This window comes from Henckelia pumila, chromosome 4, assembly GCF_033568475.1.
Source record: "Henckelia pumila isolate YLH828 chromosome 4, ASM3356847v2, whole genome shotgun sequence".
NCBI classification, from domain to species: domain Eukaryota; kingdom Viridiplantae; phylum Streptophyta; class Magnoliopsida; order Lamiales; family Gesneriaceae; genus Henckelia; species Henckelia pumila.
The window spans coordinates 42,180,358-42,252,446 of NC_133123.1; the positions used below are offsets into that span (position 1 = coordinate 42,180,358).

Genomic DNA, 72,089 nt, shown 5'->3' on the forward strand with positions numbered 1-72,089 from the left:
TTTGGAATTGTTGTTATTTGGGTTATTTAACTGCATGTTAGAATAGAAAGCATGTTTTACTTGTGATTAGAATTAAGAATTAGTAGTGACTCGTTGGGGAAAATTTGGTAGTGGTATGAAATTGTTGGGAATTTTCTGCGTGCAGGGAAAATTCTAGTTGGAGGCAACTCTACGTTTGCGTTGCTAGATTCAGGAGCTACGCATTTGTTTATCTCCCTGGAGTTTATCAGGCGGGTAGGCATCACACCTGAGATTATTGACAGTGGGTATGATGTTACTATGCCGTCAGGGCAGATTATTTCTACCTCGAAGGTTATTCGAGGACTGGAGTTGGAGCTGCAGGGACACTCCGTTCGAGCAGATGTGGGGGTTTTGCCATTGAGTGGTTTCGATTTGATTTTGGGTATGGACTGGTTGACAGTCAATGGAGCTTCGATTGATTTTTGTCGGAGATCAGTGTCAGTGAGACCTACAGTAGGCGACCCGTTCACTTTTCATGCATCTCAGAGCAGTGATATTCCTTAGGTGATATCTCTTATTCAGGCGAGGAAGTTGTTGAGACGGGGTTGCCAGGGGTTTCTAGCGAGCATCGTCACGACTTCAGAGCCATCTAGCAGATCATTATCAGAGATAGAGGTGGTTCGTGACTTTCCGGATGTCTTTCCGGAGGATGTTGCAGGAATTCCACCAGTGAGAGATGTGGAGTTCGGCATCGACTTGGTGCCAGACACCGTGCCTATCTCTAAGGCACCGTACAGACTTGCTCCTACCGAGATGAAAGAGTTGAAGGATCAGATTCAGGAGTTGTTAGAGAAAGGCTTTGTTCGTCCTAGCTTTTCTCCGTGGGGAGCTCCGGTGTTATTTGTGAAGAAGAAGGATGGCAGTATGAGACTGTGCATCGATTACCGAGAGCTCAACAGGGTCACAGTGAAGAACAAGTATCCACTGCCGAGGATAGAGGATTTATTTGACCAGTTGCAGGGAGCTTCGGTGTTCTCCAAGATCGACCTGCGATCTGGTTATCATCAGTTGCGTGTTAGAGATGCAGATGTGTCTAAGACTGCTTTCAGGACACGATATGGGCATTACGAGTTCTTAGTGATGCCATTTGGGATGACCAATGCTCCAGCGGTTTTCATGGATCTCATGAACCGAGTCTTTCAGCCGTATCTAGATCAGTTCATCATAGTCTTCATTGATGATATCTTGATCTATTCTAGGGGCATCGAGGAGCATAGACAGCATCTTCAGACAGCCTTGCAGACTTTGAGGGAGCATCGTTTGTATGCCAAGTTCAGCAAGTGCGAGTTTTGGCTTGATCAGGTGGCATTTCTTGGCCACATTATTTCGAGAGATGGGATTGCAGTTGATCAATCGAAGGTTGAGGCAGTGCAGAATTGGGGTATTCCGAAGAATGCTTCGGAGATTCGCAGCTTCTTGGGTTTGGCAGGATATTATAGGAAGTTCATCAAGGGTTTTTCCTCTATTGCAGTACCCTTGACTTCCTTAACCAAGAAGAATGCGAAGTTTATCTGGAGTTCAGACTGTCAGAGGAGCTTCGATCAGCTGAAGGAAGCACTCACTACTGCACCGGTGTTAGCAGTGACAGTACCACACGAGGAGTTAGTGGTGTACACCGATGCGTCTAAGCTGGGTTTAGGCGCAGTACTTATGCAGTGTGGCAAGGTTATTGCGTATGCGTCGAGGCAGCTGAAGGTTCATGAGCAGAATTACCCGACGCATGACTTGGAGTTAGCAGCAGTGGTTTTTGCTTTGAAAATCTGGAGGCACTATCTGTATGGAGAGAAGTGCAAGATTTTCACAGACCACAAGAGTCTCAAGTACTTTTTCACACAGAAGGAGTTGAACATGAGACAGAGCCGATGGTTGGAGTGGTGAAAGATTATGACTGTGACATTAGCTACCATCCGGGTAAAGCTAATGTAGTAGCAGATGCTTTGAGTCGGAAGTCGTCAGTGATCTCATGTTTGACCGTACAGTTACCACTATGGAGCGAGATTCAGAGATTTGACTTGGAGTGTTATCCGAGTGGTCATGCACCGAGCTTGTCAGTGTTGACGGTGCAGCCAGTTCTGCGAGATCGGATTAGGATGGACAGTCTACTGATGAGGAGTTGCAGCGATGGAGACAGAGAGATGAGGCTAGGGGTAACCTCTTGTATACAGTGGTGGATGGTATCGTTCAGTACCGTGGTAGGATGTGGGTACCGAACGTCGATCAGTTGAGAGCTGAGATTTTAGCAGAGGCTCACACATCTCCGTACTCCATTCACCCCGGAAGTACGAAGATGTACAAATATTTGCAGCTATTGTATTGGTGGCCCGGGATGAAGAGTGACATCGGGAGAGTGGTGTCAAAGTGCTTGACTTGTCAGCAAGTCAAGGCAGAGCATCAGCGTCCAGCAGGACTTCTTAGACCTCTTCCTATTCCGGAATGGAAATGGGAGAATATTACGATGGACTTTGTGGTTGGCTTACCGAGGAGTGCCAGAGGTTGCACAGCGATTTGGGTGATTGAGGATAGACTCACCAAGTCAGCTCATTTCTTGCCGGTGAGGACTACTTATTCTTTGACACAGTATGCAGAGCTTTACATTAGAGAGATTGTTAGACTGCATGGCATACCAGTGTCTATTGTGTCAGACAGAGATCCGAGATTCACATCTGCGTTTTGGAAGAGTCTGCACACAGCATTGGGGACTAGGCTTTTGTTCAGCACAGCATTCCATCCCCAGACAGATGGTCAGTCTGAGAGAGTGATCCAGGTTCTCGAGGATCTTCTGAGAGCTTGTGTCATTGATTTTCGGGGCTCTTGGGAGACTAGACTGCCATTAGTGGAGTTTACCTATAACAACAGTTTTCAGTCGTCTATAGGTATGGCTCCTTATGCAGCATTGTACGTGAGGAGATGCAGATCTCCTGTGCATTGGGATGAGGTTGGTGAGCGGATTTTACTGGGTCCTGAGATTGTGCAGCAGACAGCTGACATTGTGACTCAGATTCGAGATCGGATGAGGACTGCTCAGAGTCGTCAGAAGAGTTATGCAGATGCCAGACGACGAGATTTGGAGTTCGCTGTAGGTGATCACGTATTCCTGAAGGTGTCACCTATGAAGGGAGTAGTGCGTTTTGGCCGGAGAGGCAAGCTTAATCCGAGGTATATAGGGTCATTCGAGATCTTGGAGAGAGTTGGCACGTTGGCCTACCGTTTAGCTCTACCACCAGGGCTAGCGACAGTGCACAACGTTTTCCATGTATCCATGCTTCGGAGATATGTCTCTAACCCGTCGCATGTGTTGGATTTCGAGCCCTTGCAGTTGCCACCAGATCTAGTGTATGAGGAGAGGCCAGTGCGGATCTTGGCTAGGGAGGAGCGGAGGCTTAGGACGCGGGTCATACCGATGGTCAGAGTCCAGTGGCTGAATCACTCAGAGGAGGAAGCTACTTGGGAGACCGAGGTAGACATGAGGACTCGCTACCCAGAGTTGTTCGGGTAAGTACTTTAAATTTCGAGGACGAAATTCAATTTAAGGGGGGGAGAATTGTAACATCCGGTATTTTAAATACGTAAATCCGCATGCATAATTAGGGAATTTAATTATTTAAATTTGTGATTTATGGGTTAAATAATTATGTGAATGATTTGTGCATGATTTAATTTATTTTTAAACATTTAACCCATAATTAGTGATTTTTATGATTTTTAGTATTTTATGTATTTTATCGCGTAGACGGGACCGTGGACGGACGAGATGACAATTTTCTATCCAATTTATTTCATGAGCCTTTTAAAAGCCCAAAAATATTATTTTGAGTTTTATTTCCTCAAAAATTTTAGTATTTAATTTTATATAATTTTAGGAGTCCGTTTTTATTCAAAATAAGCCAAAATAATGACTTTTTATTATCTTTAAAATTTCCCTAAATTAATATTTCGGGATTTTTATTTTTATTTTTTAAATTTTGTTATCAGATTTCTTTTCTTAATTAGATTTTTAAGTTATATATTTTATATATTAAAATCCTTATTAATATATTTAATTTCCTAAAAACCTATTTTATTAAAAACTTAACCTAATCTACCCCAAACCCATCGACCCTAAGCCCCAGCCGACACCCCACTCTCCTCCATCACTCTCCATCGTTTCCAGCAGCCTCCAACTACTCCATAGCTCGGTTTTTGAAGGTCCAAGTCGATTGTCGTCGTCCCGTCGTCCCGGAATCGTCCCACACTCAATTTTTCTCTTCGTTTTCGGTGAAAGGCATGATTTTCTTCCATTTTTTTCGTACCTATCAGATATTATGTTGTGTGGATTGTGTATGCATCGAAAACTTTCAAGTTTTTCAGAAAAATGGTTCGGTTGTTTCGGTTTTATGCGCAAGGTTCCTTGTTTTCCTTTTTCATGTTCACGTTTTCGGTCCACCATGGCTGGTATGGCTGCTGGTCAGAGTCCTAGGTAGTGTGAGGAGGTTCTGGACCGAATGGCTCGAGTGGCTCGAGCCAAACGGCCCCAGGAAGTCTGCTGGTGCGGTTCGGCCTCCCTTGGTGCACAGTCTAGGGTTTCGGGAAATGGGCTTCGGGTTCGGTGGTCCAGGCTGCATGGGGCTGGGGGCTGGTGCGGGTTAGGTCCGCCCAGACGTGGGCCACGTCTGGGCGGCGGCGCTCCGGCCAAGGGTGGCCGGAGCAGGCCGGCAGCAGCCACGGAGGGGCTGCTGCTCTCGGCCGCAGCCGAGATGGGGTTAGGGCTACGGGTTCTAGGTTTTCCTATGGGCTTCCGGGTCGGGTCGGGTCAAGTTCATGGGTTAAGTTAGTGGGTCTGGGTCCGGGTTAAGTTAATTGGACTCGGGTAATTTTTTTTAATTTTAAGTTAATTATTAAATTTAAGTGTTTTATTGGGTTAATTAGCTTAATTATATTTTTGGGCTTCACTTAAGTTTACTAATGGGCTTAATTAATTTAATTATGTTGATCCACTAATTTCTATGGGCTTTAGGGCCCATGGAAATTATTGGGCCAGTCTTTGGGCTTTTGGGCCCATTGGGTCAGAATTGTGTTATTGGGCTTTAATTAATTTTAATTGGGCTTAGAATAATTTTATTGGGCTTAAGTATGTTAATGGGCCAGATTTAAGTAATTGGGCTTGAGTGTTAGAGCCAGCAGTCCGGTACAATCCATGAGAAATTGCATGTGTCCTGAATATATATTTAATTATTTTTATGCATTGAAGTTATTTTAATATTTATATGTTAGTATGAAATTAAATTAAATATATATGAAGAACACACATTTTATTTAAGTACATGCATTCATGAAATAATTTTATGTACGATTAAATGTTTAAGGTTGAGCAATAATAAAATATTTTTATGTTGGAAGTTGAAGTAGTGTGACAATTTGAGATTTGAGGGGGATTCGTCCCCATATGTGAACTATTGAAGGGCAGTTTACTGCCAATTTAAGAGGTGATTCGTCACCGCCACGTACGTTGGTTTCCACGCTGATCAGTATTTAATGTATGATTTAAGGTTACACTACGGATACAACCATGCGATGTTAGAAAATAATTTGCTCAACAATATTTATGTGGTATGTTATTTAAGATAATTTAAGTTATGATATGTTATGATGTTTTTAAGCATGCACCTTCATGTATATGTTATGTATTAGTATTAAATTGATTTAAATTATTTTGAACCCTTGTTATGTTAGCATGTTGGGCCTCTAGGCTCACTACATTGGTATGGTGCAGGTGAGTTCGTAGAGGAGGATGTAGTACCCACCGGAGGCGAGGACGTATGAGCAGACTGGCAGTGATCCCCGTGACCGTGATAGATGTCTGAGTCACATTGCATGTTTTGAATATTTTTTATCATGTTACATTTTTAAGTATTTTTTTTCAGTGATTGTGTTTTGGAATATTTTATTTAAATATTTTCAGTGCATGCAAACTTTAATCATTTTATTTATGCAGTATTTTAATTCAATATTTGACTCAAATATTTATTTTATTAAAGAATACATTTTTATTTAAGTTATTTATTTATTTATTTATTTTAAATCTTTTTATTCTGTGCATATATGTATGGGCATATATGTACATATTTTATTTAGTAAGTAAATAAAAAAAAAATTCCGCATATTTATTTATTAATTATAGAGTTAGGGTCGTTTCAACATCAGATCATAAACTCGCACGCTTTTAACGATCACTCTGGAAATCACTGCCTTCTTATCAGCAATCCTGCGAGAATCGAGTAACACTACTGACTATCGTCAGTTATCCATTGATAACCGCAACAACACGGCACCTTCGGTCCAAATTGCCGACTGTATCAGCCACACTGCCTACAAATCTTAGCGATGACACTCCTGCTAAGATCGTAACTAGTCATCAGCTATTCTCTAGACATGCACTAACTCCATCGTTGCCCACGATAAAACCAGATACAACACCTTTTATTTCACTGGTCTAACGGTAACATCGCATCCCTTGACGTTATCGCAAAGTTCTAAACAAATTGATCTAGATTTGACTTTCGGTCAAATCCTAGATATCCTTCTTCCAAGAACTCATGTGAGTTACTCTTTATCACTAAGGATAAAATATTTCTTCCCAAAACAGTACCTTATGCGAATAGAAATGGCAACTACCGACCACCAGTTCGCAAAGCAATCGCATCACTGCCACCACTCTAACCATCTGAAATCCTCAGACTGATTGCGATAAACCTTGATCCAAATCCCGCTATCGTAGATAGCATCTACTCAATCGTATTAGTCATCCTTCCATGGATAACAACAAAATCCTGGCAATTCCTGGCGACTGGCGTCATAGTACGTACTTTCAGTACTCACCCTGCCATTGGCCAACGAATGTTCCCAAAGAACAACAACTAGCAAACAGAGATTTCTAACCCCAATTGTGACAAAATCCTTATACACAATTTCTTGTCTAAATGCATCCTTCGAGGTAGTCGCCTCAAAATTCACTACCATCTTGTTGAAACCCTCAGATGGACCAACACCACCCTCAGCATTAGTAGCCTATGTCGAATGCTTACTTCTATCTCGGAACTAGAGATAGTATCGATGAAAACGATTCCGGTTAATCCTATTCCAGATAACCAAATCCTTGGCTCACTAGCGGGGATAACCAAACTGATTCACCTTGATCCCGCACAGAATCTATCAATACTAGTGGCAATTACGTTATCTAATCCTTTCAATGACACGGCATATCAAAACGCACCGGGATATCAGTGACAACAATCCTGCAAGACTCAGAAACACAAGTCTCAGTTGCTGTCTCATCCCATGAAACAACTAATGCTAACCAGCTAATGTTCATTGAAATCCATGAGCATTTGTCGAATCGCCTCTCAACAACAAATCTTGAGAAATCTTCTGGAAGCCCTCAAGCTAAACATTCTGACTAACGGTCCCCAAAATTTGTCCACTGACAATCCTGGGACAATTACTGAATCCTATTTCCGCAAACTGGATAAATCATTGCTAAAACCAAGCAATGTTCAGATCAAAATCCATCAATGGTAATCTTAGTAATGTTATTAACTAGAAAATGATCACAAGAGCCAACCTATGACTATTCTCATGATCTGCAGAATCCAAAAAGCCCCGATTCTCGCATCCCTGGAGATTCCTTAGCAACTAAAGAATTCCCTAAATGCACTTGAATCGCTATATCAAAGCATACCATACTTACAGTACTATTACCAGTACTTCTTGATTCACTACATCCCAATCAGTACCGATTGGAATAATCTGATCGATCAAGTTGATCTACTGTAGCTCTCGCTCTGCCTGACGATATCAACCCTAATCAGACAATCACAGATCAATGAAACTCTCATGGCCGATCAATATCGATGATCTCACTGCCACACTTCCGCAGATCTCAAATACTTGGAATCAAAAGAATCACAACTGATTCAATCACTCATCTTTGACAGAGTCAGACAACAGTTACAAGTAATCACTAGTGCTAAACCTGCACCAGTCTAGACATACTATCCACTGTCTATATTCATTCAAGATGATCATAAGGACTTGTTCAACCCAAGCCGCAATACAAGTCCAAAAGATTCCAACTATCGTTGAACATGCTCCTGATAACTATATTTCTTGCTAAGAATGCAACAAATCGAGACTGAGGTAACTTGTCACGGTGTCCCACCTGAAATCACCACCAAGTGTACACTGGCATAAGTCACGCTATCCTCACGCCTCAAATAGTCATGTACAATCCTTAGCATCGGATATAATCTATCACTGAAGGAAACCATCATTGCTGAAAAATACTCATCCCCGAGTCAATGTTCCAGGAAGTTCACAAACCCATCTCCTGGATAACCCTTATCACAAGAGTATCCAAACACCGACTAGATCCACTAGTCTAGCAGTATCCAATAAGCTATAACTATCTGCTCAGAGTACGCTCTTGTCAAGGAAATCCCTCCAAGACTGGTCCTTATGACAAAACTATAAACCAATATCTCTGACGACAGTCAGTCGATATCTAAACCACTGATACCTAACCGGACATCTAATCCAATGTCATACCCCATCGTGACTGTTACCGAAACTCTAGACTAGGTAGCCTTCCCACCTCCAATCCTGAAGCACGAAGGCTTCCAGGTATTCTTCGAAGTACAAAAGACTCCCAGAGTAACACTGGCATAGGGTCGCGCTCCATCATGTCTAGTCATGATCATAGTCCACAACTCTCGATATGTACTCAACTGGTTCCTGATGAAATCCCATCATTACTAATTCCCAACCTATGAAGGTCAATTAGGCTACTGTTCTACGGAAACAACCTAGAACGAAACTCAAAATTTCAAACAAGATCAAAATTCTCATGCCCCCAGATGAATCACCTCATCACTGGCACTAACCCAATCGAACGACTAATTAGGTCAATCCTAGGAAAACAACTAGACTAACCCCATGTCAATCCGTTACCGCTGGCTTACTCAAAATCCATGAGCTATCCTAGTTGATTAGTCAACTAATTCCAAGCCAAACTTTATAAAATTACTTGCAATCAATCACGAATTGCTGAGTAAGTAACACATGTATCATTACTTCAAGTTTGTACAATTTCTGTAACGCCCCGATTTTATCTTAATCAACTTTATTTGAGATAATCGGAGATTCCCGAGTTCAAGAGCCGACTTGATTTTGATCAGGGTCCTTTTTGCAAATTTTGGATTTTTCAGGGACTAAAATGCAAATATGGACTTTTATATATTATCTTAGCCCTTTGACTAGTCTTCATTTCACCTCCTTCTTCCTTGCACGATTACCCTCCATTGAAGACGCCTCCAAAGCTTTCGAAGCTTTGGAATTTCAGTTCGAGCTCGATCCGTCCGTTAAAAATTATTTTTGAAGGCAGATTATCGATCACTGCAGCAAGAGCTCCGTTTTATCGTAAGTTTTTCTACGATCAGGTTCTTTCTAGTTTTTGGATGTTGTTAGAATTGTTCGAGATTTGAGTATGTTGATCTTGACAGAGTTCTGATAATTTATTATCTGTCGGTTTTGAAATAGAGCGACGTTCGGAATTGTTATGAATTTTTGAAGGGATTTTCGAAAGTTGAGTTTTATGATTTGTTAGAATTGGTTTGTTTTGAGGGATTGTTGGTTGATTTGAGTCTATTGGATTGATATTAGGCTGTCTTTGTGTATTTTCGGATTGATCAGATTATAGCCGTTATGCCGTCAGTTTGAAGTTTGGATATCGTTTCGTAGTTTTGATTGAGTTATGTTTGATTGAGAGATTTAATGCCAATATTGATCTTGATGGCTTCTTTTGATAGATTGATTGAAGCTAGTGGAGTTGCAAGATTTCAAATTTGTGTAGCTTTGAAGATTGTAGCCGGTATAGTATCAGTTTCTTATTATCGATTGAGAAAGTTTGATTGAATCTTGTTTGAGGAATCGTTGTTGTTTCCAGGTTTGGAGCATCGACGTTGTTGAAAAGAGGTATAAGATGACTTAGATTGGAATGGAACGTGTGACTCGAATCCGACTTGATTCGAGTGTTCCGAAGAATCACATACTTGCATGTTATTTGCTTTTACTTGAATCTAGTTGATTGAGTTATGTTTGCATTGCATTCATCTTGAGCCAAGAATCATTGATTTGAGCAGCGGGCAGGACGGCCCTTTTATGATAGACGTTTTGGGGATTATATTGTGAGTGGCCTGGGTGTAGCCGTTTCACCTAGTGCTAGCATACTCCTTATAGTCGCACCAAAGTCTAGAGAATGGAGATACGTAGCACCACCTCGATCGGGAGAGTCGGTGAGTTGTTTACGTGATCTCGTCCTCGGGATCCCAAAAGCAAAAGCAGCAACTCTTTTGATTATCCGACTTGATAATCCCAGATTTTAAAGACATGCATTGCATTTATGCATATGAATTGAGTTTTAAACATGCTTGTGGAATTGCATGGTTGTTATTTGAATATTTGTAAGATGATACATTTCGTTTGAGATGTTTTTATGATATTGCATGATAGTCTCTTTTACTGGGAATATTATTCTCACCGGATTATCCGGCTGTTGTCTTTTTTTGTATGTGTACTTGGCGACAGATGGGGCAGGACCGAGTCAGAGATTGCGTGACTAGGTGGAAGAGTTGATAGAGTGAGGCCTTGTTGTTTTAGAAGTCGAGTTTGTAACCAAACTTAGATCGTATTCGAACTTGTTTTGTATTGAATAAGCTAGACGGAAGCATGTTCTATTAGTTCGAGATTGTATAAATTTAGAACTACTTTGTATTGGAGTATGCATGTGTATTAACGTTTTGAGTTGCGTTGCAATGCATGATTTCGTTTTGGAAGTTTCGGAGTCGAGCCTCCTTGTTTTTCTGTTGTTCCCTAGTTCTGCAGCAGGGGGTGCTTGGGCTGTAGTTTTTAGCCGCCCGGGCGCACCCCCCCCCCCCCCCTCGAGCAAAACAACATGTTGCTGTTTTGGGAGGCGCCCGGGCTGCAGTTTTTAGCCGCCAGGGCGCACCCCCCGGTAAAAAATAAATAAATAAATAAATTCTTGTTTTTAGTCTTGGATCTTGTTTGCTTGATTGTTGTCTAATCCAAGATTAGTTGTTTAGAATTGAGGTCTCACATTAAGTGGTATTAGAGCGATAAGATTTTTGGACTGAATTTAGAAGTGAGCGGGGTAGATCGAGTCCGCATGAATTGAATTCTCGCATGTGATTGAGTTATTTAAATTGATTTGTTTAAATACCATGCGAACATGCTTTATTGTTGAGAATTATTTGAGTTACATGATTATGTGATTTAATTTGTAAAGCATGAAATATTTGAAATATGAAATGTAATTCACCTGTATCCGGAATTCTGAGAGGTTGCAAGGGCACCGATTGCAGCGATTGAGATATCTTATGTCCTAACCTTTGATTATCAGATGGGTCCTCGACGAGTTATTAACAGGAACCCACCGCCAGTTACTCCTCCGAATGAGCAAGCTAGTACTGAGACTGATCAGATGGATGCCACAGCGACACCTATGGAAACCCTGCTGAAGAGGTTTCAGTCGTTTAACCCTCCTTTGTTACTGGGTACAGAGAATCCTATTGACTATGAGAGCTGGCTGGACGACATTGATCAGTTGTTTGATTCCCTAGACTATTCTGATGACCGCAGAACCAGGTTGGTCATTCATCAACTTCGTGGTGTTGCTAAGAACTGGTGGATCACGACGAAGAGGTCCATGGAGAACCGAGGTACAACTATTAACTGGAATCTGTTTAAGTTTGAGTTTTATAAACGGTTTTTCCCAGTTTCGTACCGAAAGGACAAGGGAGCCGAATTTGCAAATCTGAGACAAGGGAACTTGAACATTGAGGAATACGTAGCCAAGTTTGATAGCTTGTTGCGTTTTGCACCGCACATTGCCGACAATGAGGAAGCTAAAGCCGACCAGTTCATTAATGGTCTGAACCCTGATATCTTCACGCTGGTAAACACTGCTAGGCCTGATAATTTTGCGGATGTCATGAATCACGCAAAAGGTGCTGAAGCAGGTTTGTGGAGACAGAGAGGAGGTCAGTATGTGCCGCAACAACAGCAAGGACAGTATCAGGCACAACCTTCTCAATACCAGAACCAATCATCGTATTACCAAAATCAGTCCTTTCAATTTCAAAATCAACCACCAAGTTTTGAAGGTGGTAGCAGTGGAAGTAATAGAAAGGATTACTATCATCCAAAGGGGAAGCAGTTTAAGAAGCACGGAACCAGTTCTTCGAGCTCTAGTGGCTCGAGACAGTTTGGATCGGGACAGAGTTCGGGACAGTCAGGCATGTCTTGTGCCAATTGCGGAGGTCGTCACTCCAGTTATCAGTGTAGAGGTATTTTTGGAAGCTGTCATATTTGTAACCAGGCGGGGCACTTTGCAAGAACGTGTCCTCAGCGTGTCCCTGAGCAAGCACAGAGTGGAATTTCTTCGAGACAGTCAGCTCAGCCTCAGCAGCAAGCACCTACCGTCCACTCTTTTCAACCTCAGCAGCAGAATATTCAGGAAGGTAATCAGTATGGAAGCCAGCCTCCCAGACAACAGGCACGAGTTTTTGCTCTGTCTGAGGATCAGCAGACTCAGGCTGCACCCAATAATGATAGATCAGGTAACGTTTGAATTTGGTTTCCTATTCTTATTGGACTGTTAGATACTGGCGAGTTTCTTGCCTTCTTATTGAAGAATCTGTTTAATTTTTATCGTGCCTCTAATCAATTGTTGAAATCGTTCGAATTGATGAATACTCCAGTAGTGTTGTTAATTTCTATTAACCGGATTTTTTCAGAAGAATTAGTTGAGACTAGGAATTATTATCATTGATTTCTTAGCTTTTTGGAATGAGAATGTACCGATCTTTCAGAGTTTTTGAGAATCGTATAGCGGATATTGGTACCAAGCAGTTGTATGTTATTCTTCACCATCTGAATTCTTTTGGATCGATTGGTCTTCTTCGATTGTGTGATTGATGTTGGAATTTAGGCCGATCAGCGATCTCTTCTTATCGAGATTTTGGGATGTAATCTTATTCAGAGGAATCACGCTCTAGTCTAGTCATCGATACAGCTGAAGACGTTGGAGAACGCGGCGATCAGATCAATCAGGATTGATATCCGGTGCAGCGGAAGTTTAAAAATTTTATATGGAACGATTCCATAGTGGGTATCAAACCTTACGATTAAATTGTGTGTGTGTAAAAATTAAATAACGATTATAAATTTTTACCTTCAATCTCGAATCGAGATTTTGGACACCAACAGATTGCTCTGCTCTTGTTGTATATCCCTGGAACTGATGGACGAACTGTTCTTCAATCAGGTCCACGAACGGATATTTAATCCCTCTGATAGATTGCACTAGAAAATCTATCAGAAGTTTCTACGAAGAGAATTAACGAATTTGATCCGTTAAACCAGACTGTAATTCAAAATTCACAGGCTGGATTTTCCCGAGTAGAGAGGGAAGGGGGGGGGCGGCCACTTTAGAGAGAAAATAACTAGGTTTTCGAAAATTGTGACCTGTTGTTTCTAATTTCTGTACTGCAATAAATTATTTATAATGTAGGCCGCTAACAGCTTAGGGCCCATTAGTCATAAGTTCAAGCCCGACAAGCAAAGCCCGCATGTTCAGAAATTAATATAAAATTCATCATGACTCCGATTGATAAACCGATTTCACCAATGTGCACAGAAACCATTTCTGCACCTTTTAAAGTCAAGATAAATTTTTCTGAATCCGAATTCAGTGGTTTCCAAAAATGCCTATCCCTATGTCATTTTAGGAAATCTTACTCCTCTACTCTTAAATAAGAAGTCCAACTTCTTCGTTTATTAAATTTAACTCTTTAAATTTAACTATCTCAACGGGGATTAAAAATCCATTACTCTGTGTGACCCTCAATGGTTCAGGGATACAGCTAGCCGTGGGCTCACAACTCCTTGTGACTCGGAACAACAATTTCCGACTTGCCCATCGAATCATGGTAAGAGCGCCTAGCAACATCGCCTCATGATTCCCTAGGTATCACTGATAGTGCCTGCAAGAACCAATAGATTTTGGTTAGCGTACAGTACGGTCCCTTCATCCATATATCCCGATCGAATCAACAACCATTGGTAAATCGAGAGTCGTTCGAGATTCGATAACTATGCAATACATCTTGAAGATCAAATAGTGACATCGCATGTGTTACTAAGAAATCATTTCTTAAAACACATCATGTACTCTGGTCAGAGATTCGTCACACTAATATCTCCTCAGATCGCATAGGATATCCACACTCACAAGTATGTGGTGAATCCTTGACAACAAAGCATCGACTCCTATATGTGTTGTAACTGTACCCAATCCCGACACCTGATGACCCCAATAGAGTCGGTAAACGAGTCAAAGCACAGTACTAGCATATAGAGTCTCAATGATGTTTCAAGTAGTAAGGACTAATGGTGTACAACCAAAACCGCGGACTTTATCCACTCGATAAGTGATAACCACTTGGAAAGTCCGGATAGGGTAGTTCGATCATTCATCGTATGAATATCCATTTTCATGCTTCGAACATCTCTATGTTCCTTACCAATGAAACGTGGTACTCTGCATCGCAAATGCTAGTCTCAAACTCGAGCGATCCTTATCCTTATTATCGGACGGCTCAATCGACTAGGAACAGTTTATAATATACAGTGACTATAAGATGTGTTTCATGATAGACATCCCCATGTTCTACCACATCTTACATACACTATAGTATATTCAAGGTCTTTATCAAAACAACAATAGTATATCACAATATATAACAATATGAAGAAAGATAAAGTCATTGCCATTAATAAAAGTGTAAATTATATTAAACAAAAGATTGTTTATACAAAGAGTCATCAAAGCCCTTAGCCACAAGTTGGCTCACCGGGCACCTACTCTTTCAATCTCCCACTTGCCCTAAAGCCAACTAGTCATACTACGTAGACCCATTGCTTCGCGATGTTTGTCAAATAATGGTCCTGGCAAGGGCTTAGTAAGTGGATCAGCGATATTGTCTGCAGAGGCCACTCTTTCGACAGTGATGTCTCCTCTTTCCACAATCTCCCGGATGATGTGGTATTTACTCAGTACGTGTTTGGATCTTTGATGAGACCTTGGTTCCTTTGCCTGAGCAACGGCACCCGTGTTGTCACAGTACACCGGGACTGGACCAACAACTTCAGGAATGACGCCCAACTCTTGGACGAAATTCCTCATCCAAACGGCCTCTTTAGCAGCAGCTGATGTTGCAATGTATTCTGCTTCAGTGGTGGAATCCGTTGTGGTGTCCTGCTTAGAACTCTTCCAAGAGACAGCACCGCCATTGAGCATGAACACAAATTCAGAGGTTGACTTCGAGTCATCCACGTCACTTTGGAAGCTAGAGTCGGTATAGCCTTCCAATTTTAGTTCTCTTCCTCCATATACCATGAACATATTCTTAGTCCTTCGTAAGTACTTAAGAATGTCCTTCACGGCTTTCCAATGCATTTGAACGGGATTAGCTTGATATCTGCTCGTGACACTCAGAGCAAATGCTACATCCGGTCTGGTAGATATCATCTCATACATGATACTACCTATGGCTGATGCATATGGTACATGTGTCATTTTCTCTATCTCTTCATCAGTCTTGGGACACATAGACTTGGATAGAGAAACTCCATGACACATGGGTAGATGTCCTCTCTTGGACCCATCCATTGAAAACCGTTTCAATATGGTGTCGATGTAGGTTGATTGAGTGAGTCCTATCATTCTCTTAGATCTATCTCTATAGATCTGTATCCCTAGAATATAGGATGTCTCACCCAAATCCTTTATCGAGAATCTACCTGATAACCATATCTTTGTTGACTGCAACATCCCTACATCATTCCCAATGAGCAGGATGTCATCCTTAACTACTTTCTTGTACATGCATGGTTCCTCCGAATTCTTGATGAAACCAAAATCCTTTATTGTTTCATCAAATTTCTGGTTCCAACTTCTTGATGCTTGTTTTAGACCATAAATTGATCTCTGAAGCTTGCATACCTTATGCTCGCTTCCCATGGATGTGTACCCCTCAGGCTGCTTCATATAGATTTCTTCCTTAATGTCTCCATTAAGAAAAGCAGTCTTCACATCCATTTGCCATATCTCATAGTCATACCAAGCAGCTATGGCAATAAGGATTCTTATGGACTTGAACATTGCAACTGGTGAAAAGGTTTCATCATAGTCAACTCCTTGTCTTTGAGTATAACCTTTTGCCACCAATCGCGCCTTGTAGGTCAATACCTTACCATCAGGCCCAAGCTTTCTCTTGTAGATCCATTTACACCCTATTGGAACAATTCCATCGGGAGGATCTACTAAAGACCAAACTTGGTTTGTATGCATCGAATCTATTTTCGACTGCATAGCTTCAAGCGATAAATTTGAATCCGCATCAGAAATTGCTTCCTTGAAGTTTCTTGGATCACATCCAACATCGGGTTCATCTTGATCCCCTTCAAGAAGAAGACCATATCGAATAGGAGGTCTAGAAGTCCTCTCGGATCTTCTAGGTATAGGCGTGTCTATCAATGATTCCTGAGGTGTAGGATCATTATTTTGTATTTCGGGTTCTTCTCGAATTTCTTCGAGTTCCATCATCTCGCCTTTCTTATCCAATAAGAACTCCTTCTCCAAGAAGGTGGCATTCTTTGAAACAAACACCTTTGTTTCAGCAGGATGATAGAAATAATATCCGATTGAATTCTTCGGATACCCTACAAAATAACATAAGGTGGATCGACTATCCAACTTATCTCCCACTGTCTGCTTCACGTAAGCAGGACATCCCCAAATCCTCAAGTACGAATACTTAGGAGCTTTGACATTCCATAACTCGTATGGTGTTTTGTCCACTGCTTTGGTGTGGACGTTGTTCAACAACAACACCGCCGTTTCAAGCGCGTAGCCCCAAAACGAAGGTGGAAGCTCAGTGAAGCTCATCATGGATCGAACCATGTCCAACAAAGTTCGATTACGACGCTCCGATACACCATTCAGCTGAGGTGTCATAGGAGGAGTCCACTGAGAGAGAATCTCATTCTCTTTCAGATAGTCCAAAAACTCGGTACTTAAGTATTCTCCACCTCGATCCGATCGAAGTGCTTTAATACTTTTACCTAGCTTGTTTTCTACTTCAGCCTTGAATTTTTTGAACTTTTCAAATGCTTCAGACTTATATTTCATTAAATATAAATACCCATACCTTGAATAATCATCAGTAAAGGTAATGAAGTAGGTGTGTCCATATTGAGTACCAATTCTAAATGGACCACAAACGTCTGTATGGATCAAATCCAATAGATTTTGACTACGCTCAGGTTTTCCCTTAAAAGGAGATTTAGTCATTTTTCCTTTCAGGCAGGATTCACAAGTAGGTAGAGAGTTAATATCAGACATATCAAACATGCCCTCTCCCACTAGCTTGTTCATCCTCCTTGAGGAAATATGACCTAGCCTAGCATGCCAAAGGTTTGCCGGGTTTTGACTATCGATTTTCCTTTTGTTTGTTGTTGCCGGTTTATCAACATAATTTATTGAAACGTCTTTTAATTTTAAGTTATATAGATCGTTTTCAAGTTGTCCATTTCCAATCAAACATTCATTCTTGTATATATTGCAAATCCCATTTACAAAATTGCAAGAAAAACCATCTCTATCAAGCATAGAAATAGATATAATGTTTTTGACCAAATCCGGAACATATAAAACATCTCTCAAAAATAACTTAAAATTGTTCTGCAAAATTAAATAAATGTCTCCTATAGCTTTGGATTTATCTCTGGAACCATTCCCGAGCCTTGACTGGGTCTCACCCATCCTTAGCCTATTACTTCTTGTCATCATTTGCAACTCATTGCAAATATGAGATCTACATCTGGTATCCAATACCCAAGAAGTAGTATTAAGAAAAACATTTATTTCAATGTAAAACATACCCTTTGCAGTTCGCAACTGCTCGAGGTATTCCTTGCAGTTACGTTTCCAATGACCGGGTTTCTTGCAGTAATGGCAAACTTGTTTAGACTTGTCCAATTTTGCATGTAACATTTTGCCTTGAGATCATGGTCCAACCATTTCTCTAGTTCGGCCAACCTTTCGGCAGTTACATCAGCCGGGGCTATTTTCGGAGAAGCCTTTTCTAACATTTAGAAAATCTTTTCCGAACTCAGGACATTCTTAACTTTATGGAACCATTCCGTATAGTTGCGCCAGGAAGTTTGTTTTGTTCGAGAACATGTGGATTACGAATTCATTGTAATGAAATACTGAGTTGAAACAGACAATAATCGATGATTGTTTAACAATTTACTAAGACATAAAATAGGCAAAATTTATTTTATGAATCTCACTCCCACTATTTTAACGATTTTACTACCCTCTAGTGAAAACGGGAAACTGTTTTCCTTAGTGAGAACATGGAGTCCAATTGACAAACTATGGTCCCGAATAATATCAGCCAACCATAATTTTCAAAAGGTAGAGCCCAATTGCTTCCAAAGCAACCTCCACGTTTTTACCTCATGTCCAATAAGGGCCCAATAATATGACGTCGTTTATTGTGACATGTCAAGATGACCCATCAATATTAAGTTGTGATGGACGGTCGCCATGTGGATCCCCCAATAATATGAGCCGATCCCATGGGAGTTCCACCCAACTTACAACATGTGTCGATCCAATGTACAGCTTTCCGACGAACGGGCCCCCCCAATAATATGAGCCGGACCGTATCCGCGGGTAGCATCTCATACATTGATCGTTGATGGAAGGTAGGAACATTTAAACAAATTTAAATTTCCTTTATTTATCTTGATATCAATTTTAAATCATATTTAAAATGAGGGATTTTAATTTTGAAAATTTGTCTCATCATTTTTAAAGTTTTGTATGCTTGCCGGATTCACACAATTTTGTCTAAAACATGCATACAACAATAATATCACATATTATATAGGATGATCGATTCCATTTCTAATCGACCCGTGGTTGCCAATCACGAGTCTTAGTCCAATCCTAGGTAATATGCAGTATGCAATGCAATCCTATTACATTGAGCTTCCAATTTACATTTCTTCTGTCTTTATTGTCTGCTGGGCCCACCTCCATCTTCAAATCTTGATCTCCCACTAAATCTAATGTATTTATAATAAATAACAATGACAAGTAGGGGATACATTTTTAAGGGGTGGGAACGGGCCATAAACCAAGCCCACTTTTATTACATATGACAATTCATATTGGGCCATAAATCAGGCCTATTAATAAATCCAACAACAATAAAAACAAATGTAAATTCCTAACATACACCTACAAAATTGGTCATGGCAATCGATCATCCTTATCCAATAACATTTAATTCAAAATTAATTTATTGGATAACATGCAATGGCAATTTAAATTTAAAAGGATAAAATCATATTTCATATATAAAATCTTATTTTACATACAAAATCATATTTTATCTTTTTATCAAATAAAATCATATTTTATCTATAAAATCCAATTTTATACATAAAATCATATTTTACTCAATATATCCATAAGATCATATCTTATCATCAATTGTACCAAAAATAATTAATTTCAAAATTCAATTTAACGGATAAAATATTTAAATTTTCCAAAAATTCAAATTTATCCAAAAATCAATTTTAAAATTTTCGGACTCGAACAATTCGATCCGACGCCTCGTGGACCAATCAAAAACAATTTTCGATCGGACAAAAAATAGAATTTTAACGTATTAAAATTTAATTTAAAAATTAAAAAATTAATTTTTCCGCGGGCCGCCCGGGACATTCCCGGGCTGCCCGCGCCCCATAGGGCTCGGGCCGGGCAGCCCGACTGCCCCTAGGGCAGCGACGATCGCTGCCCCCCCCCCCCCGGGCAGCGATACAATCGCTGCCCGGGTTTTTGCCCGAAAAAATTTTTTTATTTTTAAATATTTATTTTGTTTCAAAAACCGAGGCTTAAAAATTTTTGTACAATCGATTAATTTAATCGCTTGATCTGAGCAACCTGTCTCTGATACCACTGTTGGAGAACGCGGCGATCAAATCAATCAGGATTGATACCCGGTGCAGCGGAAGTTTAAAAATTTTATATGGAACGATTCCATAGTGGGTATCAAACCTTACGATTAAATTGTGTGTGTGTAAAAATTAAATAACGATTATAAATTTTTACCTTCAATCTCGCATCGAGATTTTGGACACCAACAGATTGCTCTGCTCTTGTTGTATATCCCTGGAACTGATGGACGAACTGTTCTTCAATCAGGTCCACGAACGGATATTTAATCCCTCTGATAGATTGCACTAGAAAATCTATCAGAAGTTTCTACGAAGAGAATTAACGAATTTGATCCGTTAAACCAGACTGTAATTCAAAATTCACAGGCTGGATTTTCCCGAGTAGAGAGGGAAGGGGGGGCGGCCACTTTAGAGAGAAAATAAATAGGTTTTCGAAAATTGTGACCTGTTGTTTCTAATTTCTGTACTGCAATAACTTATTTATAATGTAGGCCGCTAACAGCTTAGGGCCCATTAGTCATAAGTTCAAGCCCGACAAGCAAAGCCCGCATGTTCAGAAATTAATATAAAATTCATCATGACTCCGATTGATAAACCGATTTCACCAATGTGCACAGAAACCATTTCTGCACCTTTTAAAGTCAAGATAAATTTTTCTGAATCCGAATTCAGTGGTTTCCAAAAATGCCCATCCCTATGTCATTTTAGGAAATCTTACTCCTCTACTCTTAAATAAGAAGTCCAACTTCTTCGTTCATTAAATTTAACTCTTTAAATTTAACTATCTCAACGGGGATTAAAAATCCATTACTCTGTGTGACCCTCAATGGTTCAGGGATACAGCTAGCCGTGGGCTCACAACTCCTTGTGACTCGGAACAACAATTTCCGACTTGCCCATCGAATCATGGTAAGAGCGCCTAGCAACATCGCCCCATGATTCCCTAGGTATCACTGATAGTGCCTGCAAGAACCAATAGATTTTGGTTAGCGTACAGTACGGTCCCTTCATCCATATATCCCGATCGAATCAACAACCATTGGTAAATCGAGAGTCGTTCGAGATTCGATAACTATGCAATACATCTTGAAGATCAATTAGTGACATCGCATGTGTTACTAAGAAACCATTTCTTAAAACACATCATGTACTCTGGCCAGAGATTCGTCACACTAATATCTCCTCAGATCGCATAGGATATCCACACTCGCAAGTATGTGGTGAATCCTTGACAACAAAGCATCGACTCCTATATGTGTTGTAACTGTACCCAATCCCGACACCTGATGACCCCAATAGAGTCGGTAAACGAGTCAAAGCACAGTACTAGCATATAGAGTCTCAGTGATGTTTCAAGTAGTAAGGACTAATGGTGTACAACCAAAACCGCGGACTTTATCCACTCGATAAGTGATAACCACTTGGAAAGTCCGGATAGGGTAGTTCGATCATTCATCGTATGAATATCCATTTGCATGCTTCGAACATCTCTTACCAATGAAACGTGGTACTCTGCATCGCAAATGCTAGTCTCAAACTCGAGCGATCCTTATCCTTATTATCGGACGGCTCAATCGACTAGGAGCAGTTTAGAATATACAGTGACTATAAGATGTGTTTCATGATAGACATCCCTATGTTCTACCACATCTTACATACACTATAGTATATTCAAGGTCTTTATCAAAACAACAATAGTATATCACAATATATAACAATATGAAGAAAGATAAAGTCATTGCCATTAATAAAAGTGTAAATTATATTAAACAAAAGATTGTTTATACAAAGAGTCATCAAAGCCCTTAGCCACAAGTTGGCTCACCGGGCACCTACTCTTTCAGAAGACGCTCGAGACTCAATGTCTAAATCTGGACTTTGAGCTCGCAACGATCTTATTGATCAGAAGATCTGTTATCTTTTGTCTTATGAGGAATTTTTGTGATCTGTTCTAATCTTAGGAATTGGAGTATTTGTTTTTGCAGACGGAACTGATTTGGAAATAGAGAAGAGGATTAGATAATATGAGATTTTTGACTGCGAATCTTTATCTGAGGAATTGTATGCAGCAACTGATGTTTTGAGCTATTCTTATTTTATCTACTATCTAACTTCGATTGACCGATTATTGGAATCGGCTACCGTTTTCTGTATAGAATGACTTTCAGTCAAGACTAGAGGATTGATATCTCGTCAGAGGTCGTCAGATGTCATGTTTTTCCAAAGTCTGTCAGTTTAGACAGATATCCTTGATGCACTCGTTCTTCGGCATAGATTATGATGATATTTTGTTGTCTGATTTCAACTTTTTTCAGTTCGATATCCTCAGAACGACGGACAACCAGAGCAGATGAGTTGAACTTTTGAAGTTATGTCATGAGTTGTAGTGCTCGACTTAGCACTAGTTGGCAGAACTCCGAATTCTTGTGGAGACTTCGTACAACTACAGTTTTTTTTTTTGGTGAATTCTTGAATGCACTTTTCAAGAGTTGTACGAGAAGAGAAGAAGATTCCCGTTGATTGGAGGTGATTTTCTGTGTCACCTGTTTTGGAAACAAAGATGAATCGAATTGTGACTAAGCAGAGGAAGATTATTCTGACGTGAATGAGTCAACTTTGGATTGACGGACTTCAAGGAGTAAATTGGAGAGACACAGTTTGTGTTAGAACCGTGTTTGATTTCAAGGACGAAATCTTTTCTTAGAGGGGGAGAATTGTAACGCCCCGATTTTATCTTAATCAATTTTATTTGAGATAATCGGAGATTCCCGATTTCAAGAGCCGACTTGATTTTGATCAGGGTCCTTTTTGCAAATTTCGGATTTTTCAGGGACTAAAATGCAAATATGGACTTTTATATATTATCTTAGCCCTTTGACTAGTCTTCATTTCACCTCCTTATTCCTTGCAAGATTCCTCTCCATTGAAGACGCCTCCAAAGCTTTCGAAGCTTTGGGATTTCAGTTCGAGCTCGATCCGTCCGTTAGAAATTATTTCTGAAGGCAGATTAGCGATCACTGCAGCAAGAGCTCCGTTTTATCGTAAGTTTTTCTACGATCAGGTTCTTTCTAGTTTTTGGATGTTGTTAGAATCGTTCGAGATTCGAGTATGTTGATCTTGACAGAGTTCTGATCGTTTATTATCTGTCAGTTTTGAAATAGAGCGACGTTCGGAATTGTTATGAATTTTTGAAGGGATTTTCAAAAGTTGAGTTTTATGATTTGTTAGAATTGGTTTGTTTTGAGGGATTGTTGGTTGATTTGAGTTTATTGGATTGATATTAGGCTGTCTGCATTTCCGGATTGATCAGATTATAGCCGTTATGCCGTCAGTTTGAAGTTTGGATATCGTTTCGTAGTTTTGATTGAGTTATGTTTGATTGAGAGATTGAATGTCAATATTGATCTTGATGGCTTCTTTTGATAGATTGATTGAAGCTAGTGGAGTTGCAAGATTTCAAATTTGTGTAGCTTTGAAGATTGAAGCCGGTATAGTATAAGTTTCTTATTATCGATTGAGAAAGTTTGATTGAATCTTGTTTGAGGAATAGTTGTTGTTTCTAGGTTTGGAGCATCGACGTTGTTGAAAAGAGGTATAAGATGACTTAGATTGGAATGGAACGTGTGACTCGAATTCGACTTGATTCGAGTGTTCCGAAGAATCACATACTTGCATGTTATTTGCTTTTACTTGAATCTAGTTGATTGAGTTATGTTTGCATTGCATTCATCTTGAGCCAAGAATCATTGATTTGAGCAGCGGGCAAGACGGCCCTTTTATGATAGACGTTTTGGGGATTATATTGTGAGTGGCCTGGGTGTAGCCGTTTCATCTAGTGCTAGCATACTCCTTATAGTCGCACCAAAGTCTAGAGGATGGAGATACGTAGCACCACCTCGATCGGGAGAGTCGGTGAGTTGTTTACGTGATCTCGTCCTCGGGATCCCAAAAGCAAAAGCAGCAACTCTTTTGATTATCCGACTTGATAATCCCAGATTTTAAAGGCATGCATTGCATTTATGCATATGAATTGAGTTTTAAACATGCTTGTGGAATTGCATGGTTGTTATTTGAATATCCGTAAGATGATACATTTTGTTTGAGATGTTTTTATGATATTGCATGATAGTCTCTTTTACTGGGAATATTATTCTCACCGGATTATCCGGCTGTTAACTTTTTTTTTATGTGTACTTGGCGACAGGTGGGGCAGGACCAAGTCAGAGATTGCGTGACTAGGTGGAAGAGTTGATAGAGTGAGGCCTTGTTGTTTTAGAAGTCGAGTTTGTAACCGAACTTAGATCGTATTCGAACTTGTTTTGTATTGAATAAGCTAGACGGAAGCATGTTCTATTAGTTCTAGATTGTATAACTTTAGAACTACTTTGTATTGTAGTATGCATGTGTATTAACGTTTTGAGTTGCGTTGTAATGCATGATTTTGTTTTGGAAGTTTTGTAGTCGAGCCTCCTTGTTTTTCTGCTGTTCTCTAGTTCTGCAGCAGGGGGCTCTTGGGCTGCAGTTTTTAGCCGCCCGGGCGCACCCCCCCCCCCACCCCCACCCCCACCCCCCCTCGAGCAAAACAGCAGGTTGCTGTTTTGGGAGGCGCCCGGGCTGCAGTTTTTAGCCGCCCGGGCGCACCCCCTGGTAAAAAAAAAAAAAATTCTTGCTTTTAGTCTTGGATCTTGTTTGCTTGATTGTTGTCTAATCCAAGATTAGTTGTTTAGAATTGAGGTCTCACAATTTCTTTATTACAATCCCATGTAATATCATTACAGTATCCCAAAAATACAACAACATGTATATCCAATAACTTGAAATGATACAAACAAATTTTGATTATTCATTACAACTGAAATCCTGTTTACAAATACATCAATACAGTATTTAAAATCATCGCACTTGTCTTCGCTCCTTGAGCATGAAGCTTACAATCGACACACGCATCGATACAAGCATACTCCCATCCAAGTCTCTCTACATGTCCTCCAGCAAAGAACTCCGGAGAAATGGCACGTGATAGCTAACCAGCTATGCTCTGCGTCAGTGCATGTTAGTCGACTTCTTTTGCTCACGATCTACCATCAGCGTTCTTCTTGTATCCAAATCATACTTTTGAACATGAAGTTTCCCGTATGCCTACCAAAAGCATCGATACAAGCATACCGGCAAAACCATGTTCTGCACGAGTTTACAGACCTTACGCTCGAAACCTGTCATGCCTTAGGCACTCAAGGTATCTCCTGTGAAGGTCTATCTGACAATCTCTCCAGCTACGAGTGAAGAATCTTCAAGGACTGGAACCACATGGATTACTAAACACCATTCGTTCCAAAAAGCCTTCAGAGATATCTGACGCGATATACCCGATCTTCTCTTCCAGTCTTCCCTGGCTGGAATCCATATGTTCTTCGATCAACATCCCAATGCATCGAATGATGAACAGTCAATCTATCTATCGATATGCTACTACTGGTGTTCTCATCACTGTTGTATTCCTTATAGTAAAAACTTCTGCCGCAAACCTTGGCAATGAAGAACCAAATCTTCTTTCGCTAGGCCTCAATAAATCCTACAAGGATAATCAAGAAGTCTTATTATCAATTTCCTAAGTCCCTTGCATGCAGCTTTGATACCATAAATGTAGCGACCCGACCCGGATCCACTACCTAATCAGAGTTAAGAGCATAATTAAGCATGCATTAAATAAAATCGCTGCGGAAGACTTAAATACAAGAAGACCGGCAGAATACAACCGACTAGCAAACTCGATTTATACAACCCAATCGAATTTACTTAGATAAAAACCTACAGCTAAATACTGCTGTCTTCAAGGTCACTGGCTCCTCCAGGCTCCTGGTACTCAATCCTGCACCTACACCTGCCCCATCGAATAGGGTATCCATATACACAGAAAATACTGGACGTAAGCTCTCAGCTCAATACGAAAGCACGGATAAACATACAAATATGATGCATGCAAATGACAGGGTATCCATATCTGGGATAACTGTATACGAACTGCTCAGACTGGTGCCTGGGATATAAGCTCGTCACATCGGGGTAGCTAACCACTGTGTGCGACCACTCATTCCCGAATCACGGACGCGGACCACGGAGTCCTCGAGGTATCAGTACCTAAGGGTACTCGATATCAAACGTCCTAACAGGGCTGAGAAACCCTAACTGGCTCATCTCGAAAGATATACAGATGTTCAGGCACAATATGATATGCACATGCCGCATAACAATAATAACATGCAAACACATAAATGCAACATATAAGCATGCATATCCGCTGGCAATCTCAGTCAGTACTTACGTACCTTTCTAAGGCAGTCCTAGTAGTCCCACTCTAGGTTTCAAGCCTATCATCAAGTCTACAATGCAAATACCCATGCATCATTCAATAAGCTCTAAAAGCCTTAACTAAGCTATTGCATACTCCTAAATAATTTAAGGAGACCATAGCTATACCTGCGTCCGTCGTCAGCCCACTGATGGCGACTATCCCGCAACTAGGGGTACACCCCTGCTGCAGCTCCACAGCTTCAAGCACTGCTTCGCTACACGAGCACTGCTCCGCTACTATGTCAGACATTATCTGACTATACTAAAATATGTTCCCTAATCCAACTCTAAAATAAGAGTACCCAAAGCCCTAAATAGAGCCTTGCAGGAGAAGGAGAGGAACTCGGAATTGGCAAGAAATGAGGAGCTCGGACCTCATATTTATAGGCATCGATCGGAAGCTCCGTTCCTCGATCGGAAGCTCCGTTCCTCGATCGAAAGCTCCGAACGTCGCATATCGGAAGCTCCGTTCCCCGATCGGAAGCTCCAATCGCAACGCGTCAATTCCTTTACATGCAACCACACACCTGTCACCGCCGGCCGATCGGAAGCTCCGATCTCCTTGCTTCCGATGTGGTTCCAAACTCACCAAGATCGGAAGCTCCGATCCTGGATCGGTGGCTCCGATCCTGCTCGAGTCTTGGGACCCTCTGGACCATTTTCGAGTGTTCTGGATCCATTTCCGAAGTTCGTTAATTCATCTGGAATTTTTTTAATCATGTTTTACTTAGTCTCAACATGATTATATGATTAATTACTCATTAATCATTAGTTTTGGATACGGGCCACAACATGAAATCCTAGACCATCTCTATCATCTTTTCCCATCATCATAATTGAATCCAGCTTGGTCTTGCTTGAATTAAACTTTGCGAGAGTTGCATTTGCTCTTCCAAGCTCTTCTTTGACCTTGCCTAGTTCTAAATCCTTCTTGCTCAGAACAACTTTTAGTCTAGCCACTGAAGCTTTCAGTTCACTGTTTCCTTTGTTAAAGCAGAATTTGTCTTGTTCCTTAATATCTAGTCACTATACAATTCTTCATACATCTTCTGAGCATTATCCCAAGAAAGTTCTACTTCACCAGCTTCCTGATTTGAATCTCAAGAAACAGATGCATTCAGACAAAGTACCTTTTGGTCAGTGTTGCGACCAAGTGTTGTGACACCTGTGACAACACTGTGTTTCTTCTGCAGCACCAAAACTGAAAGGGCATTGTGAGTCTCTTCTTCTCCTTGTTCTGTACCCTCCTCATCTTCATCATCACTTAGGGAAGCACACATTCCTTTGCGAAGTCTGGTTGGACACTCATTAGTATAGTGACCGAATCCTGTGCACTCATGACACTTCACAGACTCAAACTTCTTTGAGATAGTCATTGTTTGTCCTTCTTTCTGAAAGTGATTTTGACTCTTTGAAGGGATGGTATTCTGTTCTGGTCCGCAAATCCTTAATGGTTTTCCAACAGCAGGAGCATTCAAAACTTTGGGTTTCTAACCAGGTTTCTTATAATCTCATTCTCTTCAAATAGTTACCAAATTGTTTGGTAAGTAGGGCAATAGAATCATCTCCTAAGTCAGACTCGTTGACTCTCTGTGTCAGATCAACAAAATCATTGTATGAGTCATTAGAAACTTGGAGTGCAATAGACTTACCTTTGTCTTTTTTTCCAAAATTCATCTCCAACTCATAAGTTCGAAGATAACTCATTAATTCATCCAAGCCCAGAATTGATGTGTCTTTAGATTCATCAATTGCACAAATCTTCATTTGAAATCTTTCAGGCAGTGATCTCAAAACTTTGCTTACTAAACGTTCGTTTGAAATAGCATCACCAAGATCAATTGCCTCATTCTCGATCTTCCTCAAGCGGCGCTCATAATCATCGATTGTCTCACTCTCTTCCATTCTCAGATTTTCAAATTGAGCAGTGAGAATCCTTCTTTTGGTTCGACGCACACTATCAGATCCTTCACAGTGCATTTGAAGTTTTTCCCAAGCCTGTTTAGCACAAACACAGTTAGTTACAAGTGCAAACATATTAGAATCAAGAGAAGTAAATATAGCATTTAGGGCTTTGTTGTTCATATTCGAAGCAGCAGTCTCATCGGCATTCCATTCCGTTTCTGGTTTGAGGAGAAAATCTCCTTCTCCGTCAGTTTTTCTTGGTGGATTCCATCCTTGTAGTACACGCTGCCATGCCTTTTCATCAATCGATTTGATGTAGATATGCATCCTTACTTTTCAGATAGCATAGTTGGATCCATCCAAGATTGGAGGACGTTGAGCAGTTCCTGAATAAGGTATCTCCATTGTGATGTCCTGTCAAACACAAAAACAGAATCACACTTAGTATCGTCAATTCAAGTGAATGTATCTGACGCCAATTGTAAGGTTTGGACAGTATTAAATCACAGAAATACCAGAAAACTTTCCGAGTGTGTTATCTTTCAGTGTTGTCAACACTTCACGATAACACTATGCAGCAGAATAATTAACTAACAGCAAAAGTAAATAGCACACATATATTTATGCACAAGTACTAAGTACTTGTACGATGCCTCATGGCGAAATAATCACTAGAAAATCAAATCATTTTACAAAAATCAACTAGTGATTGTTTTACGAAAAACTACTTTTCTCAACAATTTGAGAAAATAAATGACTTCCTAAAAACTAGTAAGAACTAGAATAATAAACCAATAGGAAGTTCTAAACCGAAAAACAAAAATCAAAGAAACACTTTCTGAACAACACTTCACTCGTGTGTTTTTCAGTGTTTCCAACACTACTCGGCAACACAACGTAGCAGTAGTATCTCTTTAGAAATTCTTCAATGATCGATCTTCAATACTCTAGAATTTCTGCAGTACTTTCTCTATGTATTTTGCTCTCTACGTTTCACTCTCTTGATCTCTCTCTCTCGTTCTTGTCGTACAATCTGATCGGTCCAAGCACTTCTATAAATAGATCTTCAATATATTTTTCATAAATAAGAACCTACAAAGCATGGAAACAATATATCATCAGAATCAAATATTTCGATTCAAGATATAATTGATATTACCAATTTTAAAACTTGTTCTAAGAAAGACAAAACTATAAATATAGAAATTAAATGCAATAAGAAAATAATTTAAAAGACATGTGCACAACATGTTCTTTCAATAATAATAAAAATTTTATGCAAATAATGATATTTAACATCGTCGTATCATCTCACATCAGGATTAATTTTAAAAATAACGAGAACAAAAAAATAGTTATGTTTTTTCTTATTTTTTAGTTTATCATCTAATCATCGAACAAGACACTCAAATGAATTATCACATTACTTTAAATATACTCTTTTGTCATTTTGATGAAAATAAAAATTATTTTATCTTCTAGCACTCAAATTTACATATTCGCCAATGAGCCCTTGGCCCAATGGTTAAGGGTGAGGCCCTGAGACCAATTGGTCTCAGGTTCGATTTTCGCTGATGGTGGGTAGGTTTTCTAATTTATTTAGGTAGATTTAAGTAGTTTCATCGCTCGAGATAAGCAAGTCTCGAGTCCATGCTCAAGTCTCGTCGGTTGTGCGGGCATTTTCATTACATAATTGTATCGTGTAGTTGTAATATTGATGAAATATTGTACTTGTATTTTAAAAAAAATTTACATATTCGTTAGGCAAAATACTCCGGAAAAGCACACAGTATGTATAATTAGTTAATTACGAGCTAGCTTATATTTTAACACGGTTGATTTCGATTTATTCATCTCAAATTATGTATGGCTTATTTGAATGAATAATATCAAACCGGATTTCAAATCAACCACCAAATATTAAATAATTTAAATAATAATTATGATAAATTTCAAATTCCCAAATATCCTCTAAGGCACTGTTTGGTTTATGGATTAGATGATGATGAATTAATAATACTAGCCACCAAGCATGGGCGGACCCAAAAAATTTGGTCAGGTAGGCATAATTACGGACGGAGCTATGTGTTGTTCCACCCGGGTGGTTGCTTGGGCGACCTAATTTTTTTTTCTATTTTTTATACATTAAATTTAGTTAACTTTGTCAATATCCCTGTGAACAATTTTAAAAATAAAAAGATAAAAGCTCAACACATAAAAAAAATAGAGAGCTTAAAAAATTTTAGTTTGGATAGAGATAAAAGTTTGGCTCCGTTATTTGATACAATTCATAAAACAATCATGAATGTGCATTTTATATCAACTAAAAGACGACCAGAAAAGTTAAAACATTATCATCAATTCATAATAATTCATTATACAATTATTTGATGAGTTATTAAACATATTTTATTTGGAATATAATATATCAATATTATTTAAAATTAACATGTACCATATTTTATTTTATTAAAAAATTAATATAATCATATACTAATAATTTTAAAAAAAATTTGAGAGGGGGGGGCCATGCCCCCCTGACCCTACATGGGTCCGCCCCTGCCACCAAGCAGACGCATTACGTGTGTAACGTAATATATGAATGTCATGTACTCATGTGTTGCAAAAATGTATCATATTTGGATTTAAAATGTTTGATTTTGTTGTGTTATTCTGTAAAATCAATGACATACACTTACAAATTATCTTCGATTGTACTCTTGTATCCAAATGATGATAGTAAATTTGTACATGAATTGAATGCATTATCAATCTCACAGTATTAAAAAACTTGAATTAGAGAAAGTCTCAAAATTATTTTCATGATTCACAAATTACTCATTAAATTCCATAGCTTACAAATTGTGAAGTATTAAAAAAAATCCGAAAATAGAATTTTTTGTGTACTGCGATACATAATTTTTTTTTTAGCAATTTGCATATGTAAAATTGCTTTTTCAAAATATTTGGTTTAGTTATGGAAAATACATGTCAATAGCAAATATATAGACAACCTTGGTACAAATTAATAATCTAAATAATAGATAATCAAATCAAATTATACTTACACAAAGATAATATTAATATTTAATTTGACATAGTTGCACTTGAATTGTTAAATTTTTATTGTTTGGATATATCTACAATAAAAATATTTATTTTTATTATTTTATTATATTTATTGTTTACTGAATTACGGATTCTATTTTTATATATTTATTTATGAAATAATCGGCTAGTTTAACATGTCTTGTTATAATCAATTTTTTTCGGTCAACCAATCATTTATTGACCAAAAAACAAAAATTACAAAAATTTGATATTTTTTGAAGTATTATAGTTTCAAACAACTGTATTAGTTTTATAATTTTTATATTATTTTAAAAAATATTGTCATCTAGTTCTATTTTATTCCATTAAAAACAAAATATTGTATATAAATCGAATTACATGTAACACTATCGGCTTGTTTCTTCTCTCTATAATAACAATGAATTTTTTTTAAAAAATAATAATATAAAAATTCAAAAATTATAAAAATAAAGCCGACCGTGTTGTATATATTTCGATCTATATACAATATTTTATTTTTAGTGAAATAAAATAGGACTAGATAGCTGGATTTTTTAAAATTAAATAAAAATTATAAAACCAATGAGTTGTTTGAAACTATAATAATTCAAAAAAGATTAAATTTTTTTAATTTTTATTTTGGGTCAATAAATGATCGGTTGACCGAAAAAAAATAAAATGAAAAAATATATGTTAAACTAGCCGATTTTTCATAATTAAATATGTACTGAATTCAGTAAACAATAGATATAAAAAAAATTAATTTTTATTATTGTAGATATATCCAAACAATAAAAATTTTAACAATTAATTCCAATTATGTTAAATTAAATATCAACTATTATCTAAGTGTGAGTATAATTTGATTTGATTATCTATTATCTCGATTATTAGTTTGAAACACATATATTATTTTATTTAAATTGATTAAATATTTAAAAATTTAAACCAAAAATATTTTTAAGTTTTGTATTTTTTTAAAACAATCGGCTTGTTTCGGATCATATATATATATATATATATATATATATATATATATGACAAGCTTCTGCCAACATGGGCCACGTGGTTGAAAATCTGACAAATCCAGGACAGTAAGTCCCCGATTGTACTACATTGATCAACATTTTACAAATGTTGTATTTTCATATGTTTTTTTTATTTTTATAATATTTTAATAAAAAAGCCAAAGATGTGGTGTACTAAACCAAAAAAATTTGTTGGCTACCGAAAGCAAAAAAAAAAAAAAAAGAAAAAAGAAACCGACACTATCCCAAAACTAATAATTCGGAACCGAATTGTTTAAAAAGTATTATACTATTATCCCCAATGGGTCGGGTACCCGATACCCATATGTGTGGTTTGTTGGAACTGTGGATCAAGCCCAATAACATGATATTCATGTGTTGACTTTCTAATTTTGTTTTGGCTTGGATACACAATGAACTTAGCATGGGAGAAATATAAAGAGCAAAACAAGAATTCGATAATCTGTGGGGCACGAATCCATATGGAATTCATATGATTTGTAGTGGGCACTAACTAATTTTCACATGTTCTTGATTTTTTGCCATATTCTAGATTAAACTCAAAAAACTATTAATTATTTATGTTATGGAAACAATATGATATTTCCTCAAAAAAAAATATATATGATACTGAAAACAATGGGATCGAAATAAGCTTGAATGCATTTGAATTGAACGAATGTTAAGAAAAATTTTGGATGTAAAGGAGAAACTTTTAGTACTCTATCGAGTTTTGAGTTTTATACATCAACAAATTCAAAATAAAATTAGAATTTTATCTATACTCCTTTCAAGAAAAGAATTTTATCTATACCGCGATACAACTAACTCCTAACTCTTTTAAGCTAGTTTTCCACAGTTATCAATGTTGCAATGTGTTTTCCTTCGTTTCAACAAAATCTAAATCCACTCTAACATCTTATAGAATATATAAATTTATATATAACCGGATGGTATAATATAGAATAAGAAACACATTTTTGGCGACTATAGTCTATAGATGTCACATATTTTTTAAATATAGCGTGCGCGCACACACACATGGAAATAAAATAATTAATAGTATTCTGGTTTTAATCTAGAATCTGGAAAATTTTAATGCATTATCATGTGTAACATTACATTAGTTTATAGTGGATGGAGCTGTAAAAGTCAATGTTGAGAGCTGAGGGGGCCGGCGGCCTTAAAAATCTGCCCAGTTAAGGGTTCAAAGGGCGGCATATGCATTTGGAGGCCCAATTCTAGAACTCATGACTGGGACACACGACTAGAAAACCCAGCAATTTTTTTGTTTTTTTGCAATTTTTTTTGTACAAAACTTCTCGATAATCAATTATTATTTTTCTATTAAACCCCCCTTATAAAAAGTTATAATTAATTTTTATGTCAAAAATATTATTTTTCATCATAAATAAATCGGATTGGTCGACTCATCTCATAAAAGACCTACTTGTTTTTCACCACACCAATTATTAACATTTATCTGTTATTATATTTTTAGCTTGGTTAAGATTAATCCAAGAAAATGACATGGATACCACTCTTCAAATAAGTTCAACCCAATTATTATCATTTATTTATAGCCAATTGACTGAAAATGGTAGGGTCAACAAGTAGAACCATCCTTTTAACATAACTAAACAAAAAATAAAAATAATAATAATAATAATAATAATAATAATAATAATAATAATAATAAAACCAACAATGCAAAAATTCTTATGAAACGATATCAAGGATTTACCGACTAATGTGTGTTATTTGCATGCTGCTAGATATCCAAAGAACAATAGCTATGATGATTTGTTCATCATCTAAGTAGTGATTGTCTTTTGTTTTTTTTTTTTTTTTGGGGGGAAACTTGTAAGTAGTGATTGTCTTAATTTGAATTTGTGAAGTGGTAATTTTAAACACTTAATTACGTTTAGTAAATCATTTTGAGTAGAACATATAATACTGATGATTTTTCATCATCCCATTTGTCAACCATAACACAAATAACATCTCCAACATAATCAATTCAATATACAAAATACCATTTATTATGTACTAATGTTTATATGGATGTGTCCAGAGCAACTAACATGAGACTTCCTAGAAAAAATAAACAAAGTCTTCTAGATTGAACATTAATTACAAATGGGATTTTATTATTACATTCTAAATATAATTAGCATTATCTTTTGCCATAGTTTGCGCTACAAACTAATAACAATAGTACATGAAAAAATGTTTTGCTATATTCTAGAAATTTAAACACCAACCAACCTCTTTTATTCTCTCATACCTTTTGCTTCTTCCAATACGTCTAGAAAAATACCCATAGCCATCAAACCCACCAACCAATCCTTTATTTAAATGCGAAATCTTGTCATACTTTTCAAACTTCAACTTCTAATTAACATTTTTAGCTTTAAAAAAGTTTAAAAATGATTCATTGACCCTTATTTTCTATATCGACCTTGTACTCATATCTATCGCTTGGTGACTTTTTATATAAGCATATATATATATTAGCCAAATGTCCGAATTAAATTTCACCAAATAATCGAGTTGCATTAAGTTTATATATCTACAAACTCAAATTGCATGCTTCGCATCATGGTAGTTGAAGAATCAAATTTAGAAGAAGAATTAATGCAAGAAACCACATACGAAGAAGAGGAAACCCTTTCTTTAAGCGATCTTCCATTATACAGCCGTGTCGAATGGGAAGATGATGAAGAAGCAGCAGCAGCTTTGTCCTCCTCGGACCAAGACTACTTCGAGTTCAGCCAAGAACTGATCCCCTCCGCGCTTTCTCCGCCGGCGGAGAACGTCGTCTTTTGTGGCAAACTCATTCCCTACAAGCAACCAAGTCATGTCCCCGATGATCCCTCTAGATCCTACGAGAGCGGGAAGAAACAAGTTGCTGATCATGGCAAGAAAAACCGTCGCGGGGGCGGTTCGACTAGGCGCATGGATGATGAATATCAGTCCAAGAACGGCGATAGGAAAGATCCAAGTTCGTTGCATGGGTCCGATTTTCGGTTGTGTAAAATGTCGATAGTGACATCCTCGCCATCGGGGAGGGCTAGATGGCACCTGTTCCTTTTCGGGATACGGAGTTTTTCGACGAAAATGGAGTTAAGGGATATAAGGAGCAGGCAAAACCGCCGCCAGTATTCTTCATCTCCGCCGCCATCGCCGCTGCTATCGAGCAGCGGAGATCAGGTGGTCAGCCAAAAAAGAAGCAGAGGTTGGGGATTCTGGTCGGTCATCAGGGCGCTGAGTTGCGGCGGAAACCACCAAACGGAGACCTCAGTGACACCCTTCATCGGCTGCAGTACTTCATCACAATGAAAGGGTACTTGGGTAGTGTTTAGGAGCACTGTTCGGCTTTTTTTTGATAAAATTTAACAAAATTTTAAACAAAAAAACAAAAGTGAGAAGTGTTTCGTAAAAGCTACTATCTAATTAAGATTCCTTGTTACTTCCGATTTTTTCCATTTGCATTTTGCCATATTGTATAATATGATATTGTACCCATGTATTTTAAAAACTTTCATTTCTATTGTCCTATCTATCGGACAAGGGTACATAATATAAAAGTAGATACGCTGACGATGCTCCAAAATTTTTTTGGTAGTACTCTGAGTCTCTGAGATCCAATGAAAAAAAGTATAGATCTAACTGTCACTAATTACGAAACAATTATAATAGTATCTTAAAGGTAACATCTCGTTAACCAGCTAAATCAAAATTTAGACATATCTTTATAGTAATGTCTTAAAGATAATCAAAATACCGTGGCTATATATAACTCAATTGAAACGATTGTTATAAGGGTGTACTTCGAATTCTGAAAAATTTTAATGTCAACAGCAACAACAGCAACAATGAAATTGTTCCAATGTGGGACAAACCACAACCAAGTTTTCCCTCCAAATCATTTCACCAAATTCAAATTTACATGGACTCATTTAATTCATTCAAATATCTTTTTTTCCAACAACGATGTCGATTTACACTTTTGTTTTGAACAATATTATCATATACACGGTACATATATATACGTGCGGAATATGCATGAGAGGTAGGGGTACAAACGAACCGAATCGAGCCGAATAAAGGTAAAAAAAATTTAAGGCTTGAATTCGGCTCGATAAGAGTATATTCGAGTTCGAGCACGATTCGAATCTCGATAATTTCAAATATTTTGGTTCGAGCTCGGCTCGAAATGAAGTTCGAGTTTGACTCGAAACATTCGAACTTATTCGTGAACTATTGCTCGGATATTATTGTTCGAAAAGCTCGAAATGTATATATTTATTATATAATTATATTATATTAATTAAATATTAAGACTCGTGAACTATTCGCGAACTATCGAACATAATAATTTTGGCTCGAGCTCGGTTCGAAAAAAAGTTCGAACATGTTCGAATTCGGCTCGAGTTCGATAAGCTCGAATACGAATCAAATATTTATCGAACGGAGTCGTAAAGCTCATGCACGAACCGGATCAGTTCGTTTGCACACCTAATGGGAGGAGCAAGAAGCTTTTGTTTGGGAGGCTAAAAAGACAGCGTAAGCTCTCGATTTTGTACCGGAACACTGCAATTAAAGAATGGATTTATTCAACGTGAAAGATGTTAAGAAAAAATTCATAATCATTTATTTTTGTAGTTTGCAAACACAATCTTACTCCAAATTCTATATATATATATATATATATATATATATATATATATAAATATCATATATCTAGCTTTAAAGTTCCTAAAATTAATCTAAAAATTATATATATCGCTAGCTTATCACTTATAGATTCTTGAAATCGATTCCTACGATCGCGACAAAAAAAAAAAAAAAAAAAAAAAGGCAAAGAAATAAATGAAGCTCTATAGTTGGCACACAAAAGGCAAAGAAATAAGACGTGAAATCGGAAGAGAAAAAATTTGGTATGTAGAGTTTGGGAAGAAAAATTAGAATTGGGTCAATGAATAAGGTTAAATGAAAAAATGGGAAGATGAATTTGTTTTTATATTGTATTATTATGTATTTTTACATTTTAGAATAAAAAATGAAAAAGTTGCAATGGTACCCTCCCAAGCTATGTCACTGGGTATGACAGTCATTTCCTAACAAACATGTATTATTTTGGTAGTGTTTGAGAGAGCTTTTAAGAAGTATTTCTCAGCTTTTCATTAACAAAATTTTACAAAACTTCAAATTTTTGTTAACGGAAAAGCTGAGAAGTGCTTCTAAAAGTTCTCCCAAACACTACCTTAGAATGATAGCGGCACTACGAACTATAATTAAAAATAATAGTCTTGTATTTGACTCAAATTTTAGGATAATTATAATTATTTTTATCTTTTAATTTATAATCTCATCTCACGACTCGCACAGAATCAAGAGTTTCGATTTATAGGTGTTTGTGAACGCTATAAATATGAGATATTAGAAATTAAACATATTGGGCCTAGTGTGATTAGGCAGTTGGTTCTTGATCTATATGTAAAGGCTCAACCTTTGCTGGGTTAACCCAGTGTAATAGTGGGCTGGGACATTTCGTAGCTTAACAAGTGCAGGCCAGCCACATTCACTTCACCAACCCAGTCCATTAGAATTAAATTCTAATAATTTCCTTTCATAAGTTTTATCAACCATCGCGGATTGCCATTTTGGTATGTCATATTATCCAATTCAAGTTTGGCCTTGACTTTCTCGATACTAGTCGCGGTGGTACACGCGATGCATGTATATAAAATAAATAATACGATTTTATTATGTTTATAAACATGATAGTAAAATTCGTGATACAATATTATATTCACGTTCTCCAAAGAGGAAAACTAAAACTGATAGTTTTTAAATTTGAAATGTGACACACCAACAGATCAAATACAGTTATTATCACCCTCTCAAGTTTAATATAATATACTAGCGTATTTGCACACCCGTTGTGTGTGATGAAAAATTTGATTTTTTTATTAAAATTAATTTTGAAAAAATCTAATAAATTTATGAAAACAAAAAATGAATGTTTCTTGGGTTAAATATTTTAATAAAAAAATCAAATTTTTCATCATATAATTTATGAAAACAAAAAATGAATGTTTTTTGGGTTAAATATTACTCATAAGTCTATGAGGACTAAGTTGGTTTCTCTACGGCCCAATCACTTAATAAACAGGTATAAATATAATAGAAAAAGTTTTTGTAATTTCTTCTTTCTTTAATGGGAAAATAAATTTAGAAAAAAATTTGATGGACTACGACTAAAGATTGAAATTGGAAATTGACAAATGTACGAGATCGAGTTATAAGTTTTGAGAAAACTATATCAATAAATCAATAATAATAATAATAATAATAATCATAAATATTATAAATGAGCAAATGGCAAGTAAGAGAATTAAAGTATTAGATTTTAGCATTATGTTAAAAATGAAATGGAATTGAGTAAAATATAGAGATCATTTAATGAAAGGGCCAAAGGGATGAAATGCTTCTTTTCCTTTCTGCAGAATCATTAACTAAAACCCAATATATTTCTTATTCAAAACCCTCAATAAATTTCACATTAAATCCCCATACCACTTTCCCATGCACCCTACCCCACCGTAGCCCCGCCCCCACACTCATCCAACGGCTGAAATCTCATCTCCTCGTATAGAAGCAGTGAGCAGGACTCTTCTCTCCATCGCTCTCTCTTTAAAGCCATAAATTACTACTGTACACAAATATGTTTGCGAGTCTTCTTCTTCTTCTTCTCTCTCTGAGAAAATATATTTTTGCCTGTTTTTCGAGAGATTCGAGTGGAAACCCTAGCAATTAGCCTCGTTGAATGATCAAGATTGGGTCTCGTACATGTCGGAATGCCGATGATCTGCTGCATTTTTGGGGTTGAAATGTGGAGAAATGCGTCGGAGTGATATGAGGGATGGTGGGATTCCAGTGATTTAGTTGAATTTTTTTTTGGGTTTTCTTTTCTTTTCGTTTTTTTTTTTTCTGTTTCTTGTGTTTTGTAGAGATGTATAAGAACCAGCTGCAGGAGCTGGCACAGCGGAGTTGCTTCAATCTGCCGTCGTACACTTGCATTCGAGAAGGTCCCGATCACGCGCCGCGCTTCAAGGCTGCCGTTAATTTCAACGGCGAGACGTTTGAGAGCCCGAGCTACTGCTGCACGCTGCGTCAGGCGGAGCATTCTGCTGCTGAGGTGGCGCTCAATGCGCTCTCTTTCCGTGGCCCCTCCAATTCCCTCGCTGCGAGGATTCTGGTGAGATTGATTTGTTGTTTTTGAGTTCATTTAAGTAACTTGCTTCTGTGAGGGGGGAAAAAGGTCCGCCCTTTGATTTTACTTTTTTCTTTTTTTTTCTTCTGTGATTCACTTTCGTTGTGTTTTGACTGTACTTTTCTCATGTTGAAGTCGTTTTGATTAGTAAGCACCGTAAGGTGGAGGGAAGCCAAGTATAACAGCTAGTGCATGGCTTTGCCATGGATATTAAGAGAAGTTTCAGTGATAAGAATGAATGGTGCTATGTTACCATGGCGTATATCTGTAGAGGAGTTTAAGGGTGAATTTGTCTTCCAATCTGTTATTTGAATTAATTGTTCAGAAAGTTGGCATTCAACTGATTCTTGGTTTCTTAATGTGACATCATTTATAGTTCTAGTTAATCTAATTCATGCTATTATCGTCCTATTTTAGGTGCTTTGAGTTACCAAGTTTTGACCAGATCTTGCCATCTTGGGTAGTATATCTTTAGATCTGTCACCTATCATTATGGAATCTATTTAGAGAAAAATAATAATTGTTGTGGTTAGACTTTTAGGAGCTCTATAGATATCTTTTATGTGAGGCTCATGAGGCCACAAACAATGACAAAATGAAGTTGATTTATGGATCACAAGACAATCTCATTGGTATTAAAACTCTTGCTTTTGAAGGAAAATAGATCAGTAATGTGAAAAATCGTTGCAGGCATGCTTATACGTGACCCTGGAGCTTTAAGTTGGAAATTGTGGGCTTAAAAACAAGACTAAACTACAGTTTCAAATGGGGCCAACAGACGATATATGAAAATAACGAAATAAACCAAGTAACAAGCCCACTAATACTGATTAAAATATTGTAATCAGCCCACACATTGAAAATAAAGTTTGTTCAATCCAGTTACATTAAAAGAGTCAAAATAGCTCCTTTGATTTGCTTTTTTTCTTGAACATGGAGGTTATTAATCATATGAAGCCTCTTTACTTGCATCAAGTTGGGTTTTTCTTTACCATTGTGTGGAATTTGAGCTTAGCAATGAATTGGCCAACTTGCTAGCTCTTGTCCTTGTAATTGGTCCACTCGGGATGATAGCAACTATATTATTATCTCCTCGAACTACTCCTTGTTCTTCATATACATGCGGTCATCAAACAATTTGGGCATGTGATGCGTCATGGAAAATGCAAGAAAAATGACTGTCATGTTATTAGCAATGTTATGTATAGTGTTTGCGATAATCAGTTATCCTCTAGCTGTAATCTAGAAGGTTTTGGTTAACCTCGACAGTCAAATTATGTATGTCAGCGAGTATATATCATTGAGGAGCTGTTTAAACATAAAAAAATAATTCAAGTAACATCATCTCAGTTTTGGCTACTCCTGAAATAGGTGACACCTTCAAGCTGAAAATTGGTTTTGGACTTACACTGAATTCAATTCGAAACCAATTTATATTTAAATTTAATGGTTCATTTTTATTGCAAGCCAGCATAGCATTGTTGTGTTCAGCATCTTAATGTGCCCTGACCTTGGGGCTCCTTCCAAATTGCTTTTTTATGGACTATACTTAAGCTGTAGTTGCATTTTAGATTGTCAGATTATGTTTGTTCGCTTCCATATGAATTTTTATTTTCTTTACAGTTTGCGTTTATACTTATTCAATTCTTGGCTTGCTAGCTTGACAGCTAATGCTTTTCTGTGATAAACGTTGTAATGCAGGACGAGACAGGTGTCTACAAGAATCTTCTGCAGGAGGTCTCACAAAGAGTGGGAGCATCTTTGCCTAGTTATACAACTTTCAGAACGGGTCTTGGCCACCTTCCTGTTTTTACATGTACTGTAGAGTTGGCAAAGGTTATATTTACTGGCGAGCCAGCTAAGAATAAGAAGCAAGCAGAAAAAAACGCAGCCATGGCAGCTTGGATATCTCTGAAATCATGTAAGTAACTCAACCTAATGTAGACTGTAGTAGATCTACAGGCGTCAAATTGGTGTACCTTCATACACTAGCAGTAAGGCTCCTAATATTTTTTTGCCCAAAAGATGAGTTATCATGCAACAACGAAGAGGGTAAAGGGAAACTAGTGTATACTTGAGAAGAATAGGACAATTCATTTTTTGTTTTATCAAATTGTTCAAAAATCAGAATGCTAATTGTTCGAAGAACTTTCTTGAAATCTTCAAACAAAAACGGTAGAATTATAAATTTCTGATGAACAGATGTGTATATTTTTGCCTTTTTCTAGTCTGTACTATGTCCACTTCTCCCTCAAACATGAATAGATAAATAAACAAGGAGATAATTATGTGCAGAAAATCAGAAAGCGATTCTCTAATGCAACAGATTTTCCTTGTGAAGTTTTGAGAAAATATTAAGCTGAGCACAAGATACCAGATATTCTAAATAAAGCTACTACACTATGAATAAGTGCACTACGAAACAATTCTGTTGTCGAGTCAAACGGAGACAAATCTCAACCAATTTTATTCTTTAAATTCGTGCTTGTATACTCTCACAAAGCTTGGTGTTGATCTATCTTTTTTTCCCTTTTAGCTGTTACTATCTTTATTCTTGAAGCCTTTAGTTTCATAGGAATTATTTCTTCATCCATATGTATCACCTTTGTTCTTTTTGATCTTCTCAGTGGTGCAACAATCGGAGAGCTCAATGTTTGAGAAGCCCCGTAAGGATGAGCCAGAGCATGTGACAGTGGCTCACGCATTGCAGAGGTACCTGATAAAGGCAAGATTGGAAAAAAAATGTTTTCCTATAAAATTTCCAGCTCTAAATCCTAGACAATCGAGTACACAGCAATCTTCGGCTACAACCTCCAAAATTCTTCCATTGATATGCCCAAAAACAGCTCCTCGCGACAGAACTATTCCAGCTGCCAGCAATAGTGCTGTGTTCCAAAAGATATGTAAGATAGCTCAAAGCCAGCATGTAATGACCGTTGCAAATGAGTGCCTCTCATCATTGATAGACAGCCAAACGCCCCAATCCCATAAGTTTCACGCAGCAGGAGCTGCTCCATATATTCCTGTCCAGCGCTGTATCCCACACCAAAGAATTGCACCACCAGTGACAATACGAGATGCGATTCCAGTTTTCTCTGCTCCACCTCTCCCTTCAACCCAGTCTTCAATGGGGGCAAGACCCCCTGTATTGCGTATGGCACCCCCTGTACATGTGAGACAAGCTGTTCCAGTAACTGCTGCTTCTCCTGATCAGATGGAGGAGCTACCCAATATACACCCAGCTGTTAAAGTAGAGAGTCCACAATTTTCCAGACCTCCACCAGCTCGGGTAGAGCAGCCACCACTTTCTAGAGCTGCTTCAGGTAGACTAGGCGACTCTCCTTTCTTTAAGCTTCCCCTAGTTCGAGTTGAGGAACCTCTTGGCCCAAAGTTATTACCGTTTCATTTGGCACCATTTTCAGAGGTTCCAGGACTACAACTTGAGCCACCATCATTTGAAGCCCCCAGAGTTCAAATTCATTCACCGGTTTCTAGCTCTATTAGTTCATCAACCATTACAAAAGCACCCATAAATGAGATTAGAACATCAGTTCAAGACATGCTGCAGGAATCAGCACAGATTGAAGCCTTGAAAGAGCTGAAGATATGACGGAGAATGAAGTTTTAAAACGTAAGAACCCCTGGTGGCTTCAATGAATATGAATTATGTAGGTGTTGGTTTTTTTCTTTCTTCTTTTTTGGTTTTTTAATTTGTGGTCCTTGTTTCGGGGAGAATGATCAAGATTTAAACTTCATCAATAGTTCCTGAGCAGGTTCAGCTCATCAGAGTCCATAAAATTGCTTTTCTATGCTTTCAACGCTTGAGCTGCTACGAATTTAACTATGATGTGTGTGCAACTGCGCTTGTCGATATGGATTGAAATGGTAAGTTGTTGGTTGCATTACAAGTATGCCTTAGTGACCTTCATCGATGCTATGCAGTTAGAAAAATAATGCTATGTTTGCCGTAACTGAACTAGTAATCATATTAATCCTAACAGTGTGTTTGGTTCTTTCAAATTTGGGATTTGGATTTGGAATTGGATTTGGAAATCCATGTATTTAAAATTCCATTTGTTGTTTGGATTTAAAATTGAAAAATGTTATTTATAAATCCATTTCTTGTTTGGAAAAAAAAAAGGATTTGAATTTGGAATTATAAATTTGACTAAACTACCCTTAAGTCATCTTTTAAATTAAATAATCCAAAGTTTAGTAATTAATAATTCTTTTATAATTGTAGTGTCCGTAAAGCCAAAATTATAACATTTGAATATTTTATCATAGGGACGTAAATAAGAAATAAAAAATCATGGAACACAATAAATTCTGAAATTTAAATTCTAGAAAATATATTTTCTAAAAAACCAAATGCAATCTAAAACATCAAAAAATTCGTCAATGAATCCAATAATATCCTAACTTTTATTTCGAAATCAAATGCATATTTTATCCTAAGATGAGTTGTTCATTTTCCAATTCAACCAGCAAAGACGAGCATGATGTGGAATCCCCAAGAAAAGATCAGCTGCATTTGGATTTGACACAAGAAAATCACTTGCTGCAAAAATAAAAACTTCATCTGCTCCATCAATTTTTGTCAGTTCAGTGTATATCTCTTCACACCGACGTTTGTTTTGATCATTGGCATCCATTGCTTTAGCCATTTGTGATATCGTGTTATTCAAAGTGTCAAATCTCTCATTCATTTCATCAAATTTTGACTTTTTTTTTCCAGCTTTAGAAATGTTATTTGTGGACGATGAATGAGGAATAGCCATTTGTTGAAAGTTCTCCTCTTCGAAATCTTCCAAAATTTCTAGATGTACCTGTTGTTCGGCTACCAACTGATCGATCTCTTCGATTCGTGAAGATTCTCCACCATTCAGCTCTTTCCCCTCTCTTGCCCAACGACGTGCCTTCTCTTTTCCAGTTTCTGCTCCTTTTCCATTAGCTCTATCTTTTTCAAATATTTCTCGCAGCACAGGAAAGTAAGGAATTGCAATATTTCGGACATGTTTAGCATCAGGATATACCTAATTACATTTTATTATTCTCAGACAATAACAATTAAAAAAATACAAGAAAATGAACATGAATAAAATAACAATGCATACCTTGATTAATGCGTCCCAAACCTCCTCAGGTGCTTCAATTTGTTTTGTTATGTCATTCCAACCAAACCCACTACCTCGTTTGAACACTTCCAAAGCAATAGTCATCTTTCTTTTCAAAGTTTTCAATCTATTTTGCACGTTGTCTTTATTTACTTTCATAGTAAATTTTGAATTTATAGCTTCAATAGCAGCATTGTACGCAGCTTGAGAAAATTTTCTGTCTGGTTTTTGTCCTTGATTTTTTTGTTCTAGTAAAAAATCAAGCAAAAACTCATCCATCTGTTGAGTCCAACTTTTATAGTGGACAACTTCAACAGCTTGAGCTTCAGTACTCATTTCCTAGGATGTAAACATTACAAAGCTTAAATCATAAAAAATACCATAAAATATTAAATTATATAATGATTCCAATTAGTGTTTTTTCCGTAAAGCAAACATAATAAGGAATCACACAAGAAATAGGAATAAATTTTACATAACAATCAAAGAAACAAACATAATATTATTAAATCAAAAGTACATGACAAGCAAACAGAATAAGAAATCACGCAAGAAATAGGAATAAATTTTACATAAAAATCAAAGAAACAAACATAATATTATTAAATCAAAAGTACATGACAAGCAAAATATTCTAAGTAGGACCACATGCATAATCTTCCCACATTTCTTGTGCTATTCTATTTCTTATCATTATTCCATTTCTGCTGCTTTCAGATCTACCACGAGAATTTGCATTTTCTTCATTCACAATATCTTCATGTGTTAGTTCACTATCGACTTCGGCAATCAATCTTTCGTCGGGTTCTACTCCCATGAGAAAATTATGCAAAATACAACATGCTAATATAATTTCTGAATGAGTCTCTACTTTGTAGTTAGACTCGGCACCACTGGCTAAAATTGAAAATCTTTTCTTTAAAACACCGAATGCTCTTTCAATGGCATTTCTCAAAGACGAATGTCTGTGATTAAATATTTCTTTTTGAGATTCTGGTCCACGATTCCTATATTCTTTTAGATGATACCGAGTTCCTTTGAAAGGGGCGATAAAACCATCTCTTAGCATAAATCCAGCATCGACAAGATAAAATTTACCTACAAAATTAATTGAGGATTAATATTTATTTGTTATTATTATTTTTTAACATTTTATTAGTATATGTATGATGAAATACCATTTGGAACTTTTAGCTTATCCTCTCTATCAAGTGCATCCTCAAGGACACGCCCATCAGCTGCAGAACCTTCCCATCCAGGTAACACGTATGTAAACCTCAAGTTGAAGGTACATGCAGCCAACACATTTTGTGTGGAAAAATCTTTTCTTCCTCTATATCTTGCAACATTTTCTTTAGATACTTTAACACGAAAATGTGTTCCATCGATTGCACCAACACAATCCTATCATATGTATCAAAATTATGTTATTTTTTAATCACATATGACTTAAATATTTTAATAGAACAATTCTTAAAGCTTTATCTATATATTTTTACCTTGAAATATGGATAGAATCTTGGATTGTTAAAGATTTCAGTTGGGACCTCATTTCCATCAGGTTGGATCATAAATTGATCTTGAAGAGATATGATTGCCCTCAAGATATTATGAAAATGTCGACTGATGGTTTCACCAGATCGTAAAAATATAAATCCCATCGAGCGAGTACTTTCGTTTTGCCCAACAATATACAAAAATTTTGCAAATTGTTCTTCTATACTGCTGTAAATAGTATCTTTGAGGAAAGTTTTCTCTCGTAATAGTGCAACAAATTTCATAAACGCAGTTGGTCCCATACGAAGCACCCCACGAATTCTTTCATCGGTTTCAATACGATGCATTAACTCCTTTCTAACTATATCTCTTTTCAAATCTTTTTCTGATATGATGCTACTTATGTAGCTCTTATTTTTATAAAACAACATATTCAAGTAAGCAACACAAGCTACTACTGCTATAACTGTCATCTGTGATCGTCGAGTTGATTCTTTGACTCTATCCATCTATAAAATAAAATATATATATATAACATGAAAATCATTTCATAAATCCAACTTGAATTCAGAAATGTACGACTAATTCCCTCTATCCCAAACTCCAAGTGGAAGAATAATAGACACTTTTTTTTTAACATAAATATAAAAGATGTAGTCTTTTCCCATAAAGCAACACCATAAATACTGAAATCATCGTAAATAATATATATGAGCATTTGATTTATTTAAAAATATTTAGTGTCAATTACATGTCCAAAACATATGTTAGTTATCAAATTAATTTGAGTCTTATAATAATTATTAATACAATACACATGCCGTAAACATATGTTATAAGAAAAGATCAGCCGCGTGGTAAGATACAGGATTTCCAGTCAACAATCTAGATTTAATGTCAAATTATATGTCATAAACCTATGCCAATTATCAAACTAATTCAATCCATAAATTGTGTTTTCACGTTATCAAAAATTCTAGAGGGTATAGACGTGCAATTCAAAAATTTTTACAAATAACACACAATTTTTTTTTTATTACCAAAACATGTGGAATCAAAATACATGAATCATATATAACAACGCAATAAAATAAATTCACCATACTACTTTATTTTTGTATTTTTCAAGATTTTTCCCACTACCTCGTAATTAAAAGCACATGTAAGAATTCTGAAAAGAAGGCAGAGATAGGTGCAACACACATGCACTATAATTATTGCATCCAATAAATCGTATATCATCCATCCTACAATATTTTAGTCTTTTACATGATTATATTCAAGTAGTCGTTAAAAACCCAGGTAGGGATTCTTAAAAAAAAAAAAAAAAAAAAAAAGGCACGCACAGGTAAGGATTTTTGAAAAAAAAAAATTCAGAAGTTAGGTGCAATACATGATACACTTTTTATCACCAAGAATATAACAGAGAAAAACAAAGAATATAATAATTACCAGTTCTGTTAACGATCAAGCAACAAAAATCTGGAAAAAAAAAAAACAAAACGTTAATATATGTATATAATAGAATGCATCGATCAAAATATTAAAGTCAAAAAAATTCGAACCAGGTTGAATTTGATGGAAGAAGCGATGACTGATGAAAGATGAGAAAGATGCATCGATGAAGTGAGAAAGACAAAGGTAAAATAGAATAAGAATATTTGATTGGTGTTTTATTATTTTTTTTTCAAATCCAAATCCCATCAAATCTTGTCAAATTTGATAGGATTTGGTTACACTGATTGAAATCCCACAAAATCCTGGGAATTCCTGAACAAATCCAAATTCTTTTTTTTAAGTCATCATGCCAAACGATAGAAATGGGATTTTAAAATCCAAATCCCATCAAATCCCCCAAAATCCTGGTTGCCAAACATAGTGTAACTGTAATTGAGATTGTGGATTGTTTTTCGTGGTCCTAGTCTAAATGGTTACGTCCAATATACTGATGGGTGGTTTGTTATGGTCGCGTTAGCATAGAATCATACTCCCTGAAGTCCTGTTTTCATTTGGTATACTTGTCTTGGGACCTATTGTTTTTTGACGACCCTTTAACTCCATATTTTAATGGTTCTTGAAATTTATTATGATGGAAGAGTGCCTCTTGTTACGCAAAATTTCATGGTTGACCCATCTGACAGGTAAATGAGCCCAATAAGAGGGGGTACCCTCCTACCAGGATCGAATTTATCCTTTTCACGCCCCAAATCTAGTGTTCTGCTTTCCCATGGGAGAGATTATTATCATTCCAGCTTTTACTCTCGACAAGTAATGAGATTATTGTTTGTCTTACTGTCAGTTTTGATCTCCTATATTTAATTTTAATCATTCAAGCTAAAATGTCCCTATTTTCTGGTCTGAATTTTCTATTACTGGCCATTTCATTTTAAAAAATGACGAAAATGTGTCCTTTTTCTGATTAATGCTTTTTCATGATTAATAAAATTATAATTACTTATAAAACGTTACATTATTCTCAATAATTTAGTCACTCAGAATGATTTATTGAAAAGCACTCAAATGAAACGAATCCGGACAGCATTTTCTACCTATATTGTCGAAATCGGGCCTGCGCAAGAGTGTGCAATCAGTCAAAATCGAACCAGTCGAAAAAATTTTTACCAAATCGATTAAACATCGGTTATTTTTGTCCGATGTTTTTCAAAAAAAAAAAATTTAAAAAACTTTGAATATCCGAAGTAATTCTCAAATCCATTCCCGACAAATTATTGATGCTTTGACACAGTCCCACAATTAAGAGCTCCACAAATCAATAATGTCACTGGGGATAAGCTACCCATCATGACCTAAATCGAGAAGATACAGTTGGTTCGATCGAAAAGCAAAAACAAATTTGCGCATTTTTGAAAAACAAAAACCGATTTGCCAACTGTATCTTCTCGATTTAGGTCATGATGGGTAGCTTATCCTAGTCCATTTTGGTTCAAAGAGGAAGAAGTTGTGGCTAGACTCCCTGGAGGCTGGAACGCAGACAAATTGAGAGAAAGAAGTCGACGACGCAGAAGAGAAGAAGACGACGCCAGGGCCCAGTTGGAGTTGGGTAGGCAACAAATGAGTTATTTTTTGGGTTTTGGACATGTTGATTAAAGCCCAATATAAATAATCTGAATTCAAAAAAAAATCAGACCCAATAATAGTTTTTAAAATATAAATATATATATATATATATATATATATATATATATATATATTAAAATTGGTTTAACCGAGTTTTAAAATTCAAAAACGAAACCGAAAAAAACGAAACCGAACCGACTAAACCGAGAATTGACCGATATTTTTGAAAAAAAAAACGATCGACCGATTAAACCGAACCGAATTTCCGATTTAATTCGGTTCGGTCGGCTATTTCGGTTAAACCGATATTTTGATCACCTCTAGGCCTGTGAAGTTGGCGAGTTCAACAAATCATTATATGGGGAGGAACGGTGGACCGTCATTTTGGCGGGTTAGAAAGTTATTAATTTAATTCACTTATTTTTTTCTAGGGGCGAGACAAGCTAACTAAATGGATCAAATCCGTTTTGACAGTTCTATCTATATTCATAATATTTATTTTATAAAAAAAAAACAACAATTTTGAGAGGCGTAATTCCAAAAAATTTCATACTGAAAAGATTCATCAATCATTTGTGTTTGTGTATTAAAAAAAAAAAGTCACTTGTTATTCCAAAAAAATAGGTCGAGTGATAATAAATAAGTTTTCGGACTATACTTTAATTTTCAATTCAAAATTTTCTAACTTTTTAAAATTGATCGTATATTCAAACGGTTGAGTCGATGCTACCCGCAGGATAGTGTCCTGCGGGTGACGTGACGGTTCATGATTGGTTAAAATCAGTGGGCCTTACGTGGAACCCATTAATTTTGACCAATCATGAGGTACTACCCTGCGAGCAGCATGTACTAAACCTATTCAAACACCATTTAATTTTTAAGTTGCGTCATATGATAAAAATTTTGAAATCAATCATTAGAGTTGTAATAATTAGTACATTTTTTTACTATAAATCATTTGAACTCCCTGAACTTTTCAGATAAAAATAAAAATTACTTCATATCCTTTCCGTATGAAACTTCCTAAAGATGATGTTTTTTGGTAATTTCCAATTTTTTATTTTCATCATCTATTTTTTTTTTTTCAAAGGGACATCGCTTTATTTACGAAAATCATTCAAGTCAATAAGTGATTTTATTTGATAAAAAATAAAATAAATTCATTGAATACTTGAATAAATACATTTTAATTTTGTATTCATGAATTTTATTGATTGTCTCACATCGAAAGATTATGAATATATTATTATTTTGGGTAAGGATTTTTTTTTTAAAAAAAACCTTCACCTTGAAACAAGCAAGAATCTGAGGATCCAATCACAAAAGCGAAGCATAATCCCAGATTCTTGCAGTCCCAGAATCCCGGAGACACACTCCACCTCCGGCCCGCCAGTGAGGAGAGTGGAGGGGTTGGAATTGTTGAGAAATGCAAGGCCTTTCTTGTGCTACGCTGGCAAATAGCTGCACCAGCAGTTTTAGTCTAGTTCTCAGTTCCAAGAATCCGAAGAGTCGGCCCTTTTCTTCAATTTCTAAGATTTCTGGTTATGGAATTCCCACCTCTGGTTTCTTGTCTTCGCATCCCTTAACATCAGGTATGAGAAAGAATCTGTTTTATTTCTTGTTTTCGGTCATTCTATGGGGTGAACTAAGGTCCAAGAATTGCCGGGGAAAACAGAGAAACATGAGTAAGGACAGTAACTAGAGTTTTGTACTTCAGTTTTTGTGTTTCAATTGAATCAAGATTCAAGCTTTTCTCTAGTTAAGTTGACTAGTTGAGCAGTTACTTGTATAACTCTATGTTAGTGTTTTAGAATGATTGTTAGATTCTCCTAATTCAGGAAAACATGTTTTGAGATTATGTGTCTGACATCAACGAGTGAAGCGAGGACCGATAGAATTTGAGCCTTTTCCTTTTGTAAGCTTTGTGTTGGGAGTCAAATGCTAAGTTTGCTAGAGGACTTTCAGAGTCTATGGCAAGCAGAGGAAATATTTGGAGGAGATATACTTGTCTCATCACCTGCTTCTATTAAGTATTAATAATTAGGATTGAATCTCTGTTACCTATGTATTCTGATTCTTGCAGGGGTAGTGACTAAGTATATTAGGATATGTACGCCCACAGTTGTCCAATGTACGGAGTTGAATTGGATATTCAAGAGTCATTACACATGATTAGAAAAATCACACATTCAATTGAGCACAGTGGGAAACCATTCAGAAATGTGTTTTCAATGTTTTGCACTGAAAACATCTGTGGCATGTGAGTGTGTGCTCGAGCACGACTGCGAAACTAGATGAGTTGAAGGAATGGAAACTTGAAGGCAAAGATAGGGGCCGAAAGAATCTGGATTTTGGTTGTTAACACGTAACGATTGGTTCAGATATTGGCCGAGAATCATGAAGCAAATTTTTATAATAAATAGTTCATTCTGAGAGAGAGAGAGATTTAAATTCAAAGTTTATTTTTCATGATTGTGTTGGGATGCGACAGTCCCACCCAACACCTCTTGCTTTACCACATTATTTGAATGCATTTTTTACAAATATTTTCCTCTCGGGGTAGGAATATCACTTATCTGTGATTCTTAGGTTCTTATTCTTCATCTACATGTACTTCAACAAACAGTAAAAAAAACTGCAATATAGGATTCAATCAAATTTTCGGCGCTTCCAACCATATTTTATATATGAGCATATCCCTTCTTTTACCGGTTAAAATGAGACCTTGCCAAACCGTGAATGTAAATGAAGGTGTATTACCTGAAAATGCACGAAGAGAAGTGGTCGCTGGTATACCAAATGATTGCAAATTTGTTGGCACACCTTGGGCAATTGTTAACGAAATGTCCCAAGATTCAGAGCCAGGTGTGCAATTACATGTTGACATTGATGATAAGAAGAATATGAGAAGCTATGGTGTGCAGACAGTGTAGTCAAATAATAACTCAGTGGCAGAGCTATTGGTTTTCCATTACCTGGATTTTGGGTTCAAGTTTTTTTTAACTAGTGCCTCAACTTCGTTGTTTTGATTTTACAAAGTTCCTTGAAAGTTATTTTCTTATCCTGGCTATGAAACTAAATGTTTGATGAGAGGTCGTAAATTTTGTCTTGATTGAAGTTGTGGGACTTTGAGAAGGGGAATTGAACATAATCTAGTGGTTTACACCATTACACAATGCCAAAGGATGGAGCAAATCAAACCCCAAAATTAGTTGCAATTGTCCTGCCAATGACTCTGATAGAGTGTTCGGATTTTGAGCACATTGAGATCCAAATTTAAGCATAGCCTTATTATGATAGGGATCTGAGTCGGTTTTTAGAAGTCTAATTTCAAACCTGTTTCATTCATGACTCGTGAGTACTTTAGTTTAACCAAAAATTATCCTCTTTTCCATCATCAACCAATATTTTCATAAAATTTTCAATAAAAAACTAATATTTTCATAAATAAAATGAAGATTTGATATTGGAACGTTGACTTGAAAAAACCATATTCGAGATGTTGAAAATGAAGAAATCGTAATATTATTGGTAAATGATGTAAATTATGTAATAACTTGATATTTGTGTAAATTAGACGCTCTTGAAAACAAAACCTCCAAAAATGGACTTAGAAAAAGTGTTTTTTTGTAGGGACTTGTATGGCAAGTCAAGTGGCAGAATTGTTCCCAACGACATCTCCTGAGGTTGTCGTTCGTGAAGCCAGGATAGATGACTGCTGGGAAGTAGCTGAGACACACTGCAGTTCTTTCTTTCCTGCATATACTTTTCCTCTGGATTTAGCATTGAGAGTTAACCGGCTCATTGGAATGCTCTTTGGATTCACATCACCGAATGGCTGCAAAAGGACTTTTCTGGTTGCTGTAATTGGTAGTTCTGGTGAAGACTCGTTTTTCTTAGGCAGTGAAAATTTCAAAATTGGAGTTTTTGAGGGAAAGTTTAGCCTAAATAAAGGATATGTAGCGGGGATTCTTACCGTGGATACAGTGGCAGATTTTCTTCCAAGAAAAGGACCTCTTCGACAAAGAAGGTAACTTAAACACTTGTTTTCTTCCTCTATTTTAGTTTTTTTCTTTTTGCTGAAAGAGGCAGATTCAGTAATAATGGGGAAAACAGATGTTTAAGGACAAAACAAATTGTTACCTTAGGCAAGATGATGGTGGTGGCAATTCAGAGCCAACAGCCAGCCTTGAACTTCGAAACTTAGTCCAAATTTTGTTTATGCTTTACTGCTAATCTTGGCTCCTAAGATGGGTTCAGTGTATTTCATAATGGCGATTACTTTTACTATTCATTGTCAAAATCATGCATATAACAAAATTTCAAAACATAGCTATGATATATAGTCATAACCAAAGAAGTTTATCGGGTTTGAGAAATCCCATAGGTTAAGGTTTTATTACAAATTTACAATGTATGATCGAAATTCAGGCAAGCAATGGATGAACCTTTACTGGCTGTAGGCTTATTCCTTTAGACGATGAAAGTTCAATTTTATGTGTAGTTTTTCTAGAACTTTGAAATTGATCTGATGAATTCCATTAGGTCAATCCTCTTTCTGGCAGCCCTCTCTCTCCATGAAATTCCTAGATCCGTCCCTATACGTAAACATATGTTGAAGTGAGGTACGTTGTGGTTGTGTGGACAGGAAAGGAATTGCATACATATCAAATGTTGCTGTTCGAGATGAGTACCGCAGAAAGGGAATAGCAAAGAGGCTAATCTCTAAAGCAGAGGCAGAAGCTAAAAGTTGGGGATGTCGTTCCATAGCTTTACATTGCGATCTTAACAACTGTGGAGCAACCACGTTGTATGCGAGCCAAGGCTATAGATCCATTAAGGTCCCTGAAGGTGCAAACTGGCCTTGCCCAAGAGCATCGCAAGAAGTGATATATAATTTCATGATGAAACTTCTTTAGCTGCTCAGGCATTTCTCAGATTGGTTGTAAAAATTATGTGAATGTAAAAAAGAAGGAATATAAAGACAATTGTATATGTAATATTAAACAAGATAATGAATTTCATCCATATACTTGCTGTGATATTCAAACCTTCACTCGAACACAAAACCAAAACTACATTTTTTTTATTAAAAAAAAAAGGATGATTTGAAACCAAAAGACAGTGACCCTTGAATATTGATTATACCAACATGTAAATAACTGACATGACAGAACCAATTGTCTTGATATGAATGAAAACAAAGATGGTGAAATGCAATGATAAGTCTTGAAGCCAATATCCATTGAAGCCCCGCCCGTACAACCCAACCAAACATTTGAATTTTAGAGCCTTCATTAATTTCGGTGGGCAAGGTTTCTAGTTATAAATTATAATTTCATTTTTCATATGTATTATGTTGGCAAGAGCATGTCATTCAACAACTATGAGTTTAATAACAATGCAATAATAAATCAAACTCACCACCATTTGAAAATCCCTACAACAAATCAACTGCAAAAAGAATTCCCATTAAGTAGAGAGAAGCTACTTTGGACCCGAAAAGCTATCATCTTTCAAGGACTAAAACAACATTCAACTTCAGCCCCTAGTCCTACCTTTCTTTAACGTCTAAGCTCCCTAAATACTTTCTTCTCAATTCTTCGCTCGAGTAGCAAAATTATAATCTGTATATAGCTTCCACTGCAGCACAAACTACTGTACAATGAACCAAGGATCGACACGGGAAAACAGCATAACTAAGCAAAGCCATTTTCTTTGATTGAAATAGATCGCACCAACTAGAGTGAGGTACTTGGGATGCATTCGGCCTTCGATGTTTTTCCATTGCTTTCGAGGCCGACATTGTTCCTCATCTCAACAACTTTCTTGTGGGAGTTGGAGTGCAGAGCCGGAACAAAGGTTGGGCTGGCAGCCGGACGGTACTCGGGGAACAGTCGACCAGACTTGAAGCGAACTCCGCATGCATTGCATAGAGTTTTTGGACCCATTGGGCCAGCTCTCCATTGAGGAGTTTTTGTTATCTCGCAGTGCAAGCATTTCCGAACGGATTGCATAGGTGTGTTCTGATGTGTAGACTCCATCGGATCTAGTAAATATGATTTGATTTTCCTTTTCTTCTTTTGTTCAGATCCATTCAGTTTCGAGGGCGACTCAGCGAAATTCTCGGTCTCTTTATAGAATCTTGGAGGGACAGAAGGCAGAGGGGCCTCTCCGGAGGTTGAGGGGGAGATCAGATGAATTGGCAACCTGGGACTGAAAGTCGCAGGGCGGGAACGCTTGCTTCGAGCACGTTGTGGACCACTGAGTGGCGTGTTCTTCCCAATAGATGAGGAACTGCTGCTGCTGCTGCTCTCCAGCACTGAAACCGGGCTCGAGGTTTGGAATTGTTTGTGAGAGGGTGGTGGCACTTTGCTTATGCCAGAGTTCTCTTTTCCAATGGTCATGCCACTGCCGGAAAACGAATCCTCCACGAATGTCGAAAGCCATTCGAGCTGTATGATATCCTCGTACTAAGAGAGGATGAGACAAAGCAGAAATGTAATCAGAACCTAACAAGATAGATAACATCAACACATTCATTGTATCATTCGAACTAAATTGCCAAGGATGATTTGTGGATTGAATAGACCACCATACACACACGTTTAACATATAAATTTTAAAATATTTAAAGCCAAGATACCTTATGGCATTACCATATAGTATACCAACCAACCCAACAGCTGAATAATGATGGCATGTGATCACCACATGTCAAATATGGTACACAATCAATACAATCAACCAACAATATTCTATAGTCTTCGTTCGTTGCATGGAACAAACTCCACCATACCAAGAGATTAACTCAACCAAAAGTTTGAAATTAAACATTTCTCTCATGAATTTATTTATCTATCAGTAAGTATTAAGACAGATCTCAAAACCATACAATCGCCACCACTGAGATGTTTTAAAAGATAATTCATCGCAAAAATCACACATCCACTTTTTAACAAATGGTTATAGGTGTCGGTGACAATACAACTCAAACCATGTAAACTGTATAAAGGCCGAAACATCTAAAGTTCGATTGCTATGCTCATCGGCCACATAGCTAGGCATCTGTTGAGTGTTGTTGCTCCCTCACAAAATGAGGGTAAGTTCAATAAAGTGTGTAATGTATGGCAATTGCGAATAGCAATTTATGCTCACCGGAACAGAGAGCTCTGCAGAAAGGTCAGCTGCAGAATCAGTTTGGCTTACGGGAAAAAGAGGGTCGGAATCTGGCAACGAGTCATTCCACATGCTCGAAACATCTTGGCAGTCACCGGTGTTAACTAAGTCACCACCGGCACACTCATTTTCGGGAGGAAACTCAATTAAATCATCCATTTGATCAAAGAAGTTTCCACAGTCGATTTCATCAACAAAACTGGACCCCATCACCTCTACTCTATTATTAACCTGAACAAGAAACAGAGTTACAATTAAGAAATAAAATGGAAAATAGCACAGAGAATAACAAGTGCTACACTGTATGAAGAATTGAATGAATTCGAAATGGGAATGATGCTAGCGTGCACATGAGGTGTAGGAGTGGGCCACACGAAGTGCCTTTTGCAGTGTGGAAACATTACTTCTCAATTGATGCTTGCCAAAAGGAGTAAAAGTAAATATCACGAGCATATATGGATTCTTGCTCGCGTGTACCAAAAAATTTGACCGGGATATTTTAAAAATCTCTGCCATATACAGAAGAAAGAGGCAAAAGAGATGAAATAGCAGCAAATATGAAGTAAATGTGAAAACAAGGCTTATTAGACCGCACCGACACAAAATTTCAATTAAACTCTAGAACTAGGGAACAAACCTTGAAGTTTTTTGGTTTTTAAGACAAGGACTGGAGATCTCAAAATGCAGTAAGCTCAACTTCCCACTACACCAACTTTCCTGTACAAAAGAAGGAGCTTTGGGTCAGTTAAATTCATCAAGTGCAAAATAGAAAACTACATCAACAAATATTCTTCAAAAATGGATAATTTCAGAGATTAAAGTGTGAAACTCCATGAAATATCACAAATATCAAGATAGGAAACAGTCACAGAAGAAAAATGTGTTGCAAATATCACATTATGGTGACTAGAAACTGCAAAGATGTCAACTTTTTCCATATCAAACGATAATGAACATCAAGGCTTCAACTTTCCCATTTTTTTTCTCCAGCAAGAGAAGAAAAATTACTTAACAAGCCAAAATCTCAGGTCCATTTCAGGGGGGAAAAAAGAAGGTAGCGGATTCACACTTTTAACATGTTTTCTTTTTCATTTTTCAACTTTTTGTTCCCTCGAAGGGTGAGGAAACGCAAATGCTGGAAGGGTGAAAAGTCTCCAGCTACTCAATTTTGGTTGTGAAATCTCATGAAACCCACAATTCCAAGCAAGAAACAGAGGAGAAAAAAACAACTTTTTCCCTTCACAAACGAGATAAAAAGTAACAATAATGCAGAGCCAAACCTGTGCTTGAACCCCACGAAATTTCCCGCCCAGAAAAGCTTAGGAACAATGACCAAGAAAAGGGCTAATTTCTTTCCCACCGGCACGACTTCCAAGCACACAAAAACTCAAACACATACGGGAAAAACTCTGAAACCCAAATTTAAGCCTCGACCAACAAACACCACAAAAAAGGAGCAAAACAAAGCCAACCCCCTACTCTATTATTCCTCCACAACAAACTTACTCCATGAATAGAGTCATAGAAGTCTAAAATGTCATGTATATATATATGTGTGTGAGAAGAGTACACAGAATGGGACTGAAAATGGGTGTGAAGTTTGATTATGAAGGAGGAGAAAAGGTGAGAGAAATTATAAAGGCTAAAAAGAAAAAGGAAAATGGTAGGTGAAATTCTCGCCTCATTGCTAGCTGTCTTTTACACTAACCCCTCACTGTCTTCATATTTAAGTCTACTTCAATACCATCACCTCACCTCCATCTCCGCCTCTGATTACACACGGGTCCCACGCCACTTCCCCCTACACCTTACTTTCAAAGATTCAAACTTTTTTTTGACTCAAAAAGATAAAATCAAGAAATTGATTTTTTTTTTTTTCCTTTTTTTCACTGCCCGTGCTCACATGTGGATTGGGCGGAGTTGTAAATGCAGAGAGGTGTGTGAATTTATGAGGTGATCATAGTAAGCGTATTTTGTGGAATGAAAATCAGAAAATGTGTAAGAAATTTGGGGATTCAGTAATTTAATGGGCTTTTTTGTTTTAGATTTTGATAAATAGTACATGCTCGATTCCTGTTTTAATACTTATATATTTTTATGTATATCGTTTTAAAATTTTTAAACATTATTTATATTCATACTAAAAAAAAAACATTATTTATATTTCAAATCATCATTTTATATATAAGAAAAGAAGTTAATGTACTCGAAAACAAGATTAAAGATCGTGAATAAAATTATTTTGACATGGAAAATAAAAAATTGTGTAAGATCCAGTACTTATCGCGACTCATATTATTGAGATATAATCATAAATATGTAAATTGAATCTTTTAAATGTTGATCGATCAAGTATAGTAATATATTTTCAAATCCAATTTATAAATTACGCGAAAATCTTTTTTGAAATGGATTTTAAATAAACTACTAATGACATTTGCATTCCAATATATGCTATATGCTCTGATTTTCATATAAATTTATTTTTATTTTCTTCATAAATTGTAACATAAATAATTAACATCGAGAAGTATGCTAATTTATTTCAACAAACCGGCGATAGGCGACGAATAATGCTCAAATTTTGAATTTATTACTATTATATTCCGTACATTGTATTCGAATGGAAGGGAAACCGTTACATTTTGGGAGCAATTATTTAAAACTCGAATTTTAGAATTTCATTGAATATTCGGTTTTAATCTCAACTCTAAACTAACTTTAAATCGTTTTTTATGATTATGAAATATAAAGTCTAGTGTTATGCGCATACCATCAAATAGGTGTCGATACTTTAAAAACTTGTTAAATGAATAATGAATATGTTTATGGGACAAATATTATATATATTAATATATATATATATATAGAGTTTTGCTATGCTGCCCACCTCCCGTGCCCATCTTCATGTTGGAATTTTATTTGATTATGAATGTTTGACTTTTTGTAATATTGGTTATTTGTGTTATCAAATTTTAGTTTTAGTTATTTATTGTCTAAGTTTATTTGTTTTTAATAAAAAAAAAAAAATTAATATGTGCTACATAAATCAACGAGACGTCAAAGAAAAAGACTAAAAATACAACGAAAAAAAGGGAAAAAATAGACTAAATTTGAGATTTGATGGTATAGAGATTCAAAATCACAAACATATACAAACATAAAAACCAATAGTATAATTTCTCGATAGACATTTTTCAAATTAAAATGCGCATATGGTTTTTATCATATAATATAAGTGCTTTTGGGGGGAAAACTTATAAATATATGTGTTAAATAAATAACATATTTTCCTAATGTGTATTAAAATTGGGAAAATAATTTATTTTATCAACTTTCATATTATTTTGAATTGTGGTCTAACCAAAATTCAAACTTTGATATTTGATCAATAACTTTGATCTTTTTTTGGAATAAAAAAAAATTTGATTTTTTTTAGCTTTTAGCTCTATTTTATTGATGAAAAACTGACATACATAAAAAAAAAAAAAAATTCTTATATATGACACGACGTTATAGCTGGATTGAAATAAACGAAATTTAAAAGTTAGTATAACAAAACTAAAATTTGAAAACATTGTGGATTAAAAATCCAAAATAAGACAAATTTAGTGGGGCGGAAAAAATTCTCATTAAATGCTTGATGAACATTATAAAATTTTGCGCGTTCCATCCTACAAAATCAAACTCGATAAATTCATTTAAATTCTCCAAGTTTGACTTATTTTGTCGAACCATTTTCAAATTTCAAATCACAAATAAATAAAACGACAATTTTTTTTTAAAAAAAAACCAACAAAATAACTAATTTCTAATAGGAAAAACACGTCAATGCTAGTATGGCGACAATCGTGCAAGCTAGTTGGTAATTGGGATAGTGTTACGATCACGTTATTGGATATTCATTTTTAAATTGCTGTTTTAAGAAATTGCAAAAACTCAACATAGCATCACAAAAGTATATAATACTATACACGTTTTATATATTATAAATTTTCTTCTTTTTTTGGGAAATCATACCTATTAAATTTTCACCACTTCTCTATAATATCACATATGTTGTGAAGCAAAAACCGTTTCGAGAATGATCAAAATATGGTGTTTGAATTATACTATGATTTAAAATATTTGTGTTGCATCATTAATCATTATCATTAGTTATAACTTTTGATAAAACAACAAAAGTTAAATTCTGTATCATATTACTAGAAAATATACATAAAAAAATTAAAATATCTTACGAGTATTCATCAAATTTTTTAAATCGGGGAAAACGACTGAACTATAAATTTATTGATTTATTTGGTTTAAATGGTTTGTTTGCTTAGTCACGAATGTAAGCTGTGTTAATTTTGGTTTTTTAATAGTTTTTTTTATTTTTAAAATACAAAATATTGTAATAATCCGAGGATTGTTTATATATAATATTGAAATAGTCAAATTTCGGGATAATCGAACCAAATAGACCAGATCTTCTTACGAGAAAACTAAATCCAGCCGAAATAAAATTGTTTGGTTTTTGGATTGGGCATTTTTTGAAAAATCAAAAATAGAATCAGAATTTAATAAAATCAAACCGAACTAACAAGTCCAACCCGTAAAACATATGGATTTGAAGGCAAAAAAATAAAAATAAAAATAAAAATAAAAATAAAAATAAAAATAAAAATAAAAATAAAAATAAAAATAAAAATAATAATAATAATAATAATAATAATAATAATAATAATAATAATAATAATAATAATAATAATAATAATAATAAAGTCATTTCAATATTGTTACTTTTTAATGTATAAAATAAAATAAAATATTGTATTTTATGTACTGTAATACCAAGATTCATGTGCGAATTTAGATTGACAAGATTGAGTGACAAATTAGTGGATTACCATGCAGTTGTCACTAGAAAACACAACAAATGAGAACGAATGTGAATTTTCCATTACATAATCAAGAATTTGAAGAAAATCAAATTTATTGTCAAACCACACACATATTTATATATATATATATATAATGTTCTCGTCGAACACAAAAACTCCTATAAAATCATCTAGCTCGAAGTTAATTGTTTGAAAATAATATCCGATCTGACTCGACTTGATAAAAACATTATTTGTTAGTCAAAAGTATTGTGTTTCATCACGAATATAAAAGTGCTCGACCCGACCTTTCTCACGGACATAAATCCGTAAAATTGTCGCACAAAAGGCATACTCCTCATCGAATTGAATTCGTGCAGCACACATGCTAACATATAATATTGACCTATTAGCTAGGTTTCTGAAAATTCGATTATCCAGATGACTTAAAAATATTCTGTTTTAAGATAATTCAAACTAAACACAAAATTAGAAGAAAAAAAAATTGAAATCGAGTGATTATCGATTATTCGTAAGAGGTGTCACATATAAAAAGACACAATTAGATGAAACTGAGGAGGCAATTCAACAAAGAAACATAAGCTAATTAAAGTGACACCACAGCTGCAGAAATGCATTCTGAGATGAAACATCTAAATCTGATTATTTGTTAAAACTTAATTTTTTTTTAAATTTTTTCTTACTTAATAGGCACTCTTTGAAATCACTTCCTTTCAACAGACTTCTCTCTTTTAAAATTTCAATATTTCTTAATTTATTTGTTCGTCAATTAATATATAATTTATGATTGGTGGAAAGATTTGTCATGATTGATGTGTCAATTATGTGTTTTTTTTTCGTGTAGCATTGCAGGAGTATCGTTACTTCGTTAGTAGGTCATTAATTAATACAATTTATACAAATCGTAGTATCTGATGCTACTGTTTCATCAAGTTTATACTCGGATTAATGATATATAATTCAAATATTTTCAATCGTACAATAGTTCGAGCTTTATGTTAGGAGTTAGGACCTCCTAAAAATAATTTCTACTTCTTAACAAAACTAATTTAATTTTTTTGTTTGTGGGTGAATATATATTTACTTATAATCGAATCTCCTAATTTAATTGTCCCACATAAAATACCCCACAAGACATAAGTAGTTATTGTATTGACACATGTTTGGTTATTTCATTTTTAGCTTGCAAGATATGCAACCATTTGTCGTACGTATTTTTCTAACAAAATGGTATATTGTTTTGAAACATATTTAAAACTCATTCGGTTTATTTGATTTGATTTTATTTTACTTGATTTGGTAGCTATCCATATTAATAACTGTTTGATTGTCATAGTAACAAAAATAACGTGCATGCGAGCTTTAAAAAAATGGAATATCTATAACTATTTTTTTGTACTGGGATTTTGTTCTTTTATAAAATTTACATTCAGAATAATTTATGCCATTATATATAACTCATTAGCAAATTAAAGCTAGCAACCTGTTTATCTATTATTGGCCAATATTGAATATGAGCGAAGAAATATGATAATGTGATGATAAACAATTAATTGTACACGACGATGGTGTTAATGGCTCGACAGATGAATATCGCAAGCTAAAGAAATGACTTAACTAAACTATATATTATGTCTAGTTTTTTTCCCATGCATGTAACATGTAGACTATGGTACGTATAGTGGAGCATTTATTTCAGCCAAAATACACTTACTTTGCATAATGAAGTCTCAAATTCTCAAACGAAAAACCATATACATGGATATTTGGTTTGTTATTTATTGGACTCACTTTCATGGCCGAAATTGTAGCGTTAGATGAACACAACTTCGAAACCGTGCTATATTTTTTAGGGCTCCATTTCAGCCATTAACTGTAATATTATCATTGTTGATCTATGGATAAATGTTGAACAACATGAAACACTCAACTAAAATCTTACAAGAAATATATTTAAATTAATCCCCATTAATTAGTTGTACGTAATGTCCCACTATATACATTAAAGTAGCCAAAAATTGATTCAAATTATGATTATACTCTACGTAACATACAAAACATCTCAATTACAAAGCAGAATTCAAAATTATAATAATTGTAAAATTAAGTGGACCCTTTTCCAATAATGTACGTACACGTTGGATTCTTTATGCTTATTTAAATTATAACAAACAAATCCGTGGATGGAAAAAGACGTGAAGACAAGTAATTGAATGCGGTTTACAGTCTACTTGTTACTCAATTATTCTATAAATTTTAATTTTAATTAAATTAAAATGGATGGTTCACTGTCAAAGCCGACACAATTTTGTGTCGGTAAACATAAATAAATGAATTAAATTTAATTTTAGTTGACAACAAAAATAGAGGCACAAAAATAGTCTCCATGTCGGTTTCCAAAAATTTTAAAAAATAAAAATAAAAAACAGTTTCCATGTCAATTTGCATGTGGACAGCACTTTTTGAGTTAAGAACTAACATGCCATCAAATGAAGGAGTTGAGGAAAATAAAGTAATAAATGAATCATATATAGTCTCAAAATTCAATAAATATTACATTTTGAGATATATCATGAAATTAAATTTGTATGGATTGTATTAAAATATTGAAATTTTTATCTTTTTAAAAAAATCAATGGGCAAGGAAGAAGGAAGGACTTTGAAGTTTTATACATCCTGATATATATTAAATGATATATATATATATATATGAAAATTATAATTTAATAACGGCCCCTCAATTTTTTCATATTTAAATTTACTCCTTATGTAAATATTTTTTATCATTCTTATTTTTTTTATTGAAATAAACTACTATAAATGCTAAAACAAGAAGTCAAGTTTTACAACATCAACAAGCGTAGACAACCATTAACAAATTCAAAAAGTAACGAAGAACTAAGAACTCCTTGAGCCAAATGATAAGTCATTAGATTTGATGATCATCGCATATTTTGGATCATTCTTTTTATTTGACTAAATATAAGAATTTTTTATGTTTACCGAGTTGCTTCCCGTGTTTATTATAATATTAGATGTGAAATTATTTCTAATTATATATGTTTTTACAAAATAGAGAAAAAAGCATGGATGTAGTCTATAAGTCATGTTGAAAAAATTAAACGTGGAAAAAGAAAACATACAGTACTGAAACCATTCTCAAAATCTCAAGAATATACCTTGAAACCTGTAAATTAATCTCTTAGTTTGATGACACGATCTATCTTATTCAAGAGAAGATTAATGTTATTTTTTCAACGGAAGATTTACATTTGTCCACTATAATTTTTATTTTTAGTCATATAACTTGTATATATTTTTCATTTTTTTGTCCATTAACTTATATGTTTTTTTCCCATTTTTCTTTATCTTTACAATGGCCCCGATCAAAAACCAGTCAGAAAATGACCGAAATGTAAAACACATGCGAGTTAAAAAAATGGAAATGAAAATTCAACGGAATACCAATTAATTGATATTCTTTTTTTTCCCTAAAAAAAAGGAATGCCAATTAATGTGGCCCTTGGATTATTATTTCACAAAAGATAGAATTACTAATTCAATGAATCTTTGAATAAAAACCATTTTATTATTATATAGTACTATTAAGAGAGTGTAGTGACACGTACCCAAAATACAGTGATTAAGGGTTTAATCAAAATTAAATAAATAATTAGGTAAATGGACAGTTCGGAAGCTACGTTTGGGAGGATCGGAGGCTCCGTTGCGATCAAAAGTTCTGATCGGAGTTCGAACGCTCCGAACAGAAGCGGACATCTGTACTCAATGATGTCAGCATATGACATAAGGGATGACATCATGGGTGTACGATCGGAAGCTCCGAAGTCCCGATCGGAGGCTTCGATGTGCTAGCAGGACACATGGCAGACATGCAGAGATCGGAAGCTTTGAAGTGCATAACGGAGGTTTCGATCGAGCTTTATAAATATAGGGTCCGAGAGCTCATTTATCGCACCGATTTCCCATCCTTTTTTCTTGCTTCTTAGTCTATATAGGCGGTTCCTAATCTTCTAGGCCATCACCGGGAGTCAGTAAATCGTCCGGAAGGACGTAGCGGAGCTGTGTCCAGGAATTGGGACATTCAACATCAAAAGGCTGACTACGGACGAATGTATAATTTTGGGTCCCTAAAAATATTAGAGAGTATCCATTAGCTTAATTAAGGGTTTTAGATCATGAATAGTGATATATGGTAATACTGACTTGTAGGCTTGAAACCTAGAGCGGTGTTCTAAGATTTGTCTATTGTGATAGAGGTACGTAAGTACTGACCAGGATAACCGACATGATATATGAATTTATGTGTTGCATTTATATGTGATTTGTGTTCCATGTTTTATTGTTTTAGGACATGCATAATTTTATACCAGACTGCATCTCATGAGATGTGAATCGAGTGTATGGGGATGCTCAGCCCCCACGGCTTTGTCTATCACTGTGAGACGCCGTGATGGTAGGGACTGACGCTTCAGTGATAGGGGAGTATACGAGTGCCCCGCGGAGTCGCTCTCCAGCACGGTGCTGTATATTCATTGACGCCCCTGAGCAGACTGTTTTATCAGGATTTTAAAGTCATTTATATGCTTCATATATGTTTATATATCATTGCTTTCGTATTGAGCGTAGTCGCTCATACTATGGGCGGCTCTATGTAGAGGCGGGGGGGGGGGGGGGGGGGTAGTTGCCCTCCCTTAATTTTTTTTGTCAACATACCCTTAGTTTTTTAAAAATGGTACACATAAATTATTATTAATAAAACATTAAAATATTGTTCAAAAACTCCATATCATTAACCAACAACACATGTTTGAAGAGTGACAATAAATTTTTTTCTTCATCATTAATTTAATTCATCTTTGTTGTTATTCCAAACAAAAGTCTTCATCAATCAATCGAACAGAAGATGAATATTTGAATGTAATGTAATTACTTATATTAAAAATATTATATTTCGTATCATGTAGGATATAGTTAGTACTAATTATTTTTGAAAAAAATTCAAATTGTAAGAAACATTGTTAGTTAGATCTGAAATTAAAAATATTATTTATATTTCTTTATTATATTTTATTTTTTGTTATCCATGATTATATATATATACATATGTGTGTTCTCCTTTATATTTTCATCATCCCTCGATAAAATTTCTAGATTCACTCTTGGCTCGCGTCCCCGTGTTTGTGTATCTTTTATACCTTTGTGGCGGGGCAGATCTTAGGCTCGACGGTGTGGAAGGTTTGAGGCAGGAGTGAGACCAGGTGCTAGAGCTGCAGAGTGAGTGCTAGTGGTTAAGGATTTGATACCCTATTTTGATATAATGTAGAAACAGGATTTATTCTTAAATTTAAGACCGTCAGTTGTATTCCGCTGACTGAATTTGTTGTATTTACTTTTCGCTGTTAAGCTTTCTGTTAATAATTATGCATGTGCAATTAAACTCTGATTAGGTAGTGGATTTGAATTTTGTCGCTACAGAGAGTGTGTGCTGAAATAAACGGTGTACGTGGTTGTTATGTAAAATAAGATAGTGTTGTACTTCGTGTCGTAACACCAAAGACAACACAGTGCAGCGGAAATTTAAAGCGTAAATAAAACTCAAGTAATAACTTTTGCACGAGTATAAAACTCGTGCGGGTGCCTTGGGCTAAATATCACTAGTAAACGTAAGAGCAGTCTTACAAAACAATCCTAGTGATTTTACGAAAAGTCATTAAATATTAAATTTCTCAACACGTTGAGAAATCAAACTTGCATCCTAAAATACGACAAGGTATAAAAACTATTGGATGCAACTCTCGTGGCCTAAATTGAAGAGACGGTAAAGATCTTCGAACAACACTATTCCCACAGTGTTGTCTCTGATGTCTTCAACACGAACGGCAACACGGGGACATGCAACAACGATGGTTGCAAACCTTGCTTCAGAATTCTTCAAGATCTTCACTCGAATTCTTCAGAGTATGCGCAGAGTAGTTTTCGTCTGAAGCCCTCATTTTTCTTGTGCGTATAAATCTTCTTTTATAGATAATCATCTAAGCTTTGAAGATTTCCTTAGATAGAGTCCTACAAGAATATGTAACAATCTTTTAGTAGGAAATAAACTCTATCAATACATGGAAATCAAATCATGATAATATCAAATTATATTTTATCAAATAATCACATTATCACGATATGATTTAAACTTTGACAAATATATCTTTAACATATACGAGATATACAAGAAATATTTATCAAATAATCTATCTTGTCTAGAAAGCAAAATCTTCTAATTTTCAATTAATTGTGGCCGAAATATACAAGGAATAAAATTCCTTTCAATCTCCCCCTTTTTGCTTTCTGGACAACACATTGCACAAGTATGAGATACTTATAAACTCCCCCTGATTTAAAAACTCTTATCCCCCTGAATTTTAAAGTCTTCCCCTGAAGTGTTGTCCCTCATGTCGTAACACGGTGGATAACATGAGCAAATACCCATGAGATTCTTTAATTCGTATATCAGAGCATAAGTGGGGTAGAAGATGTTAGTCTAGTTAACACATATATGAGCAATTAAGGCACGTAACTAGAACGAATAAAAACAGTTATGTTAAAATCAGAATGAAGCAAATAAAATAAAGAAAGGATGAGAGAAAAAACAAAATCTAAATTTGATCACTATCAGAGCTATCTTGATCAGAGGTTTCATTCTCATCATCCTTAGTCCCAGATGGACCAGCTTCATCTTCATCTTGTGCACTATCTCCCCCTGTTTGGCCAGAAATGCCAAGTTGTCACCGACAATCAGCCAAGACCGTGCTATAGAAGGCAATGTCTTCCTGAGCTTGAGCAATCTCTTCCTCGGCACGAGTCATCAGCAGCTGAATGGTGGCAGTGGTGAATTCCAGGGAGGTAGGAGTAGGCACTGTTTCTTCAGTGTTGTCTCCCGTGTTGGCAACATCGGGGGCAACACCAGCCATGTCAGCAGCAGGAGTAGAAGTGGCAGTCCAGGGTAAATACATTACGCGATTCCCCTTTAAAAGACCAGCTGCTAACTTCAAAATCTCAGGCAGATCAGTGAGATCTTCTGTAATATTGCGAATGAACGCCTGAGATTCCAAAATGCCATAAATCAGATATGGGAATGACAGCTTGGTAGACTTGAGACCTCCATAAGCAAACTGGAGTACTGTCTTGAATACCATCTTCCCAAAATTAAAAGGACTCCCAGTCCCAATGGCATATAGAATGACCGCCTGTGGTCTTGTGATAACGGTGGAGTTGGAGGAGGGCGTCCAATTCCTCACAGCTATCTTGTGCAGCACAGAATAAAATGAAGTGAGCTTGGCTGCAGAAAAATGGTCAGAGAACTTTTTGACCATACCTCCAGTGAGAACAGTAATCACTTCATTGATCTCTGGAGGATTTCCTTCATCAACATCTGGGGTTGAGTAGTGAGAGTTGATCACGGCTGGAGTGAACTCGAGCAGCCGACCCCGTAGATATACCAAGCCATACTTTGCAGACTCTGGATCTTCAATGCTCGATGTTAAGTTTGCGTAAAACTCCAGAATCACCCTCTTACTGTAGGGTATCACAGCAACCACAGTAGAATAAAGCTGTCTAAGCTTTAAAAAATCGATCAAATTGTACCTATCATATGATCGGACATCTATGTTCCTTTCATCCAGAAGTCCTCTGTGAGCGAGAAGAGGCCAAGTAGCAGCAACATCACCAGAGTAAAATGTGAGGGAATGGGCAGCATCCATGTCATATTCCTCATCAACAGTGTTGTCCGTGGTGTTGATGACACCAACAGCAACACTGGCAGCAGCAGCAAAAACATCCTCTTGATCCAGAGGGTCTTCATCAGCGTCCATGCTGGAAACATCCTCAGAGTCTTCTTCTTCTCCAATATCCGCACTCTTATCAGAAGAGTCAGCAGCAGAATCGGTAGAGGAGGAAGAGGAGGAACCATGGTGTGCTTTGCCTTGTGCAAACTCCTCCATCATCTCTGCATCAGGCTCATCATCGGAGAGATGAGCAGAGGGAGGAACAGAAGATGACGTCTTCCCTTGCTTGAGACTCTCCAGGATTTGAGCCAAGGTGGCATCTTCATCAGAATCAGCACTTTCTTAAGGAGCAGTAGCTGCTGGAATGTCCTTCGGAGGAACATCATCAGAAAATTTTGAATCATCACTCTCAGAAGCGGATTCAACAGTTGGAGCGGAGGCAGAGGCAGCAGCAGAACTAGAGGGTTTCTTCCTCGCCACAAATTCAAAATTGGCATCATCAGAATCGTCGCCCGAGCTGCAATCTTCTTCAGCCATGGATATGCGGGGACCCTTGTAAAAACGCTTGGACTGAGTAAAGTCTGGGTTGTAACCTGCCTGCCTTTTAGATCGGCGTGCCATCGGTGGAGGAGGATTAACCTTATTCAAAACAGAGAAATCAGGAAGATTCTCTATATCAATTGCGTTCCCTGGTTCTCCAGGCATGAGAACAGCGAGAGGGACAGGTTTCATGGAAACTGGAACAATCGGCCGAGAGGACACCGTGGATGGGATTTCCGGTGTTGTAACACCAGCAGCAACATCGGGTTCTTTATGACCCATCTCACTTCGGATGTCTTGTGGATCAAAGCCTGCCATTGAAAAGAAATTTGAGGGTGAGAGAAGGTTAGGGTTTGCAAAAACAACTCAATCGGGAACAAAGGATTTCGAGAAGATGATAAAGCCCGATTATTATCAAAAAAATATTTATAGAATCCTTATCTCAAACGGTAACAAAATTCTAACAACCCCATAATTACCCTGATCCCTGATCTCTCTTCAGTTACAACGGTAACTTTCCTAACGGACGAAAATTAAAAACCGAGATTAAAGAGATAAAATCCCATAATTAAGGCAATAATCTGAGATAAATATTTCAATCCAAATATTCCAGAATTACCTCCACATCAGCCTAACTCCACTGAACCAAAAATCAATCACGAAAATTCAATTTTTTAGTAAATAGGGTAAATCATCAAAATTCGTCTATTTAGAACCTTACCCAAAAACAGAACCCTATTAGCAAAAATGCATATGCATGGCCTATTTTATGCCTAAACAGAGTGTAACATAAAATAAAAATGCAATCACAAGCAAAACAATATGTTGACGAGTGTAGTGTTGCCTCTCGTGTTGCCAACATCAACTCCAACACCATAGTTTTTCAAAAAGCATTTGAGACATACACACTTGATTATCCTTGATAAAGAAAATTTCAGAAGTGGAAGCTTTCATACGAATCGAACAGTCTTCATTGGACTCAATTAGGTAGCCTTTTCCATTTTCTTCCAATTTGGATAAAGTTCGTATTTATGACATTGGTCAACAAACTTCATAAAAGATTATGACACTGAATTTGCGAAACCACCTTTCACATGGAACAAGAACATGGAATACACGTACATCCCTCAACTACTTAGTGGTTTAGTCAGAGTCTATTTTGCAAGGGCCAGTGTGTTTCAATAACAGTTTGCAGAAAAACTTGACATTGAGTGAATCAACGAAAAAGAGATTTAAACACCACACAAAACAGAATGAGTGCAGAATGTCTAAAAACCTTAAAAATGCATGACAAGAAAAACAACAGTGTTGTCGGTAGTGTTGTAACACCGAAGACAACACATGCAAGGGATTATAATGCACACATGCTGAGAGACCTTCGAAGAGTTGAAAATCTCTCATGATCTAATGTTTTAGTAAAGATGTCAGCTAATTGGTTATTGGTTCCAACAAACTCCATTTGAATCATACCTTTTTCTACCAAATCTCGAATAAAGTGATGACGAATGTCAATGTGTTTTGTGCGTGAGTGTTGAACTGGATTTTTTGATATATCAATAGCACTCGAATTATCACAATAAACAATGGGGGGTTCACTCTTAAAACCATAATCTTCAATCATTCTGGTCCTAAGGTTATACATCCTATATGTACGACTATTAGTAGAATAACCAAGGAACAAACACTTATCACTCTTGGAATCAAATTTTGCTAGGTGATTTCTATCATTCAAAACATAACACACACAGCCAAATATATGAAAATAGTTAAGATTTGGTCTCTTTCCCATGAGTATCTCATAGGAAGTCATTGAAGAACCACTTCTCAAATAAACCCGATTGGAAATATGACACGATGTGTTCAATGCTTCTGCCCAAAATCCTTTGGAGATATTTTTTGAGCTCATCATCACTCTAGCCATTTCCTGCAACGTCCTATTCTTTCTTTCAGCAATTCCATTCTGTTGAGGAGTTTTTGGGGCTGAGAACTCCTGTGAGATGCCCTTCTTATCACACAAAAAAGAAAAAGATGAGTTCTCAAATTCCTTTCCATGATCAGTTCTGATTCTTGCTACAGTCAAAGTATGTAGGTTAGTAATCTTGGTAAACAACTTCTTAAACACATCAAAAGTATTTGATTTTTCTCTAAGAAACCTTACCCATGTAAAACGTGAAAAATCATCAACA

General features: G+C 36.3%; 3 protein-coding genes across 6 annotated transcripts; 2 read left to right on the plus strand and 1 right to left on the minus strand.

The window, feature by feature from the left end:
• Positions 1-39,252: 39,252 nt before the first annotated feature.
• On the plus strand, positions 39,253-48,639 carry LOC140864578 (double-stranded RNA-binding protein 2-like). 3 transcript variants are annotated; one of them, XM_073268849.1, is made up of 5 exons: positions 39,253-39,795; positions 41,512-41,731; positions 42,438-43,133; positions 43,233-43,819; positions 48,320-48,407. In XM_073268849.1, the coding sequence occupies exons 1-4, from the start codon at positions 39,550-39,552 to the stop codon at positions 43,418-43,420; spliced, it is 1,350 nt and encodes a 449-aa protein (XP_073124950.1). In that variant the 5' UTR covers positions 39,253-39,549; the 3' UTR covers positions 43,421-43,819; positions 48,320-48,407. The 3 variants fall into 3 exon arrangements, with proteins under 3 accessions (XP_073124950.1, XP_073124949.1, XP_073124948.1); XM_073268848.1 differs by lacking the exon at positions 48,320-48,407 and adding an exon at positions 48,566-48,639 and having other exon boundaries at positions 42,438-43,695; XM_073268847.1 differs by having other exon boundaries at positions 42,438-43,819.
• Positions 48,640-50,777: 2,138 nt separating this feature from the next.
• On the plus strand, positions 50,778-54,520 carry LOC140866412 (GCN5-related N-acetyltransferase 4, chloroplastic-like). Its single transcript, XM_073271399.1, has 3 exons — positions 50,778-51,094; positions 53,136-53,532; positions 54,151-54,520. The coding sequence occupies exons 1-3, from the start codon at positions 50,929-50,931 to the stop codon at positions 54,419-54,421; spliced, it is 834 nt and encodes a 277-aa protein (XP_073127500.1). The 5' UTR covers positions 50,778-50,928; the 3' UTR covers positions 54,422-54,520.
• Positions 54,521-54,885: 365 nt separating this feature from the next.
• LOC140861669 (GATA transcription factor 8-like) lies at positions 54,886-58,511 on the minus strand. 2 transcript variants are annotated; one of them, XM_073264691.1, is made up of 4 exons: positions 57,962-58,511; positions 57,277-57,398; positions 56,661-56,912; positions 54,886-55,975 (listed from the first exon to the last, which is right to left on the minus strand). In XM_073264691.1, the coding sequence occupies exons 3-4, from the start codon at positions 56,889-56,891 to the stop codon at positions 55,244-55,246; spliced, it is 963 nt and encodes a 320-aa protein (XP_073120792.1). In that variant the 5' UTR covers positions 56,892-56,912; positions 57,277-57,398; positions 57,962-58,511; the 3' UTR covers positions 54,886-55,243. The 2 variants fall into 2 exon arrangements, with proteins under 2 accessions (XP_073120792.1, XP_073120791.1); XM_073264690.1 differs by having other exon boundaries at positions 57,319-57,398; positions 57,962-58,502.
• Positions 58,512-72,089: the final 13,578 nt, after the last annotated feature.

Coding starts and splice junctions, on each gene's coding strand:
- LOC140866412 (XM_073271399.1), top strand. CDS start 50,929: ATGCAAGGCCTTTCTTGTGCTACGCTGGCAAATAGCTGCACCAGCAGT. Junction 51,095..53,135: donor TTCGCATCCCTTAACATCAG/GTATGAGAAAGA, acceptor GTTTTTTTGTAG/GGACTTGTATGGCAAGTCAA. Junction 53,533..54,150: donor GGACCTCTTCGACAAAGAAG/GTAACTTAAACA, acceptor TTGTGTGGACAG/GAAAGGAATTGCATACATAT.
- LOC140861669 (XM_073264691.1), bottom strand. CDS start 56,891: ATGGGGTCCAGTTTTGTTGATGAAATCGACTGTGGAAACTTCTTTGAT. Junction 55,976..56,660: donor CTGCAGAGCTCTCTGTTCCG/GTGAGCATAAAT, acceptor ATCCTCTCTTAG/TACGAGGATATCATACAGCT.
- LOC140864578 (XM_073268848.1), top strand. CDS start 39,550: ATGTATAAGAACCAGCTGCAGGAGCTGGCACAGCGGAGTTGCTTCAAT. Junction 39,796..41,511: donor CCCTCGCTGCGAGGATTCTG/GTGAGATTGATT, acceptor GTTGTAATGCAG/GACGAGACAGGTGTCTACAA. Junction 41,732..42,437: donor TTGGATATCTCTGAAATCAT/GTAAGTAACTCA, acceptor TGATCTTCTCAG/TGGTGCAACAATCGGAGAGC.